Here is a 60,000-nt window from a genome sequence, read left to right as displayed (position 1 = left end):
GTACCTTTAGGGGAACAAAAGTTACGGCGTGTGCTTTATGCCTGCAATTACTTTGCCCAGTTCTCATTTTGTAGCTTCTTTGTAATAAAAATTCAAATATAAAAACTAAAGGAATTGTTATTCAATGTAATCTTATAAATTAATATAGATATTTTTTTAAGTTAAACAAAATTAGATTTGCAAGTAACGACCAATTTGGCACTAATTTCTTTTAACTCAAAGACAATGATAATTAAATTGTTTATTATTTAATCGCATGCATTTTACTGAACATTAATTTAAAAAAAAAAAACTTTTCTTCCAACAGTTCTTGTATATACCATCGAATATACAGTAGACATTAAGGTTAAATCATAGCAGACATGGGGTCTATTACTGGGTTTCTATTACTATTACTGTTAATTTCAGTTGCTCTCTATTATATTACTATTATAATTAATGGTCATCTATTACTATTACTATTACTTGGTCACCTATTACCATTACTATTACTATTAATATATTATTTATGATAACAGTATTAAATTGAAAGAGGTTTTATTATCATTATCGTTGGGAGGCGGTTCCACTGAATGCACAAGTGTGTCTAGATCACCTGATGGCCTATTGACCACTGTCCATTTTGCACGGTCTCCTGTGGTGTACCTGCAGCTTGGAGAGCAGCCAACAGGTAATCATGGTGAGAAGACTGTTTTTATTGATTATGGTAAACGGTATTAAAGAAGTGTCTAATGGGAAAGTAATATACACTTATCTATTACTTTGCCTTCTGTTACTATTACAATTACTATTACAGACAGGAACTGTTGATCTATTACTATTACTTTGGAAACCCTGTAATAGTCTATTACTATTACTATTACATATTACTATTACTCCGTGTCTGAATCATAGCACCGACGGAACACCGCCACTGTGTGTGTGTGTGTGTGTGTGTGTGTGTGTGTGTGTGTGTGAGAGAGAGAGAGAGAGAGAGAGAGAGAGAGAGAGAGAGAGACTCGCAAGTTCATACAAGTCTGACAATGCTTCTTAACAGAAGACCGTTTCCTAGGTATCTGTGTCGAGCTTCATTCTAACAAGTGATATAATAGTACGATTTAAATATTTCTTATGTGTTACTTCGGGCATTGTATCATTTAAAAGTCATTAGAGTGTGGGACACAACCTTATCTCTGAAACAATCATTTCATCGTTAGTTCACATCTGTAACTTGCAATACTTTGGTGATAGAAACTCCGTGTACAAACAGCTAGATAAGGAGTTTATTATGAGCTCACAACAAAATAGTCTGCCCGTCTTGGCTGTCTGCTATGAACTGAAGCAATAACGCCTTCGCCCAGGCGTGGGACCCTGAGAAAGCGTGCTAGGTCAGCAAGTTTAGTGGGGGCATGTATGCATGGGGGGAGGGGGACATATATACATCGGGGGTAGACATATTGTGGAGGGGGTACACTACTCCCCCGGGTAGCTGAGATGGTGTCTCCTGACACCAGGAGTGATATGGTGTTTGATTATAGTACTAAGGCAGGACCGGGGAGGTTTGTGCAAGAGATAAGTATGATACAGGGGCAGTAGGGGAGACATGGCCATGTTGAGGGGAGGGAATTAGAAGGATATATACAGATAAGATATACAAGGATTCATAGGTATGTGTCCAGTAAGGGTCGAAGGTATACATAGATATAATGGGGATTATACAATAATAGTTTGATACATGATAAACAAGGAGTAGATATGAGAGTTCTATTGTTGTTCTTCGTTCATTTTTTTTTTTTTTTCAGTAGGATACACTGTCACTCAGTAATGCATTAAAGAAATACCATCATTTTCTAGTAGGCAGAGGGCTGTTCAGTTTGGTTAATTGTCAGATGGCATTGGTAGTCACTGAATGTGAGGGCACTAAGTACGGGGAGTTTCTACGTCGTGTGTAGGGCGTACTATGCCTGTAGCGACTCTGATTTCCTGGAGTCGACGTTCCATTTTCCTGACACAACAATGCACTGCACATATGATGAGTAGAAAACCTATGAAAGGGATAACCACTGGGGGAACTGTTGGATGAACCCATGAACGGCTGAAGGCCAGAGAAAATTGATCCATAATGAAATCACTGTCATTGAGGAATGTTAGCATGCGCAAGTTAGGGGAGGTGATGGTAATGTTGGCAGATGGGAGGGTGGAAGGCATGTCGATTGGTTGAAAGATGTCATAGGAGTGTTTATGGACAGCTTGGTGACAGTGAGTGGCGTAAGTGATGACGGACTCAGATTTGACGGTACAATAGTCTGGTACTTTGTAGAGACCAATAGCGGGGACAGAGCGAACCGAAGAACCAGGACACATGATTGTGACAGAGATGGGAACAGCAAAGAAGAAGTACTGGACATGGTTGAGGTGAGCATGGTGGACCGGGAGTTCAGGAGCTGGTACAAAAGAACAGGCCGAGTAGATGGAATGGTTGCGAACTAAAGCAAACTCACAGGGTGTAGCACTGCTAGGGAAGATAGCGAAAAGGTGGGCAGCACAAAGACGAGAGGTCGGAGTAAGGGAGGAACATTTCTGGAGGTCTGTGGAAGAAAGGAAGGCAACTGAAAGATGATCATGGGAGAGGAGGAAATATTCTGAAGGAACAGATACTTGTAACAAGGAGTTGTTGAGGCGAAAAGGGAAGGGAATGATGTGGAAAAGGTTAAAGGTTATGGCAGAACGGAGAGGAATATGGACGACGACGTATGTGGTGAGAAGAGTGGCTTCGAGAACAGGATAAGAATATTCAAGGGAGGAGTAGGGGAGGACTGGGGAGGGACCGAAGGTGGAGTGAGCCCATTCCAGGACAGAACGGAGAGCTGAGACAGGTACTAAGTCGGCAGTGACACGTCCATTTATAGCATCGACCAGGATACGAACCAAGGTAGAGACTTGAGACAGGAGAGAGTCAATGGCCAGTTGGAGATTATTCATGTTGAGTTTGAGGTAGAAGAACTGAGAGATAACGTTGAGATCTGAAAGGTGGCGTTGTAAGATATCGGTGAAGTTGTTTAGAGTGGACGTGACATCATTTAGGTGGGTCGTGAGCTTCTGTAACATAGTGTGTTGGATTTTAATGACTCGGCGTTGGGATTCTAGAGCTGAAGCTAAATGAGTGAGATCAGATTTGAAGCCAGAAATGTCACGGGCTGTAGCAACGCCAAACAAGCCACTTAGAATCTCACCGCCGAAGTCGAAGAGACCTCGTTTCACACAAGAACAACCAACGGGTGTCTGAATGGAAAATGTGTCATTGAGCTCAGTGAATCTGTTACTTATGTATTGCAATTGCCAGGAGAGTGGTAGGAAAAGGTTATAGAGATACTCATTTGGGTTGTGTGTCCCCATGATGGCTGTGAGATGGGTGCTGAGTCCGTGGAACTGGTGCGTGTAGGCAGGTAGCGCAATGGCTACGTCGGCCAGGGGTGCAAGATCATAGCGCAAGGAGACCGCGCCTCCTGAGCCGACCAAGGCCCCGGGACGTACTGCACCATCGTCCTGACCTGACCCAGACCCCAGGAGGGTCAGCACTGCCAGCAGGGAAATCGCTGACATCGTACCTAGAGAATCAGGGTAGATTTAATGGGGGAGGTCTGGAAGAGGTTGATGGGCAGAGCGCAGTTTGGACCGATATTGATTGGTTGATGAATGAGCAGGTGGAGGTGGAGATGAAGGAGACTGAGGGATAGGTGGAGACAAAGTAGACTGAGGGATAGGTGGAGACAAAGTAGACTGAGGGATGTGTGGAGGGGAAGAGGGGGCAGGAGGTTGTGTAAGTGACTCTTCCAACACGAGGCCACGGGGTGCTCGCTTTAAGTCATCGACGTGGACCCATCTGGTGTCCTTAGTGGACAGGTCCTGGAGGTGAAATTTGTTGCCTTGTTGAGTGAGGACGCGGTGGGGCCCTGTAAATTTGTCATCAAACTTAGAGGAACGCGTATGGGAATGAGCAAAGACTAGATCGCCTATATTGATGGTGACAGGAGAGGCGGATTTATGTTGGCGCTGCAGCATGTCCTCCTGAGTGGAAGCCATCGTGGATTGGACATACTGGTGGATTGTCTGGAAGTTGGCCAATTTTAGCTTAACATAATCATCCATGTTGTAGATGGGTTCTGGCTTTGAGGATAAGAGAGAGTATGGGAGGTCCTTGTCAAAACCAAAGAGGATGAAGAAGGGAGATTCAGCAATGGATGCATTGATGGAGCTATTGATTGAGGATGCCACTTGGGGAATCCAGTCATCCCAGGACGAACTACGGGAGCCTAGATGTCTGAGGCACTCAAGATTTTTCGGTTGTGGCGTTCTACAAGGCCATTGGAAGCCGGATGGTTAGGCACGACATTGCACTTACTGATATGAAAGCGGTGACAGATCTCATCTAGAAGGCTATTGTTGAACTCCGTACCATTGTCAGTAAGAATGGTATGAGGGGTACTGAACGGGCAAATTACGTGATCTACAAGGGCACGTGCAACGCTCTTTGCGGTCTTGTCGGAGAGGGGTACGAGGAAACAGTAGCGGGAGAAGTGGTCGACCGCTACGAATAAGTACTCAGCGCCGGATTCCGTGAGAGGTAGTTTTAACCCGTCACGTCCCGAGGTTTTCCGCACCTCTGACATCCCCCAGTCCCGAGGTACCTGAGTGGGTTTTCTAACATGCTGGCACCAAAGAAAACGAGTTCTATGGGGGGGTAACTATTTTATCCACTCATAAACGGTATTTATTTATTTACTTGGTACGAATGTATATGTAGTATGACAGTATATTGGTTTTCAAGCAGTAATAAAGGCATTATAAGCATTGTTTCACTCACTAACTAATCACCATACCTGACCTATTTTTGCCACACTACCTGATCATTATTTCTGGCTGTTTCTTCTTCTAATGCTATGTAAACATTGTCCTCCACATTGTCATCGATTGGGGAATCACTCTGGCCCTGAATAACGTTACTAGCCAGGTCACTGGTAACAGGTCCTTTGCCAAGACAATGTTGTGAGGGGGGGAGGGGGGAGGTTATGCAGTGTAAGGCACTGTCCCTGCTTGGTATCTTGTACAGGAATAGAGGAAGGTGTCCCGTGTATACATACAAAAAATCACGTGCGAAAATTGAAAATTGTGCAAATTAGGGACCTTGCAATTGCACGACGTACTGGTACGTCGCCGGGACTGGCAAATGCAAATTGTTGCAACGTACCCATACGTCGACGGGATGGGGCGGGTTAAGAGATCGATTGAGACAGTTTCCCATGGTAGTGACAGGATTGGGTATTGTAAGAGAGGTGCAGGTAAGCCAGTTGATCCTTTGTGGCGGTGGCAGGAGAGGCAAGAGTCACAGTGGGCATTGATATCGTGGCGCATGGTTGGCCAATAGTATTTGAGACGTGCTTGGCGCAAGCATCGGTCTTTACCTGGATGGGAAGCTTGAGGGGTATTATGAACAATGTGAAGAACCTTTGGTATCAGGACAGTGGGGACAACAAGTTGGCGTACTTCGCGATTGGGCATGTCTTTGCCTGTTAGTAGTGTTTTCCTGTACAAGAGATCATCATCTAGCATGAACTCGTCTAGTGATACTGGCGGAGTAGGTAAGGTCGAGGCATCACCAGATTCTAGGAAATAAATGACTGTGGACCGTACGGGGTCTTGGCGCTGAAAGTTTCGAACAACTTCTGACATTAGTGTAGTGTTTTCAGTTACTTTGGGCTGCAGTGATGTTATAGCTGCTGCTACGTGACGTGAGAGTGCGTCTGCGACTACATTCAACTTGCCTGGTACATATTGAAAAGTGGGATTAAAGTCCTGGATGATGATGGACCATCTAGCTAGCCTACCTGTTAGGTTGCGGTTCTTGAACAAATCACATAGTGGAAGGTGGTCTGTTTGGATATGCACTGGATAACCACAGACTATATCTCTGAAATGTTTCAAGGACCAGACTACCGCTAGCGCTTCAAGATCTGTGACACTGTAGTTACTTTCAGCGGCTGTAAGGGTGCGACTAGCACATGCTATTACGCGCTTCCTTGATGCTTCATTGAGTTGCATCAAAACGGCACCAAGTCCAGTGCCTGAGGCGTCTGTGCAGAGAAGGAAGGGTGTGGTATAATCAGGGAATGCTAGAACAGGGGCATTTACAAGGGCTGTCTTTAGCTTTTGGAAAGCCTGTGACTGGTCGTTAGTCCAAACAAAGGGCACATTCTGCTTGGGTAAGTGGGTCAGAGGAGCGGCGATCTTTGCGTAGCCTTGTATGAATCTGCGATAATAGCCACTGAGGCCCAGGAAACTTCGTACAGTTTCGGTAGTGGTAGGTTCTGGGAAGTTAATAATCGCCTTAGTTTTATCTTCATTAGTATGAATGCGTTGTGCATCTATGACATGGCCTAGGAATTTGATTTTCTTTCACAGGAAGTCACATTTACTGAGATTGATTTTCAGGCCTGCGAGCTGGAGGCATTCAAAGACTTGTCTGAGTTTGGTAAAATGATCAGGGATGAATTTACTCACAACAATGATATCATCTAGGTAAGCAAAAAGAGAGTGTCCCATCATACCGCTGAAGACTGAATGGATAAGTCGCATGAACACGGAAGGAGCATTTCTCAGACCAAAAGGGAGTCTCTTAAACTGAAAATGTCCGGAAAGGGTGCTAAAGGCTGTAACTGGGCGAGAGGATTCTTCCATTTCGACCTGCCAGTACCCACTGAGGAGGTCTAAAGATGAAAAGACTACGTTATTTTCACCAGGGGATTCTAGCAAATCAGTGAGGACGGATAACGGGAAACGGTCTGGAACGGTGACAGAATTGACCTTACGATAGTCGACTACCAGTCTAAAGTTGCCGTCCTTCTTTGGTACTAAGAAAAGTGGGCTATTCCATGGACTGATGGAGGGCTCAATAATGTCCTGGTCTAACATGTTCTGTACCATTTGATCTGTCTGTTTTCTCTGGCTGTGAGGAAATCGATACGCTGGTATGTAAATCGGCTGAGTTCCTGGTATTAGTTCAATCGTATGTTTGACAAGGTCTGTTCTACCCATCGGTTCACCGGGTAAGGCAACCACGTTTCTGTACGAGGTCAGAAGGTCGAGGAGTTGAGGCGTATTTTCTGGGAAAAATGTGCAAGTGAGATGTGAGAGCATATCAGGTGAATATGTTGGCGCAGATCCCATAGAGTTAATAGTACATACACCAATTGGCGTACTATCATCAGTCTGAATAATAGGAATTGAGGAATCCTGGCACACCTTTACGGCCGCTGGCTATAGTAGGAAGTCTCCAATCTTTACATCACTTTTAAGTTTTAGTGGAGCATTTGTGACCTTGAGCAAGTACAGGTAGCATAAACTGTCCTCTAAGACTGTACACCACGCTGACTCATAAGTCAAGCCATTCACACAACACGTCTCAGGTAGGGTTAGTACATCCACGCCTTCTTTCGCACCGGCAACACAAACAGAGACTTTGGTGAACTCATGCGGTAACAAAATTGTGCACGTATTCATTACTGCACGTTTCGTCTCTGCGTGTTGGATAAGATCATGCACACTGTGTGAGGTAGGTAACTGAGACATGGCTGAGTCAGCGATAGTGTTGTCGGGAGAGGAGGTAAGAGCCATTTCCGAAGGCTGAGATGATGTATCAGTAGACATTGAGGAATTTATGTCCTTGCTCGCAGTCAGTAAAGGAATGATCTCTGTATTCTCAGATGATGATAGTGGTAGTTTGGGCTGGGCTGGACTTTTTGGTAGTGATAGGGACAGAGGTAATTGAAGGACTGATTTGATCGTAAGAACAGGACAGGGACATTCCATACTGTAAACTGGGAATCCAGAAATGTCTATACTACCACAAGCAGGTAATAATGCAATGGAGTGTTGTGCCATGGTGGAGAAACCAATAAGGGCATCTGCAGGATACTGCAAGTCATTAGTGACATGAAATTCAATTGGGATCGGGGGCAAATCTCCGTGTAGTTTGACTTCAAGGGTGACTCTTCCCTTAACCTTAAACTCTGAGCCTTTGACACCACATAGGCGAATGTCTGGTGGTTCTAGGAAACTGACGTGGTTGTGATGTAGTTGAAGAAGATGTAGGGAATTGTCGGAGATCAGATTTACTATAGATCCTGTGTCCAAGAAGAATGACGTTGGTATGTCATGACTGCATCCGAGAATGACTAAACCCAAGGATGTTATGGGACCTACATGGCGGATGGGGAGTTGGGTGTCTGGTTCTACGTGATATTGGGCCGATACAGGCGCGGCGCTTTCCCCGACTGTTGGCGGTTGAGGTAATGACATTCCTCAGTGGTGTGAGTCGTGCTGGATTTGTGGTATTTGCAGTGTGGACGACGGGAGCGGGAAGGCGTATGTTGTCTGGTTTGGGAGTGAGGATGTCTGTATGGATGGTCGCAACTGGATGCTCGATGTCCAGGATGACCACAGTGCCAGCAAAGAATCGAAGATTGTCTGTTCCGTCGGGCGCTAGATTGATCATGACCTGCGGTAGGAGAACGATGCGTGGCTGGTCTGCCGCGTGTGGTGGGACGGGAGCAATATTGGTCTGGGGTAGTGGAGGTGTGACAGACTGAGGAGGCCAAGGGTTGGGTGGTGCCCTGACGCGTGTAGTTCAAACCGGTTCTTTCATGAATGGCTTTAGTGACCTGAATAATTTTATCTCCTGGATTGAAACCGATTTCCAAGGCTAGCTCTCGCTGTTTAGGAGTAAGCCAGTGAAGGAATCTCAGGTAACCCATTAAGTCAGCAAAGTTGGTGAGTGAAAGCATTGGAACGCCATTATTGTCTTCTAACCATTTCGTGCCTACCAGTAATTGGAGCATCTCGCTACTAGTTGCTTTCATGGCGGCAGCAGCTTCGCGGAGCTTGGCATATTGCGCTGGGACTCGCAAGTCCTCATCTAGTTGGTTTAGGAGATTAATGAATCCCATGAGAGACGCAGTATTTGAATGCTGGCAACAAAGGCTGATGAGTTCTGTATGAAAATCAGCAAAGGTAGTAATGCTATCGAAATGTCCTGCACAGATCGCGGATCCGATGTCTGATTTGCCGTGGTGCAAGCGACCCATGAGGTAGGCTACTTTGAGCGATTCATCGGTGATCTGTCTAGTGTGGATGTCTGTTTCGACTTCTCTGAGGAAATCATAGACAGACCAAGTTGGGTCCTGGCCGGTAAATTTGGGACGATTGGCATCGTCGAGATAGATAGACTGTGGAGGGTTGGCCATGGCAGGAAGGGCAGAAGGGGCGGTAGGAGAGGAGTGGGAGAGAGAGAAGGTAGTGGTAGTTAAGGGCGAGCAAGATGGGGTATGAAGTGAGGCAGGAGAGTGAACGATAGGGGAAGGAGTAGAGGAAGAAGAAGGGAGTGTAGAGGCAGGGGTAGAGGAGGAGGTATCTGGATTTATGAGTGTAGGATGGGTAGTAAGTGATTCAGCGCGAAGTGAAACGGAAGTGTCAGATACAGGGCGGTGGTACTCTTTGCCACTCCGTAAATGAGTGATCGTGGTAGAGTCGGCAGACGGTGTATGATCAGGCGATGTTTCCGGGTCGAGAGGGCTGGGATTAAGCGGTTGATGTTTAAAGTATGATATTTAATCCGGCAATGGAAGATGAGATGAAGGATGAAGATGGATACGTAGGTGGAAATGTATAATATAACAATGAGAGAATGGAATACACGAGTAGGTGTGAAAATGTATGAAGGTGCGGGGATGGATGGGTTAAATAAAAGGCGAAGGATGAGATGGATAATAAATAACGTAGGTGAAGATGAAAACGGGATAATGGAAATGAGATGGAATATTTACAATCTCCAATCTGTAGAGAAAATCGAGGATAATCTCTATAGAAAGGTAAGGTATACTATAGTTACACAGTAAAGACGGGATTGACGAGATGTATGACGTGCAGGTGTGGCTGGGCATAGCGGGGCTGGAGCAGGGCGGGGCGGGGCAGGGCGGGGCAGGGCGGCGGTGGAGAGACAGCTGGGCGGAGAGGAGAGTGGCTGCGATGAGTCACCGGCAGGGAGCGGCGGTCTTAGGAGGCTCACGTAATGCAGACCAGATGTGATGGCGGCGGGGCCGGTGGTGGGTTGTGAGGGCAGATGTTGGTGCACTGCAGGTGTAGAGCTGCTGAGTTGCAAATGCAGAGAATGGCGGTGGGCAGATAGGGGGCAGACAGTAATAAGTGGCACCATGGGGGCAGGAGTTATGATGAGTTCAGAACAGGTGCTGGGAACAGGTGCAACAGGTGTGTACGTTGGCGACAGTGACACTTGTGGGCAGGAACAAGGTGTGTGAGCGGTGTTGTTTGAGAGGTGAGCATGGGTTAGATTGTACACCCGGAAAGCACAGCCAGTTATTACACCACCAGAGGCACTGAGGAGGGGTGAGGCAGTGAGATACGAGACATCGTGTATCTGTTGGTGGCACTAAAAATCGTAGGAGGCGGTCAGAATCTGATGGTTCGAAACACCGCTGCTACCAAATGTAACTTGCAATACTTTGGTGATAGAAACTCCGTGTACAAACAGCTAGATAAGGAGTTTATTACGAGCTCACAACAAAATAGTCTGCCCATCTTGGCTGTCTGCTATGAACTGATGCAATAACGCCTTCGCCCAGGCGTGGGGCCCTGGGAAAGCCTGCTAGGTCAGCAAGTTTAGTGGGGGCATGTATGCATTGGGGGGGGGTACATATATACATCGGGAGTAGACATATTGTGGAGGGGGTACACATCTACAGTGGTAGAGAAATTAGTGCTACAGTCTTGGGCAGTGGTTCCCAACCTTTTTCATTACATTACCCATTTACTGACTTCTTCAAGTTTGTGTTACCCACATCATCAAGACTACTTTGCGACACAGGGCACTTTAATGAGCACTTAATGATACAGCACAGTACAAGGACGCAATACCTCAGTCACTCTGGCAATCACCCCGCAGGCAGGCACAGAATCTCCCCTCAGTCACAGCCTCAGGCAGTTTCCTCACGACACGGCACTGTCTATACATGGCACTGTCTGTACATGGCACTGTCTATTATGGCACTGTCTATGCACAGCACTGTCTATGCACGGCACTGTCTATGTACGGCACTGTCTATATGCGGCTGCAGGGGCACAGAAAAGGCACAGCACTCATAAAGGCGACGGAGAGCTGGGCACAGCAAGGAACCACACTCCGGCCAGGCGACGCACCTCTCCCCTCTGGCTCGGTGACTCACCGCCGCGCCCACCGCCTGCCGCTTGTCCCGTATGAGACGTGTGCGTTCTCTTCTCCGTTTTCTCTCTCACACCCATACTGCACAAACAATTACAATTTCGCACACATATATACACACGTACACACACATTCGTATCAATATGAATGCCTTTATTCTCAACCTTCCATTACTCACTCAAATTATCCAAATTACCCACTTGTGGGTAATTACCCATAGGTTAGGAACCACTGGTCTAGGGTCACTTGGTAAAACAAGCATTTATGTATTTTTCATCGTTTCTCAGCGATCAGGATACGAATCCGTTCATTGGAAAATTTTTCCCTACCGATACCGATACCGATATTAAGTGAGTTTTGGCTGTCGATTTACTGCACTAACCACCGACCGATTTTATTTAACAACAGACGTTTAGCAGCGGAAAGGTTACTGAAAGCTATAGTCAACTCTTCCAGGTCGAAATATCTGTTCATAGTTTACAAAAATCGTTTCACGGAAGCAGTAAGAAATCATTGGAGTGAAATGGTTATGAGATTATTTATGACGGTCATTTATTCTCACAAGGATATTAAACTGAAGAGATGAAATTGTGCGAGGGGTTGATGATGATGATGATGGTTTTAGTATTCCTGAAAGAATGCTTGTAGTAAAACAGTCTAAGGAGAATGGTGAAGGATGCGACGTAATAATGACGTTGTGTGTGTGTGTGTGTGTGTGTGTGTGTGTGTGTGTGTGTGTGTGTGTGTTTAGCAAAGATGTAAATTGCCTAGGAAGGTTAGAAAAGGTGAGGGACAGAGTAGAGAATCTTTTAGTATTAACTCTGCACGTTTTATCCTATTTTAACTGGGGCTAAAGTAGAACATCTACTGATCAATAGTCTTCGGTGTGTTATTCTGATTAGCTTCTGGCATTTTTGTGTGAGCTGTTTTTCATGTGCCACTTTCACTAACTTTTCCTTGTGTCAAATGAGTGAATTTCCCATGAGCCATTTTCACTAACTTTTTCTTGTATTAAATGAGTGAATATATTCCTTTTTGATTAACTGTAGTCTGGCGTAGCCTTTGTCTTGTTTTCCATATGTTGCTTCTTCAGTAATTTATCCAGAAACGCATGTCTGTGTTATATGAAGGGAGGACTACTGTATATTAAATTCAGTTATTTAGGTTATATATTTTCTTTTATGATCGATGGATATATCGTGCAGTATTAGCTTTTTATGACTAGCTTACCCTGGGGGTAGGGATTTTTTTCAAGAATACTCCCCCAGTATCCCTGCTTGTCGTAAAAGGCGACTAAAAGGGTTGGCGGAGGGTCAGTGCCCCTCCCCGGAAAACAACTAACTAAAAAAACAAACAATAAGCCTCGGACAAGGACTGACCAAACGATGACGACCAAGGACCGGACAAAGGACATGGTTATCGGAACGTGGAATGTAAGGGGAGCGAATGATGAGGTGAAAGAGAGAGAGATTGTCCAGGTGCTTGAGGGTGTGAAAGTGGATGTATGTGGAATAACTGAAACAAAATGGAGAGGAGAAAGTGTGAGAGAATGGAAGTATGGATGGGGTATATGTGCAGGAGTAGGTGAGAATGAGAGGGCAAAGGAAGGAGTATGTATAGTTGTGAGTAAAAGATGGAAGAAGAGCATAAGACAGAATGGATCAGTTGGGTCAAGGATTGTGTGGGTAAAGTTGAAAGTTGGAATACAAATGTGGGCGATTGTGTGCGTGTATGCGCCAACCCAAGATCGTGCTAGAAGAGTGAGAGAAGAGTTCTGGACATATGTAGAAGTGTGCATGGAAAAGTTTGGAAGGAATGAGAGAGTGTTTTTGATTGGTGATATGAATGGTAAAGTTGGGAATGTGAAGGTGGATGGAATAGTTGGTGAGTGGGGTGTGCCTGCTGAGATAGATGAGAATGGGAGTGCGTTAGTGGACATTTGTGCTGGGAGGGGGTTGGTGATAGCCAATACCCTCTTCAGGCATAAAATGATCCACAGGTATACATGGCGAGTGATCAGAAGAGTGGGTGGTGAACTGAATGAAAGGAAGGCAATGATTGATTATGTGTGTGTGGATGAAAGGATGCGAAGATGTGTAATGGATGCAAGAGTTTACAGAGGTTGGGGGACTGAACTTTCTGACCATTACTTGGTGGTGGCCAGAATTAGAATTCAAGTAAGATGGAGGAATAGAAGAAGGGAAAGACAAGAGGAAGGAGTAGTTGCAAGGAGAGTGGAAAAGTTACAAGAGGATGAGAAAAAGGCAGAGTATAAGAGAGAAGTGAAGGAACGATTGGGCAAATATGAACTGGAGCAGATGGGAGACGTGGAAGGTGTGTGTAGGATATTTACAGAAGAAATATATGCAGCATGCGATGTGGTGTGTGGAAGGAAGAGAAGACGGAGGGGGGTGCAAGGAACAGGGTGGTGGACTGAAGAGGTGAAACAGGCTGTGGCACAAAAGAAGAAAGCATACAATGAATGGATGAGAGATAGGGGCGTGGAAGAAGTTGAGAGGCGGAAGAGAGAGTTATATGTAGAATGAGAGAGGTGAAAAGATTAGTAAGAGAGAGTAAGAAGAGAGTGGATGAGGAATTTGGAAGGAATTTGAGTGTAAAGTGGAGGGACTGTAAGAAAATATTCTGGAAAGAGGTGAAAAGAGTAAGACAGGGTGGAAGTGAAGTTAGCAGGGGAGTGAAAGATAAAAATGGTAGATTACTAGTGGAGAAGGGAGAAAAAGTGAGCAGATGGAGAGAACACTTTAAGGAATTGTTGAACGTAGAGGATGGAAGTAATGCGAGTATAAGTGGCTGGGGAATGGCTGGGAGAAGGAGGGAGGTGAGAAGACAGGAAGAAATCAGTAGGACAGAAGTTGTGGAAGCAATGAAGAAAGTTAAATCGGGGAAAGCCCCAGGAATTGATGGAGTGTGTGGCGAAATGCTGAAGCATGGGGGAGAGATAGTAGTAGAATGGATGTGGAAGATATACAGATGTCAGGACTCCATATTATAATTACAAATCATAATAGATAAATAGATAGATAGAGAGACAGATAGAAGCAGGAAGTCAGATGATGAGAAGGTATTGTGTCTGCAAGAATCGAGCATTGTTAAACATGCTTACATACTCTTAACTCAAGGAATGCTTTATAGGCACATGACAGCGCCTCGTGACTATACACACACATACACACATACTCACACACAAGTTTCTGGAACTTTCCAACTACAGTGTAACACACGTGACACGACCCCTGTTTCACCAGAATTTAGGAAAGAGAGCTCAGAAGGAGACAGGCCATAGAATCGGCAGGTAGTAGGGAGAAAGGCTTAGCAACTTGGAAGAGAGAGAGAGAGAGAGAGAGAGAGAGAGAGAGAGGGAGAGCGAGACAGAGAGGTAGCTAGCGGGACTCTACTTTATACTTCACTCGTGTGTGAGAGACTTTGTTAATATTTCCAAGACAAATAAAAATAGTCCCATACTATTCTTTACCTCTCCTGTCATTGCATGACAAAAGGGAACAAAGATTTTCTATTTACAAAACTACTCAGGTATAACAACCGCTCGTCAACAAGTTCAATATATATACAAAATTTTCTACAAGCACTTACAAAGTCCTTTTTAAGACATTTGGTAGCAGTGAACGTATACGAACCTCATCTATGAATCAACAGTGAATTCCTACAAAATATCAAGATTGAAAACAAAAAATACCTCTCACAACCGACAACTCACAACCAACTCCTGACAGTATTCTCTCCAACCCCCCCCTCCGTCTCCCTGATCATCATGCTGATGTAGAGGTGAAGAGGTCACAGGACGCCTTGCAAGTAGTTTAACAATATATTGATACAAACAATCTTGTAATTTCTACGACGAACAAACAATCTACAACCATCTACAATCAACTACAAGTAACAACTCATAATCTTCTACACGCTCCTAAAAGTAGCGGCAGTCTTCATCCCACAACGAGTAAAATCACAAAAGTAAAGGACCGAGAATACATCAAGAAAGAAAAAAACAAACAAACAAACAAACGAAGAGTGAGATACGACTCACAACTCACAACCACCAGTCCTCACCCTCCTCTCTCTGCTACATCCACCCAACCTCCACCGCTGATGCAGGAGTGAAGAGGTCAAGACGACGAAGCAAATACCAAGTCCATATTCACAACCCATCTTACTCACTCATCTTCACTCAAGTTACTCATCGCTACTCATTTACTCACCACACCTACCAGTGTGGGAAGTCGACGTCACCATACGTGTGCTGAGATGACGCCAAGGCATGTGTCTGACACCCAACAACACGTCAATCAACCCGTGAAGAACAACGCTATCACCACGTGCAACACCACTCACACCATTTCCACCTCGGTAAAAATTAGTGAGTTACATAGTTACTTCATTTATACAGTACACAGTGATAGACATAAAAATGCTGCACAAACATATAAAACTTGCTGTATAATTACAACTTACATACACATACTTACTTCAATTACCTGCATAACTCAAACACTAAATAATCACCAACAATAAATATTCTACACTGTATATATTCATTCATTTATTATAGCATTTATTTACTACCAACGAGTGTTACCATTTATACCTACATAAAATACGTGTTGCATACATACAGCTATACATTATTACATCTACAAAGTGATAAAGAAAATATACGATCACAGTTACTCAGTGAGCGATTAAAAGAACTGTATTAAACACTTATTAAAGCTACCTTGTGGAAACAGATAAATTAACTTACAAGGAAAACCAGAAAAAAAAAGAAAAAAAAAAAGGCCAACACAAATGACGTTAGCAAGAATGAACATCTTCCACACAGTCGTGAAGACAAAGATTTCCACACAATGCTGACACATATATTGCCCACGATAGGTACAAGTGAAGAACAAGTCAGTGTATATAGTTAATACTGTATATAGTGTATATGTATTTTTTATATAAAATAACAAAATATGGGACTATATAATATCATTTTCAGTAATATCTGTGCAATTTAAACTAAACCTTAAAAAAGGGTCCCAAGGGAATTAGCCAGCAATTATGCAACCTCGAACAACACAGAAAAAGCGTAGATAAACGAAGAAAAACAAACTATAGAAAATCAATACATAAAAAAAAGAAGAAGAAAAAGTAAGAAAGAAAAAAGAAAGAAATAGAGTAAGATCACATAACAATCAAATGAAAATAAGTGTAAGTGTTACTACAAATGCCAAAATACCACATAAACTCCTTCTATAAGTGAAACAAAAAGCAAACGGTTGTCTCCACAAGCTAGTGGCATGGCACATCATATCATCGACCGCAGCATGACCGGATTCAATGTCAGGACTGCAATTATTACAATTATGTAACTACAAACGATATGTAACAATTATGTAACGACAAACGATTGCATTATGTTACACTAGCTACAATTATGTAACTACAAACAATATGTAACAATTATGTAACAGTTGCATTAACAAGATGTAACTTTTATGTAACTTTAACTACAATTATGTAACTACAAACAATATGTAACAATTATGTAACAGTTGCATTAACAAGATGTAACTTTTATGTAACTTTAAACTACATTTATGTAACTACAAACAATATGTAACAATTATGTAACAGTTGCATTAACAAGATGTAACTTTATGTAACTTTAACTGCAATTATGTAACTAGAAACAGTATGTAACAATTATGTAACAGTTGCATTAACAAGATGTAACTTTTATGTAACTTTAACTACAATTATAAGGCCAACACAATTATGTAACAGTTGCATTAACAAAATGTAACTACAATTATAAGGCCAACACAATTATGCATTACCACAATATTATGTAACATTTCATAAAATGTTACAATTATGTATTACCACAAGATTACTACAATATTATGTAGTCACACAATTATACCACAATTCTGTATTACCAGAATCATCATACAAGTTAGGTGAAATAGTGGACATTACTAAGGGGATAACTCAATATGTAATGTGTAACCTAGCAGTATTGCCATTGCACAATTATATGCGTACGTCTGTTGTACATGCACGTCTTACAAAGTGTCATACAACAACCATTGCATTTGTTCAATTAGGTATACAACTTGTTTAAAATGTAATATCTTGATCATTGCAATTTACTATGAATATTATATGTATACAATATTATAATCAATATTATATACTAATAGATTTGCATATGTCAATGATAATTGCGTCGGAGGACCTTAGGCTGTGCGGCCGAGCATATGTCAGGACTCCATATTATAATTACAAAAAATAATAGATAAATAGATAAATAGATAGATAGAGAGACAGATGGAAGCAGGAAGTCAGATGATGAGAAGGTATTGTGTCTGCAACAATCGAGCAATGTTAAACATGCTTACATACTCTTAACTCAAGGAATGCTTTATAGGCACACGACAGCGCCTCGTGACCATACACACACATACACACATACGCACACACAGGTTTCTGGAACTTTCCAACCACAGTGTAACACACGTGACACGATCCCTGTTTCACCAGAATTTGGGAAAGAGAGCTCAGAAGGAGACAGGCCATAGAATCGGCAGGTAGTAGGGAGAAAGGCTTAGCAACTTGGAAGAGAGAGAGAGAGAGAGAGAGCGAGAGCGAGATAGAGAGGTAGCTAGCGGGACTCTACTTTATACTTCACTCGTGTGTGAGAGACTTTGTTAATATTTCCAAGACAAATAAAAATAGTCCCATACTATTCTTTACCTCTCCTGTCATTGCATGACAAAAGGGAACAAAGATTTTCTACTTACAAAACTACTCAAGTATAACAACCGCTCGTCCACAAGTTCAATATATATATAAAACTTCTCTACAAGTAACTACAAAGTCCTTTTTGTGACACAGATTGGCCTGGGAGGAAGGTAGAGTCCCGAAGGATTGGAAGTCAGGTATAATTATTCCCTTGTACAAAGGAAAAGGGGAAAAAGAAGTGTGTGGTAATCATAGGGGCATTTGTCTTCTTAGTATAATAGAAAAAGTGTATGGTAGGATACTTATTGACAGAGTTAGAGAAAGAACAGGGAGGCTTTAGGAAGGGAAGAGGTTGTGTAGATCAAATATTCATTCTTAGATCTTTAGTGGAAAAGTTTCTAGAGAAGGGAAAGAAGTTGTATGCGGCTTTCATGGATTTGGAGAAACCATATGACAGGGTGGATAGACAAGGATTGTGGAAAGTGTTAAGAATATATGGAGTAGATGGGAAGTTGTTGAATGCTGTGAAGAGTATGTACGATGGTGCGAAGGCTGCAGTGCGTGTGGATGGTGAACTAAGTGAATTTTTCTCTTTGAAAGTTGGGTTGAAACAGGGATGTGTCATGTCTCCATGGTTTTCAATCTGTACATGGATGGGGTAGTAAAAGAGGTACAAGGTAGGGTAGTGGATGTTGGAGTGGCCCTGGTGAGAGAGGATAGTGTTTGGAAACTCCCTGTACTGTTGTTTGCAGATGATACTGTGTTGTTGAGTGAAGACGAAGGGGAGCTGCAAGGCTTGGTGGATGAGTTTGGGAGAGTGTGTAAGAAACGGAATCTAAAGGTGAATGTAGGGAAGAGTAAAGTGATGGTCTTTGAGAGAGAAGTCAGTGAATGTACAGCGAGGTTGGATGGTGAGGAATTGGAAAATGTGAGCACGTTTAAGTACTTGGGTAGTGTGATGAGTAAGGATGGAGGTTTGGAGGGTGAAGTGCTTGAAAGGGTGCAGCAGGGAAGAAAGGTTGCTGGTTCTTTGAAAGCAGTGATAAGAAACAGGGAAGTGAGCATGGAAGTGAAAAAGTTACTACATGACAGTATTGTGATACCAACTCTAACGTAAGGAAGTGAAGCTTGGACGTTGTTGGAAGGACACAAGTCAAGAGTGAGAGCAGTGGAAATGAGTTATTTAAGAGGAGCCTGTGGAGTCACATGGAGAGACAGGCTGACGAATGAGGATATAAAGGAGGGTTGTGGTGTGGATGTGGATGTGATAGGAAGCGTTATGAGGAACATACTGAGGTGGTTTGGCCATGTGGAGAGGATGGAGGGTGAAAGAATGACAAAGAGAGTGTACGTGACTGAGTTGGAGGGGGTAAGAGGGAGGGGGAGGCCGAGGATGAGATGGAAGGATGGGGTGGAGAGGTATATGAGAGAGGGGGGTGTGAGTTGGAAGCAGGGCAGTGAAATGGCGGGGGACAGGGCGACTTGGAGGAGATTTGTTTGTGGCCACCCCAAACGGGATTGAGGCGTCTGGCAATAGATAGATAGATAGATGACTAGCTTTGGACTGGCCTAGCTTCGTGGTGTGTGTGTGTGTGTGTGTGTGTGTGTGTGTGTGTGTGTGTGTGTGTGTGTGTGTGTGTTGTTCCATGTTTAATTATTTTTATTCCTTAACTATTTTCTGTGATACGTGAATGAATAGATTACCTCATTAACTTGCTATGGACTGTTATACCTTTATTCTCCACGGTTTTTTTCGCTTGCTCTCTCGTGATACATGATGTGGCTGTATTGGCTTTTCATTGATTAGCTTATGATTGGTTAGCTCTGTATTAGCTTTGTGCGTGATGTATAATGTTTCTTTCGTTACTTTATTACTGACTCTCCCCTCTATGGTGAACAGCAACAGCGTTATACAGAGTGGCCTTGGATAAGCTCTGTTCCCGCCTTGTGTCCTGTTCCTTTTGTAGCCATTTTAGGAATATTTTTCTGCAAAATAATAAATAAATAAATGAATAGCTTTGATGTGAGAACCCTTGTCTTACTTTTGTGTTGTATGTATTGCTTGTCTTGAATTTGGCTTTCGGTTTTTTTTTTTTTTCTACAAGGCAAAGGACAAAGTAGCGTTAAATCACTAAAAAAGTTAATCGATTAAAACTTAAACTATATTCTGTACTGCATCTATCTACCCATCGAGCGAAACTGAGTTAGTAAAAAAGGTACACAGGTAACAGCACTACACAAGTAAATACACTTCAATATCATTCAAAAGCTGATCAAAAAGTTAATATATTTATTCATTAATTATACAGGAAAGCTTGTTACAAAAGAAGAAGAACAGCTAACAAAAGACAAGGCAAGACAAAGCTATATCAATCCTAAGCTACCCAGAGCTTATCCTTTCATTCATTTATCACAGAAAAGCTATTGTACAAACTATTCTACTCACCTATTTTTTATGCACGGAAGAAGGAACCGAAGGAGAGTAGCTCGCGAGATTGTATTCTCCAAGGAAAACAAAAATAACCGAAAGCCAAATTCAAGACAAGCAACACATACCACACAAAAGCAAGACAAAACTTCTCACATCAAAGCTATTTCTTTTTTTTTCTTTTTTTTTCAAAAAAATATTCCTAAAATGGCTACAAAAGGAACAGGACACAAGGCGGGAACAGAGCTTATCCAAGGCCACTCTGTATAACGCTGTTGCTGTTCACCATAGAGGGGAGAATCAGTAATAAAGTAACGAAAGAAACATTATACATCACGCACAAAGCTAATAAAGCTAATACAGAGCTAACCAATCATAAGCTAATCAATGAAAAGCCAATACAGCCACATCATGTATCACGAGAGAGCAAGCGAAAAAAGCCGTGGAGGATAAAGGTATAACAGTCCATAGCAAGTTAATGAGGTAATCTATTCATTCACGTATCACAGAAAATAGTTAAGGAATAAAAATAATTAAACATGGAACAACACACACACACACACACACACACACACACAACACAAAGCTAGGCCAGTCCAAAGCTAGTCATAAAAAGCTAATACTGCATGATATATCCATCGATCATAAAAGAAAATATACAACCTAAATAACTGAATTTCATATAGTCCTCCCTTCATATAACACAGACATGCGTTTCTGGATAAATTACTGAAGAAGCAACATATGGAAAACAAGACAAAGGCTACGCCAGACTACAGTTAATCAAAAAGGAATATATTCACTCATTTAATACAAGAAAAAGTTAGTGAAAATGGCTCATGGGAAATTCACTCATTTGACACAAGGAAAAGTTAGTGAAAGTGGCACATGAAAAACAGCTCACACAAAAATGCCAGAAGCTAATCAGAATAACACACCGAAGACTATTGATCAGTAGATGTTCTACTTTAGCCCCAGTTAAAATAGGATAAAACGTGCAGAGTTAATACTAAAAGATTCTCTACTCCGTCCCTCACCTTTTCTAACCTTCCTAGGCAATTTACATCTTTGCTAAACACACACACACACACACACACACACACACACAACGTCATTATTACGTCGCATCCTTCACCATTCTCCTTAGACTGTTTTCCTACAAGCTGCAGGTACACCACAGGAGACCGTGCAGAATGGACAGTGGTCAACAGGCCATCAGGTGATCTAGACACACTTGTGCATTCAGTGGAACAGCCTCCCAACGATAATGAAAATAAAAACCACTTTTAATTTAATTAATACCGTTATCATAAATAATATATTAACAGTAATAGTAATGCTAATAGATGACCGAGTAACAGTATTAGTAATAGTAATAGATGACCATTAAAGTAATCATAATAGTAATATAATAGAGAGCAACTGAAATTAACAGTAATAGTAATAGTAATAGAAACCCAGTAATAGACCCCATGTCTGCTATGATTTAACCTTAATGTCTACTGTATATTTGATGGTATATACAAGAACTGTTGGAAGAAAAGTTTTTTTTTTTTTTAATTAATGTTCAGTAAAATGCATGCGATTAAATAATAAACAATTTAATTATCATTGTCTTTGAGTTAAAAGAAATTAGTGCCAAATTGGTCGTTACTTGCAAATCTAATTTTGTTTAACTTAAAAAAATATCTATATTAATTTATAAGATTACATTGAATAACAATTCCTTTAGTTTTTATATTTGGATTTTTATTACAAAGAAGCTTCAAAATGAGAACTGGGCAAAGTAATAGCAGGCATAAAGCACACACCGTAACTTTTGTTCCCCTAAAGGTACAGAACACTAATTTACAAGACAAACAGTAAACATATAACAGCTTCTAAATCTAAGCCAGATCATGGTGATTTAACGATATATGAACGTATAACATACATAAGCTTCAGGTCATTACCATTTAATAAAACAACTTTTTTACTTTCAAAGTTCTGTAGCGCGTGTATAAGGTTGGCCGACCGGCCATTTGCCATAGAAATAAAAAACATTTGTATTTAATACGTACTGTGGCTCACAAAGGTAACGGTGCACAATATGCGTGAAACATTTTGGACCACAGAACGAAGGTCAGTGAAATATTAGTGTCCGACCTATCACACGCTGGTAGGCCTATCGTCGGGAGGTGTCATATATCGCCAACTAACAATATTCTCATGCAAATATTTAGCAAATGGTGTGTTTATATAAACACTGTTCATACAAATTGTGACGTTGGTAATGTAAGCAGTTGTCTGAATATTTTTGGTAAGCATTGGACACCTGAGCACCGATACTCTTGTGACCCACAGTACGTAACATTTTGATCATTAGCCAATTCAGGTCAGACCAGCAGAGAGTTTGTGCATAGTGGAACAATACACCTGCTGTCATTGCTGAGATTGGATTTAACACACTAGAAGTCCAAAACTGATCCTTATATATATCCTGGTTAAAACCGCTTTCCATGAAATAAAGAATAAATGTCTAAGTTCAATGTATGCCACCACATATGTAGCTACTGTAGTGGCTCACTTTACACACATACACACACACACACACACACACACACACACACACACACACACACACACACACACACACAAAACATTATACTTCTGTAGATTTTAAGACAGTCTTCAGTCAAGTACCGTACTGTGGTTAAAGAGAGCGACGCTTTGAATCACCCCTTCAGCCATGCCAAATATTCGTCCTGAGATGACGCTCAGAGCTTCGCTTGTGATGCTCGGCCAGCCCTTCATCAGGAGCGTCTCTCCAGCAAGCTGCAGCCTTCCAAACCTCAAACAACACTGCGACAAAGGCTGCAGCTCGACGCTCCTCTCAACAGAGCGACTGCCTCCTCCACCACCATCTCTGCCGTACCCATGTACACCACCAGCGCACAGGACAACCCAGATCCTCACCACTCACCATCAGCAGCCGTGGAGAGAGCCGCTTCTCCTGCTCTCTCCATCCAGCAAGAAGACGACTCTCCTCCGCCATCACCACGTGCCACATCTGCTGAGGCTCCAGTGTCGTCCCCACCCCAGAAGAAGAAGGGCAAACGCCAGGGCAAGCCTCCACCCATTGCCCGGTGCATCGCCAACGCTCTTCCGCCCCTCGATTCTGCAACGGCCGCCCACCTAGCCTCTTGCACAGATACTGACCTCCAGGAGATTCTCCTCAACCTCTTCACGCCAGCCGACCCCAAAGACGCTTCTGCGCCTCTCTACAGGCAATTGTACGTCGACCTGAGGGAGGCATACATAGCACAGTCCATCCCTGCCAGCCTTGAGTCTCGCCTGTTTGACAGTTTAGCCGCAGATCCTCCGAGGTTTGCAGTCCTAAACTTTATCACCACTCAGCTGCTCTCATAGAGTCCTCCAGCATCATCGATTTTTCTCTGGCGAGCCCATACTTGACCCGGTCCTCCTACGGGAGGTAAATCTTAACAACAACAACTTCTGTTCCTAAATCTTTCACGCATATCGTTCAGTGATATTTTTGTGACCCATGGTACAAACAAGAGATAAATGCCAGTTAGTTTATACAAGCCATAGCTGCACATACCCTCACATAGATACGATATGATGGATATAGTGCAGGAACTAAGGGGGAGGCGGTGGCTCAATCGGTAGAGAGGTGGCCTGCGGTCCAAACGGACCCAGGTTCGAATCCCGACTGGGGCAGGGAGCAGTTTAAGGATTTGAATTTCATTGAATCAGGCTTTGCTGATCTACCAGAAGACCCGCCGGCATGTAAAAATACCCCCGCTAATACCAATACACCAGTCCTGTATGAGACAGCCCTAGCATGTATTCAATATGGACGGTGGGTGTTAGTGCCGAAGTGGTGACATGTAGAGGTGTATGGTATGTAAGAGGACTGCCGGGCCTTGATAACAGACTGTGAAGCCTATGCCCAGAGTCGGACACATTAAAAAAAAAAAAAACTTATTTTTATCGAGCTTGAATCCACTGCTCTAGTTTCACAGCGGTGTTTTCTCTCTGGGGTCGAAGCTCGGATCTGCGCCATGATGCAGTTCGACAGACAGATTTGTGTCGGAGAAAATATATCGGCTGAAGAAAATGTTACATGTTTTAGGGCTAGGTTCAGTTTTAAATAAATCTTTTGTTTTTGTCTATCGTATTAAGCTACTTTTTTTTTTATCCATCCTTCTGTCCTTCTTCTGTTCCTGCTCTTCTTCCTTGTCTTCTCCCTCCTTATTTTATTTCTTCTGGAAGCTCATCATCATCATCATCATCCGGACCTCCTTTCCCACTCAAGGGCAGGGTGAGGAGTAGCAATGTCCAGACAGCACAAACTTGCCCAATCCAAATAGGCCACACTTCCATTCACTCATCATTCAAGCCCCCGGAATCCTGGCTCCACCGGATACAACAAAAACATTCACCACATTCTGCAGCTTCACACCACTTATCCGATTGAGTCAATCCGGAAGCTGCCGTGCTCACATGGGGTGCCAAAATCTCTGATCATGCACTTCTCACAAAATTCATCCAGCTAGCTCGATCTCTTGTCAGTTCCCTAGCCTCACTGGCTTCCAGATCTCTCTTCCTCACACATGCCTCCTCCCTGCTTCAAATTCGCTCAGGTATACCTTTTTTACCACTCTATTGTTATCCATTCTTTCCACATGACCATACCATCTCAGGACACTCTCTTCGATTCTGGTGTCCACCAACTTCCTCACTCCACACCTTTCACGAATCACATTATTTCGTATCCTACCCACCCCCCACATACATTCCTCAGCAGTCCCATCTCCACTGCTCTCACTCTTGACTTTTCATTTTCATGCCACACATAGTCTCACATCCATGTTAAAGTTGGCACTAACATTCCCTCATGTAAGCCTCGTGCAGCTGCAACACTCAAGTCTCTGTTTATTATCAAGGCCTTCATTGCACCAGCCACTTTTCTTCCTTGTGTCACTCTACTTTCAACTTCTTTTGCACATTTTCCTCTCTTTTCTATCACTGTACCCAAGTATTTGAACTCTCCCACCAAATCCAGTTTCTCTCCAGTCACTGTGACATAGCACTGGGAGTCACCTTCTCTCTCAGTAACCATCACTTTACTCTTCTCTACAAAACTCTGCACTAGCCTACCAAGTTCTTGTCCGTTGCTTGCAAGCAGTACTGCATCATCAGCATACAACAAATTTGAGATATTCCACCCATCACCATTCATTACCTCCGCCATCCCTCTCCCCATTACTCGTGTTTTTACTTCTCTCATCACCCCATCCATATATATATATATATTGAACAACCAAGGGGACATCACACAACCTTGTCGCACGCCCACACCGATCGTAAACCACTCACTTAGATGCCCATTAACCCTTATACATGCTTCGCTACCAAACGAGATTGAGGCGTCTGGCAATAGATAGATAGATAGCTATCATCATAAAAACTCTTGACAGCACCTAGCAGCTTACCATCTACACCATACATGCGCAAAACTTTCCACAATCCCTCTCTGTCTACTTTGTCGTATGCTTTTCCAGATCTATGAATGCCATAAACACCTTATGGTCCTTCTCACAAGCCTTCTCTGCTATCTGTCTCACTGCAAATTCTTGATCCACACATCCTCTGCCACTCCTAAAGCCACCCTGTTCATCACTCACTAGGACTTCTGATATCTCTCTTATTTTATAATAATTCTTCCATATACCTTCCCTACCACACTCAATAAACTTATGCCACGATAATTCTTGCACTCACTTCGCTCACCTTTATTTTTGTACAGGGGTACAATCACAGCATTTTTCCACTCTGCAGGCGGTTTCACTCATCCATGCCTTCTTACACATCTCCAACAAGCACTTCATTCCACTCTCTCCACTACCCTTAAGCATCTCTGCATACGCCTCATCAACCCCAGCTGCTTTCCCATTTTTCAGCCGTTTCACAGCGCTCTTCACCTGAGCGAGTGTCACGTCTCCTGGCACTGCATTCCTTCTCTGCACACCCCCAAAACCAATCATGTATGCAGCCGCTCTGCTCTCTATTCCCATTCATCAGGCTTTCAAAACATTCTTTCCATCTGGTCCTTACTTCATCTCCATGTGTTAGTAACCTACCTCCCGCATCCTTCACACCATCTCATTTCTTTCTGCATTCACTTCTACATTTCCGCACCTCTTTCCAGAATAACTTCTTATTTTCAGAGTAGTTCGCATTCATTTTTCTCCCCAGATCATCAGTTGCCTCCTTCTTTTTCCTGTTCACTAGTCTCTTTATGTGCTTCTTGCTCCCGATACACTCAGTTCTTATTTCAACTGAACCCCTATCCTGTAACCATTTCTGGAAGATTATTATTATTATTATTATTATTATTATTATTATTATTATTATTATTATTATTATTCCCTGTCTCTCGTCTTATGCATGATTTTCTTCTATCCTTCCTTCACTTCTTGCATATCCTTCTCTTCCTCCTTTTTCCATATTCATCTCTCTTCGAACTGAAAAACAAAGAAAAGTCGTCGCTTCCTGGTGTAACTGACCTCGATGCGGAAATACATACGAGAGAGAGAGAGAGAGAGAGAGAGAGAGAGAGAGAGAGAAAGGTGCTAACAAGAGAATGAGAGCAGCAGGACATAAGAGGAAGAAGCAGACGAAGTTCCCATGAGGGTATAAAATCATGAGCAAGAATGATTGTGAACGAGAATGGGTAACAATATTGAATGAGAGTGACTATGAGAACAAGTTAGAGAAAGCAAAAGAGTGAAAGTAAGTGAGTGTAGGAGTGAAACAGAGAGTGAGTAAAAGAGAATCAGTAACGGCGAGAAAGTGATGAGCATCAACGAGAAATGAGGTGAGTAACTGAGAGAGAGAGAGAGAGAGAGAGAGAGAGAGAGAGAGAGAGAGAGAGAGAGAGAGAGAGAGAGTTACACTGAAGACAGTGAGACCACTCCTAAGTTGCAGTAGTATTCGTACCTCTGCCCATCAATATTTTCTAACATATATCTGAAACTGTTCACAATTAAGAATCTGGAAAGGGAGTCCTGTCTTCCTTATTGATGAAACGCTATATTTTACCCATGGCCACTGGAAGGGGAAAAACTGCCTTTTATCAGTTCAGATAGCTAAAACTACATGTACAATCTGTTAAGCATGCTGAATACCTGAAATGAATAACATGTATTCCACTATCTTTTGTATCAGTCTGACACAACTGATAATTCACTGTCAACCGTCTTTACAGATTTTTTGGACCCCCATCCCGTTCCCTAAAAGTTTGCTCGTTCGTGGTCCATTTTCTGTATTATGTATGACAGCAATGGCTGTAAGAAATGAGGTGTTCGGAAATGCCTGGCTGACGGACATAACTGTTTTCGCTTTCCCACCACAGTTTGGAGTGACCGCACTCAGCAGAAGGATTAGGAACGATGATCCCTGATTCCACATCGTCCATTTCACTTACCGCTGCTGCTGTCCACCCGACACATGCCACATTCACCCCTGCCAAACCACCCGCTCGTGCAAGGAAAGGATTGAGTGAAAGTACATTCTGGTGGGAACTGGAAGTTATAATGTTCTCGTTGTCGAGTGGGGATGAGGGTCAGGCAACCAGAAGTCTCTCATGGCACAAACACCGCATTACAGCCACCCAGCCTCCTTCACGGCTCCCACACGTCATCTTACCGCCACACACACTGCCCCAGCCTAGTACTTTGTGGAGTATCACAACAGTCTAAGTGCTTTTTTTTTTTTTTTTTTTTTTTTTTTTTAATACCAAACTGAGGTGAGGTACTAGGTACTGGTGTGTGGGGAAGTGTATATAAATCTTTACATAAAAACAGAAAATTAAGTGAAACAGAAAAATATGTAAAATTTCAGTGTAGAGTATAAATTATTTTACAAAACTAAAGGCTGATATCAACTTAGTGAATTAAGATTTTAGAAAAATAAGTGCAATATAAGTAAGTTATTAGATAATAAGAAAAACTATGGTATTGATAATAAGTGCTATGATGAAAATAATCATTAGAAATGAGTGACATTCTTGTGATGAAGTAAGAATTAAGAAAAAATATGCACATTATGCATAAGTAGGACTACTGAGGAAGTATAGTGGGGCATGGGGGAGTGTGAGTGGGGCAACCCTCTCCGCCTGAGCTGCTCTGGTCTGCGCGGATAGCCCATCATAGCCAAAGACTCAAGGACTCATCGGGACGTAGCCTTGCCCTTACTCCAAAAGTGACACTATTCATCTCCACACACCACAAAACATCCACCTAAACACATGAGGACACGTGCAGTGGAAGGATGAATGATTGATAAGTATTTTGGTCTTTTATTGAATGTTGTTGGTTGTGTGGTTGCTGAAATATGATGGCCTGAAAACAGTTTTTACAAATATCCTGAGCTACAGTGAGCAGTGCATCAGAATTAACTCCAGGCACTAGTATTTCCTTTCGTTTCGTTTCGTTTTTAAAGGCTCCAACATCCTTGCATGCATCGACCTTGGTCACCTAATGGCGGCTCCCCATGCTGTTCGATCTCTGGCAGCTATCCTATTCAGTACTTTGTCCCTGAGGTCACACTCAGTGACTTCATTCCAGGTCTTTATCAGTCTACCTCTCGCAACCCTACCCCAAATGTTAACACTTTTCACTTTCTGCACCCAATTATCATCCCCCATCTTCTCCACATGCCCAAACCATCTCCAGCTACCTCTCATCACAACACCAGTACACTCCAGTTCCATCCCACCTCTCAATTCTTCCATCATAAACCAAGCCCCCCCCCCCCAGGCCTCGCACTCAGGGATGCACTGCACATCCGCATAATTATTGTTTTTTATGCTTTTAAGCCTGCGAATATCCTCTTCCTTTACTGCCCAGATCTCACTACCACACAGCATTATACTCCTAACACATGCCGCATACAAAGATCACTTAGCACGGAGGGAGAGCACTCTCAATGTCCGGAAAGGAAACAGCTCCCTGAACCTCTTCCAACGACTCCTCACTTTGGCCACACAGCTAGCTCCAGCCCCACTTCCAGCATTTAACATGTCTTTCAAATAATAAAACTCTTCCACACACTCAAGAGACTCACCAGCAATACTAAAAGGCTATTTGGCAATGTTTTGAAATATGTTTCTTCTGATATTATTTCTATTTCCATGAAGTGCACAATTACTAAATAAAATATAAATGTGGATGTAAAAACTGACTTAGGCAAGCCATTAAAACTCTAGGAAAGGTTAGGTTAGCCTTGATAAAGTTAGATAAGGTTGGGTGGACCTAAACAAGGAGGGGTTGTGCCGTGATGCCCATGCACATGTTGGTATGCAGCATGCATTGACACGTTTCACATATTTCCAAATAATGTACTTGTAAAAAACATTGCCCAGTAAAGGTGTATGGAAATAATAATTTTTACTTAACATGAAACTGAAGCCATAATACAGAATATGTAGGATTACTGAAAAACAGATTTCACAAATTATCAGTAACTCATCAGTACCTAATTTCGTCTTCTACGATTTTATAGCCTTCTTCATTCCTCAAACATCTGTAACATACTGCAGTTCTCGGGCATTAGATTACATTTTGCGCCACGAAACTCATTCAGGTTAATCATTGTTCAACCCTTGCCATTTCCATTCATCATATTCTTTATTTGATTCCTTCCATCTGCTTGTGACCCATTCAGCCCTGTTTTTTTTTTTTTTTTTTTTTTTTTTTTTTTTTTTTGTTATCCCCAGATGATTTTATCCAGCCAAGTAGAAACTTCATTGCTGAAGGGTAAGTTACTCAGTAACATTAAAAATTACTTACTGTCCTGAACAAATGTTCGCTGATATACACATACATCACAATGCAGTTAGTGTAACTAATACTGTTAGATGATAATTACAAAACCCATAACAATGAGGACTTGATACCTTCTGGGATTATGTCATCAGATCTTATTGGTTTAATATAGTGATAGGCAACAGCCGAGTGCACGTTAGTATGATAGAACGTAAAATTAATGCAAAGATATACAAAGTACACTATAATGTGTCATAAAGCATCATATTCTGCTTCAAGGTCATTTATCTAAAAAAATATATTCTATTCTATGTTTGTAAGTATACAATGAACACAGATGTTCTACTCAAAGAGTTCATATCATACTGTATTTGAGTACCTTTATGTAGAATATGAAACTGACTTCTGGGTCTTGTAAATGCAAGCTACGAATGAACTTCCTTATTTGTTAAAGATACTGCTTAAAGCTGTTAGCACTAAGCTTCTGACGAATTTGAACATCAGTTTTGCTACACAGAACTTAAAAATTTTTGGAAATGGCAAAATTCTGAGACAAATAGTGGGTCAGTAAATTCTCTGTATATAGCTGACACGATGATTATGATCACTCTTTTCTGTAACTGTACAGTACAATATAACGATAACTTCCAGATACCCAGCCATCTAAACAATAGATATGGATAAATAAAAGCATTGTATAATATTACTAGAGATGAAATATTGAGCGTTCTTTGAACTTTACATTACATTTCTATATATTTTGTTATTTCACTTTTAATAGTTGCAACATGGCCACACCAACACATTAAAAAACAATACTTACTCATAAGAATTTACTTCTCTCCTACCTTGCTAGCTTCACAATATTTACACAAACATTTAAATTAGTGGATACAGACTTTTCTTTCCTACTAAATATCATATAATGAGTTTTGAAATACCGAGACAATTTATTTGCCTGAATCCTCTCCTATAACTTATTCAGTTTTATTATTCATTAAACATATAAGTTCGTCTGTATGCTTGCCACTTAAAAAAATAAATTAGCATCATCAGCAAATAATACTGGTATAACTGATGAAGAAATATTGACTATGTCATTCATATATAATAGAAATAACCATCCAAGAACTGATCGATAATATACTCTACATTAAATATAACAAATATCTGAATGTTTCTCATTGAATTTTACACACTGTACTCTGTCCATTAGGCAGCTTTTAAACCATTCATAAGTAAGTCCTCTTATTCCATATGTTTCCAGTTCCTTTAAAAAATTTGATGGCCATCACAAGCTTTACTTGAATATAAAAATACCCCAAGTACATAATTACCTGCATCGATTTCATTGGTAATTTTATCTATTAATGTTATCAAAATTAAGTTGTCCTTGTTGGAAACAAAACTGATATTTATACACCAGACCAGACTCATTAATACATATTACTCTTCTGTATCTTACATTCTCAAAAATCTTAGAAAAGGTAGATACAACTGAGACTGGGCAGTAATTATTTATAGTCATATCATCCCCACCCTTAAGCAGTGGAATAACTTTAGCAAGCTTCCTTTCATTAGGAAAGGCACCTTGCTTAAGAGATACAATTAAAGCATCACTCTGGATATGTTTGTTTAATAATACATGAATTAGGCACGTCCCTTCCTGGGCTTCTTTTTCCTTTAAGTTTTTATTATTTCAGTAACCTCATTTGTCTGTTACCTTGAAAAATAGTGATTAACTTTCTGCTGTATACAGAGGGGTGTTTCTAGGAAGGTGGTTAAGTCTCAATAATTCTTACTCCGGCATTCACAAAGTACTCATTTACTGCATTTGCCATAAATTTTCCATCCGATTCAACACGTTCATTAACAACCAGATTTTTTATAACCCAAGATTTTTTGTTTTTACTTATAGCATCTCTAATTAACTTCATGACTTCTTTACGAGGTGCTGCCCAAAAGTACCAGTAATCTGAAAAGAGGAAGCCAACCTTTTGCAATTTTTTTTTGCCGCTAGGAGGAGTCAGCAGCACCCCTTGTGCGTCAGTGTGGCCCCGGCCGTGTCTGTAAGCAGACGTGTTGGTGAACTATGCTTACTATTGTAACGTGATGTGTAGGTGGTTTGGAGGTTTTGCAATGGCAGACCTAATGGAACAAAGAACCTGCATCAAGTTCTGCTTCAAGATCAACAAGACGGCTGCAGAAACTCACTGGATGCTTCACCAAGCCTTTGGTGACAATGCCATGTCCCAAAGCAGAACATTATTCTGGTACAAGAGGTTCAAGGAAGGACAAACGTCCGTCAAAGACCATGACCATTCTGGACGACCGTCAACAGCAGCAGCACCAGAAAACGTCAGAAACGTTCGTCAGGCTAGCCTTGCAGATCGTAGACGAACTATCCATGATGTCTGTGATATTGCTGAACTGTCGTATGGGAGCGTGCAACGAATTTTGTTAGACGTGTCGGCCATGAGATGCATCATTGCAAAATTTTTGCTAAGACTGCTGAGTGACGAGAAGACACAGCACGTTGCAGTTTGCAGGGAGCTCAAGAAACAGGTCAAAGGTGATGCCACCTTCATCTCCAAGGTCATAACTGGTGATGAATCATGGGTTTATGGTTTTGACCCAGAGACAAAGCAGCAGTCATCGCAAAGGAAGTCCCCCAATTCACCGAGGGCGAAAAAAACTTGTCAAGCTCGCAGCAATGTCAAGTCGATATTGATCGTTTTCATCGATACCCAAGGGATTGTTCACAAGGAATTCGTCCCACCTGGTGAATCTGTCAGCAGAAAGTTTTACTGTGAAGTTTTGCAGCGTCTGAGGGAGAACATCCGTGTAAACGTCCAGCACAGTTGAAGAACAAGGACTGGGTCCTGCATCATGACAATGCCCCCCACCCACACATCAATTGTTGTCCAGCAGTTCCTGGCTTCCACTAACACAGTAGTCATTCCCTACACACCCTATTCGCCCCCTGCAACTTTTTCCTGTTTCCCAAGCTGAAATTACGACTGAAAGGGCATCGATTTGACTCAGTTGAGGAGATCCAGACAGAATCACAGGAGGTGCTCAAGACCATCATGCCTGAAGCCTTCCAGGGATGCTTGGATTCATGGAAAAAATGCTGGGACCACTGTATACATGCCCGAAGGGACTACTTTGCAGGCGACAACTAGGAGGTAAGGTAACTTATTTTCCTACACTATTCAAATTACTGGAACTTTTGGGTATATTACCTACAGTATGTTTTCTTGAAATTGTTTACTGTAATGATTCCATTCAGCTTGTTGCAGTAATTTTTTAAGAGTTCTTTTATATTTAATATGCCTGTCTATATTATAAAGTAATGGTTTCTTTAATGATAATACATATAAATTGTTCTTACTCTTGATTGACTGCTTTAATCCAGAAGTTAATTGTGATCTGTTTCTATAAGCAATCCTTATTTTGATAAGGGGAAAATATTCATTGAAAAACAAGAGAACTTTTACTGGAACTCAGAAACTCACCTGACGATCAGAATGATTCGTCATGCTGCCCCATTCAGTGATAGTCAGTTTCTCCTGAAATGACAACATGCATTTTTCACTGAACAATCTTTTGGTTATACAGTAAACCTTCGATATAACATACTAATTGGGGGGAGGGGTGGGCTGCTGTATCCAAAAGTTTGCTATATACGAGGGGTCAGTATTTCTGAGGGATTACCGAACTCAGTTCACTATATAAGGGGAGTCATTTGGATCTACATGCTCAAACATAACCTAAACTAACTCTATGAAGTTTTACATGGAGAATTCGATGGTTTATCAAGTTGTACATTAAATACAATACTATATGAAGTTGTATATATAAATACAATACATATAATATGAATAGAGTATAATGTGGTAGTGTTATAGTACGCTTACTGTGCCAGGAAGGGATGCTGTTGAAGTACACTTACTGTGCCAGGAAGGGATGCTGTTGAATTACACTTATTGTGCCAGGAAGGGATGCTGTTGAAGTACACTTACTTGCCAGGAAAGGATGCTGTTGTCACCATGGGTTGATTCCCGAACTTCCCCCTCATTTTGCGAACTTTGCAACATCTGGGGGAAGTAGCGATTTGGCCGTTCGTTATATCCGCAATACCAGGGTTCATTAGATCGCGGGTTTACTGTATATATTTTTCATCATTCATTATTTTTGGGTTAGTACTTAAGCAGAAAACAGGAAAGTAATATGAAATGTCTGTATTCAGAACACCATTAAACAGACACTTTTTATGAACATTTTTATGAAACGTAATACCGGCAAGTTATTATTCCTCCATGTAAATTGATTGATGACAGACAAAATTGAATATGAGATACTGTTTACAAAATCTTATGTGGGTATACAACTTTTATCCTTTAACACATCAATATAAAGTCTCCAGTTCAGTGAAAAATTTCCTTTTCTTGATGTAGTTTAAATAATGTGTTGTTAAGATTTTCAAAAAATTCGTCCATAGGAGCACATCTCGCTTGTATATAACACCAATATTACTTCCAATAACGTTAATATTTTCCAGTTCAGTTAAAGTGGACTCAGCATAATAATTCATTAATGATTCATCATTTTTCATGGTAAGGGATAATTGCTCTTTAATGCAGAAAGATGCCTCCACCTTTCCCATTTTTCCCATAATTTTCCCTTTACACGCAACCACCAGTAAAACGCCCTTGTCGGCGAGGTATGAGCAAGGCCATTTAAATCCTAAAGCACTGAAATGTCGTCTTACACCCCGAGGAAGCCTAGAGTATAGTTTATAGATTGCTATCTGTCTATCAGGTTTATGTCTTCAAGACAAACTGGCCTGTGGCCCTCTTGTGAAGATTTTCGACATCGTGCACTTGGTGTGTGTCACATGCAACGTCTGGGTGTGATGAAACATGTCAGAAACAAATCTTAAACAGTTGGACTATCATATGGTGCAAACCACGCAGTGGTTGGCCCTGTGGTTGCTGAGATAAAAGCTTCTGAAAAGCGTTACAGTCGGTCCGGGTCGCATATTCACCGGTCCGGGTCGGGCCGCTCATATGTGAGAAAATGCCATTACCTGACTAGAGACTCGTGAAGGCTTCGCCCTCGCTCGCAACTACTGCCATACCTGTTGATACTGGAATGGTTAATCCACGTTTCTGCTAATCTAATTACTCTAAACTTAACGTCAAGGTTTTACGAGTATGAGTCAAAGCCTAGAATATATTTATATATTTTATAGACTGCATGTGTTCAAGCGAATTAGAGCAAATAAAATTCAGACTGAATTTTCTCTACATATTCCTTTAACCTGACCTTCCATTTAATAATTACTCATTAAGTTCACAGAGCCTGTGCTACTGAAGTAGCTTGTATCTGGATCTATATCTCATAAATGTGCAGTGTCGAGATAATCATTAAGTTCTAAAGGATTAAATCTAATGTCCCTCAGCTGTGCGGGCAATCATATTTACAGTATGTATGTAAGGACTTATTAAATTCTTCGTCATTTTGTAACCTGTTAAAGGGGATCATATTTACTACACGGTAAGAAATCTCAGTTATAGCAAGAAAAATGCATTGCATTGCATTCCTACAAATCGTAAAGGAAGAAACTCCTTTAGCAGTAGTAATTATTTCCTTATATTTCCCACATATTACTGTTGTTGGTCCTACTTACATGATTTTAAAAGTTGATTCTGCATGATATAGACAATAAAGTAGCAGTGTTATGATACTTTTTATAGTGATCAAAAATTGTATAGAAAAATTATTAATATGTAATACTGACTGAATGAAAATAAACTGAGAAAGAGTACACGATCTCCGCATACATAGAAAAGAAAAAAAAAAACAGAATATGGAACATACAGTAGTTTGACACACTGAAAAAGTAAATAAATAAAAATACTACATAACCAGCATTTACCATAGCAAAAATATCTAAATTAATTAATAAATTTTGGCAGGAGATATGCGGAGATAAACAATAGAGAAGTCCATTATGCCTTTAATGTCCTTCCTTTCTCTTCCTGGCTTTTGTAATATTTTGTATTTGTTGTGATAGCTTTTCAACATATGCCTAACTCGTTCATCAGACACTGTTGGAATTGAAGCTCGCTGCCACACAGACTTCACCTTTGAAATGACAGCAATACTTATCTCAGAAAATGTTGGCTCCTTTTTAGAAGTCTTCAGATTTTGCCGTACATACAAATAATATCTCATTACATCATGATATGTTGGGAGAGAGTTCATATTTAAATCATCTGGTGTCCCAAAAATGGGACACATACTTGCAAGTCTTGTTTCGTGGCAGACCATCCTTTGAATCAAATCAGACCTTTCTGTAGGGAGCAGACAAGTAAAGACAAGTAAACATACATAAAATAACAGACAAGTAAAGACTGACTGACAGTGAGAGAAGAGAAAACATGTAGTGACATGTCATGACATGAAGCCTATCTGAGGAGGCAGAAGATATTAGACTACAGCACTAAGACTTCAAATACAGACATTTATGTTGCCCAATAGTATATTTTCAACTATTAGAAGCGTTTTTGGCTCTATTGTGATTTTTAGAAATATTATGAAAAAATGGCTATTTCAGGAAAATTTGTTTATAAACTGATGCTTTGGGGAGGCAGAAGATATTATTTAGTAAAGAGCAACTTTTTTCTGTATGTTTAGGAAGTAAACTACAAAATATTTATAACTATTGCTATATGATTTATGCCCTGCTTAGTATAGTTAAAAAGTCCAAAATGTATCATATATTTTCTTGAATTTTGCAAAGTTTGTGCACCTTGGGGAGGCAGAAGATTTTGTTGTAAAAACTTGATATTTCACAGTAATTTTTTTCTCATGGGTACACAACTTTTGAACACTATTGGATTTTGAATTTCCAACAAAGTGTAAAAACGATCCACCCTATTGTCTACTTGGATCCCTCCACCTCTACGATGGGCGCATAGCACCCTACTAGCAACAAGCTCTCATTCCTTTTCTGTCCAACTCTCTAATGAAAGAGTTAATCATTGCTCCCAGTCCTTCATTTGTGCAACTGGTCAACTCTGGAACTGTCTCCCTCTGTCTGTATTTCCTGCTTCCTCTGATCTCCAGTCTTTCAAACGCAGTGTGTCCTGGCATCTTGAAATGAACAGATCTTGAATTTGGCTCACTTTTGTATTGTTTTTGTTTTTCTCCTGGAAGGAATTGTTGCGGGCTCCCGGCCTTTGGTTCTTTCTTACTCGCTCAAAAAAAAAAAAAAATTACTCGTATCCACTATTTAATTCCCCACATCTACCTTCAGCCATTCCTTAGCCTCCTCACATCTACTTCCACCTATCCCTTAACCTCCTCACATCCACATCACCCCTCCCTCACTTACCAGCATCTACCCCTACCCACCTCTTAACCTTCCCGTATCTACCTCTACCCACCCCTACCCACCTATTAACCTTCCCGTATCTACCTCTACCCACCCCTTAACCTCCCCACATCTACCCCACCCGCCCTCCTTTGCACAGACTCATCTAAAACACCAAGGAAAAAGTGAAAAAGAAAAGGCTTTGAAAAATCATACTGCTCTCGTAGATATTGTGCTTACCTTTACCCTGTACACAGTAGTTAGCTAGAAAAATGCAGATTTTTTTTTTTTTTTTTTTTTTTTTACGTGCTCGAATCAGGGCAAGGGCTTCAGAGCATACTTCTCAAGGGCAGTGACCTATCCCAAGGTCCAGTAGTCGTCATACACCTCCACATGTCACCACTTCTGCGCTAACACCCACCATCCATATTGAATACATGCTAGGGCTGTCTCATACATGTCTGTGACATGTTACTAACATGTTCGAGGCATGAATGTAACATGTCACTAGCAATGTTTCTGACAATGTTCGAGGGCAAGTGTGGCCGCATCCTTACGTTACTTTTTTATCTTTTTTTTTTTTACGTGTGTACAGCCTATCACAAACGTATCTGTGCACAATACGAGCTAAACAATCTGCCACCACAGACAGTGATTACTGCATAATCGCAGATGATTCTATCTATCTCTCTATCTATTTATTGCCAGATGCCTCAATCCCGTACGGGGTTGCAACAAACAAATCGCCTCCACGTCGCCCTGTCCCCCGCCATTTCACTGCCCGCTCCCAACTCACAACCCTCTCTTTCATATACCTCTCCACCCCATCCCTCCATCTCATCCTCGGCCTCCCCCTCCTTCTCCTCCCCTCCACCTCACTCACATACACTCTCCTCGTCAGTCTCTCACCCTCCATCCTCTCCACATGGCCAAACCACCTCACTGTTTTCCTCCTAATGCATCCTACCACATCCATATCCACACCACAACGCTCCTTTATATCATCATTTGTCAGCCTGTCTCTCAATGTGACTCCACAGGCTTCTCTTAAATTACTCATTTCCACTACTCTCACTCTTGACTTGTGTCCTTCCAACAGCGTCCAAGCTTCACTTCTATACGTTAGAGTTGGTATCACAATACTCTCATGTAGTGGTAACTTTTTCACTTCCATGCTCACTTCCCTGTTTCTTATCACTGCCTTCAAGAAACCAGCAACCTTTCTTCCTTGTTGTACCTTTTCAGGCACTACACCCTCCAAACTTCAACCTTACTCATCACACTACCCAAGTACTTAAACGTACTCACATTTTCCATTTCCTCACCATCCGACCTCACTGTACATTCACTGACTTCACGTCTCTCAAAGACCATCACTTTACTCTTCCCTGCATTCACCTTTAAATTCCGTTTCTTACACACTCTCCCAAACTCATCCACCAAGTGCAGCTCCCCTTCGTCTTCACTCAACAACACAGTATCATCTGCAAACAACAGTACAGGGAGTTTCCAAACACTATCCTCTCTCACCAGGGCCACTCCAACATCCACTGCCCTACCTTGTACCTCTTTTATTACCCAATCCATGTACAGATTGAACAACCATGGAGACATGACACATCCCTGTTTCAAACCAACTTTCAAAGAGAAAAATTCACTCAGTTCACCATCCACACGCACTGCAGCCTAGCACCCTCATACATACTCTACACAGCATTCAACAACTGCCCCATCTACTCCATATATTCTTAACACTTTCCACAATCCTTGTCTATCCACCCTGTCATATGCTTTCTCCAAATCCATGAAAACCGCATACAACTTCTTTCCCTTCTCTAGAAACTTTTCCACTAAAGATCTACGAATGAATATCTGATCTACACAACCTCTCCCCTTCCTAAAGCCTCCCTGTTCTTCTCCAGCTAATTCCTCTGTTATTTCCCTAACTCTGTCAATAAGTATCCTACCATACACTTTTCCTATTACACTAAGAAGACAAATGCCCCTATGATTACCACACACTTCTTTTTTCCCCATTTCCTTTGTACAAGGGAATAATTATACCTGACTTCCAATCCTCCAGGACTCTGCCTTCCTCCCAGGCCAATCTGCACATCTTCCACATCCATTCTACTACTATCTCTCCCCCATGCTTCAGCATTTCACCACACACTCCATCAATTCCTAGGGCTTTCCCCAATTTGACTTTCTTCATTGCTTCCACAACTTCTATCCTACTGACTTCTTCTTGTATTCCCACCTCCCTCCTTCTCCCAGCCATTCCCTAGCCACTTATACTCGCATTCCTTCCATCCTCTATGTTCAACAATTTCTTAAAGTGTTCTCTCCATATGCTCACTTTTTCTCCCTTCTCCACTAGTAATCTACCATTTTTATCTTTCACTATCCTGCTAACTTCACTGCCACCCTGTCTTACTCTCTTCACCTCTTTCCAGAACATTTTCTTACAGTCCCTCCACTTTGCACTCAAATTCCTTCCAAATTCCTCATCCACTCCCTTATGCGTTCTTACTAATCTTTTCACCTCTCTCTTCCTTTATACAAATAACTCTCTTCCGCCTCTCAACTTCTTTAACGCCTCTGTTTCTCATCCATTCATTGTATGCTTTCTTCTTTTGTGCCACAGCCTGTCTCACCTCTTCATTCCACCACGCTGTTCCTTGCGCCCCCCTTCGTCTTCTCTTCACCCCACACACCACATCATATGCTGCACATATTTCTTCTGTAAATATCCTGTACACACTTTCCACATCCCCCATCTGCTCCAATTCATATTTACCCAATCATTCTGCTACTTCCCTCTTATATTCTGCCATTTTCTCATCCTCTTGTAACCTTTCCACTCTCCTTGCAACTACCCCTTCTTCCCGTCCTTCCCTTCTTCTATTTCTCCTTGTTGCTTGGATCTTGATACTGGCCACCACTAAGTAATTGTCAGAAAGTCCACTCCCCCAACCTGTACAAGCTCTTGCATCCATTACACATTTTCGCATCCTTTCATCCACACACACGTAATCAGTCATTGGCTTCCTTTCATTCAGTTCACCACCCACTCTTCTCATCACTCGCCATGTATACCTGTGGATCATTTTGTACCTGAAGAGGGTATTGGCTATCACCAACCCCCTCCCGGCACAAGTGTCCACTAACGCACTGCCATTCTCATCTATCTCAGCAGGCACACCCCACTCACCAACTATTCCATCCAGCTTCACGTTCCCTACTTTACCATTCATATCACCAATCAAGAACACTCTCATTCCTTCCAAACTTTTCCATGCACACCTCCACAGTTGTCCAGAACTTCTCTCACTCTGGTTGCACGATCTACCCCACATTAATAGTACACTTATTTTCTCCGTACCACACTTTACCTTGTATTCTGGTGACAGCAAATTACTCAGTGCATTCTAGGAAAGACCTCGAATTCTTAAAAGGTTAATGAAGGATAAATGTTTAGTCGCTGGCCCCAACACCTCATAGGGATTGGCCTTTAACGTTTATTTGTGAGTACTTATGTTTACTTAGAATGTTGTTATGGATGGTACATCTGGCAAATTGGTTAATTAAAGCACCATCCAACATAAGAAAATAATGGTTCTTCACTCTATATGCTGTAACTAGGGGAGGCGGTGGCTGAATCGGTAGAGGCTGAGGCTGCCTGTAGTCCTAATGGACCTAGGATCGAATCCTGGCTGGGGCAGGGACAGTTTAAGGATTTAAATTTCCTTAAAGCAGACTTTCCTGATCTACCTGATGACCCGCCGACATGTCGTAAAATACCCCCGCTAATACCAATACACCAGTCCTGTTATGGACATTGTCACGAGCATGGTTTTCGAGAAAGTCACTGACATTTCGAAACAAGGGTGAAGTACTCGTGTGGTCCAGACTTGTGAGAGACAGTACCCAGCAACATGGCGATGAGGGAGGACGCCTTACCTGCTGCAGCCGCAACAGTTGTATTAGGTGCACAGCAGGGACAAAAAATACGTGCTCGTCGGCGATTTTGGGTGCGTCCATTACGTAAGGCAAACCACTATGGTGATGGACATCATTTTGTAAATGACCTTGTTAGAGATAGCATTGGATTGCTACCGGTGCAAGTGGGAGATAGTTCATAATTTCATAATTTCTCCAGGATGTCAAAAGACAGATTTTGAAATGGTATAGGTCACAGGTAATGGCCTACTGCTGTGTTAGATTCATGTCCGCAGCTCAAAGCCTCATCCATACCAGTGCTACCAACATGATTCCAGCAGAGTTGCCAACATGTTCGCAGCACTAGTGTTTCAGACATGTCTGTAACATTGTTTCGGGCAAAAGTTTGAATCATGTTGCAAACACATGTTTCGAGCAAGTGTGCCTGCACCCTTAGGCGTGGAGTTGTTAGATCCGAGGCTTTTCGGGCATTGTTACTCGACCTGAGCCTGTATGGTTGTTACTTCTACAGTCGCGGCCTGTAGGCATGAATGAGTTCATCTGTTCTCGAGGAATGTGAAGTCAACGAGGCTTCATATAATACATTAGGCTAATCGGAGGTCATGTCCTGACTGTAAAGGAAGGGATGGGCTGCATCCACGGCACGATGACTGACTCCTGTGACTGGGACAGGAGAGTACTAGAAGGGGTTGGAAGTAAAACCCACAGGTGCTTACCTCACATAATTTTCCTATTTCTTACTCACTACAATGCGGTTGGAACTCTATTGGTTAGAGAAATGGGTTACTTAATGTTTTTAGATTTGTATTTGTTTAAATCTAATGATGATAATGATGATAATTATTATTAATATTATTATTAGTAGGCTATTATTATTGTCATTATTATTATCATTATTTCCATTATTATTATTATTATCATTATCATTATTATTATTAGTGTAGTAGTATTTTTATTATTATTATTATTATTATTATTATTATTTTATTATTATTTTTTTATGTTATTATTATTATTATTATTATTATCATTTGAGTGGTGTTGAGAAAGTATGAGGCAGATGTTTATTCCTGACTAGTTTCGCACAGTGGCTTCTTCAGGGGAATGAACTTTTCCCGTTGTTGTTGTTGTTGAAATATTTGCCCACACTTAGTGGGGCACGGGCAAACAAGACAGCCCTTCAGAGTAGGTGGCGAAAAAATGCTCTCCGATCAAAGCACAGCACGGCAGGCAAAACTGGAGACAGGAGAAAGGCAGCAAGGCCAGGAGAAGGCTGGATGGTGAAGGCCGGCAGGCAGATGGTCGAACGGTCGAAACGAGGGCAGAGCGGGACAGGTGGAGCAGCGTGGAATGCGCGGCCCCGATAGAGGGGATGCCGACGACGAGCTGCTGGTCGAAATCGCCCCGATGCTGCCCTCAACCCCCTTGCCCTTGGTGCAATAGAGCTAGAGATACTCTCCCAGCTCCCCAGCAGCAGATGGACGCCAAAGAGGGTGAGCCCGGTCGCGGTCATAGGGAGAGAAGGCCCGCCCTGATTCAGGTGGCGGTGGAGGGAGGATCGTTGGCCGTGGTCTATAGGCGGAGGAGCCTCAACCACCTAGTGGGCGGATCTAGGCCCTCAAACTCTGGGTAGAAGGGACAGGCCAGACCCCTTCGGCTGCTGAAAAGCTGCAGAGAACTGGTCCCGCCACGGACTTGGGTGGAGGTGTTCACACGGCGAGAGGTGGGCTGTGAGAGGGAAAGGTAACAGACCAATTGGCTACCTGCAGACTAAGGATTAGCCAAGAATGTGATCCAGCAGCCAGCCATATAAGCCAGACTGACCCGGGAAAAGTGCTGTACCGAATCCATGGCATTTCCAGTGTTCACTCGGCGAGGGGGAAACGGTGGAGTTTCATGAGATACGAACCAAGTCAGACATTAGGTGTGCCATAGCCTCATCCCTTGTTTGTTGAAGTAACTGCTGATGTGGATGTTGAGGGAACCGAATGGAAAGGTGAAGGGTGGAATCATCAGCGTCCGAGTGGATAGGGTCAGATGTACTGCTTAGAAGGCCATTGATGAATAAAAGGAAGAGAGTTGGTGATAGGACAGAGCCCTGAGGAACACCACTGTTGATAGATTTAGGGGAAGAACGATGGCCGTCTACAACAACAGCTATAGAACGATCAGAAAGGAAGCTATAGATGAAGACAGATAGAAGGATGGAAACCGTAAGAGGGCAGTATGGAAATTAAAGATTAATGCCAGACTCGATCAAAAGCCTTTGAGATGTCAAGTGCAATGGCAAAGATTTCGCCAAAGTCCCGAAAGGAGGATGACCAGGAGTCTGAAAGGTAGGTGAGAAGTTCGCCAGTGGAGCGTCCCTGACGGAACCCAACTGACGATCAGAAAGAAGGTTGTGATTGGAAAGATGCTTTAAAATTTTTCTATTAAGGACTGACTCTAAAACTTTTGAAACACAGGATTTTGAAGCAATTGGACGATAGTTAGAGGGCTGGAACGGTCACCCTTCTTTGGGACTGGCTGAATGAGAGCAAACTTCCAGCAAGAAGGAAAGGGACAGGTTGACAGACAAAGGCGAAAGAGTTACCTAGGCAGAGTGCAAACACCGAAGAACAGTTCTTGAGGACAACAGGAGGGACTCCATCAGGCCCATATGCCTTGTTAGTATTGAGGCCAGTGATGGCAGAAAATACATCAGCTGAAGAAATTTCAATGTCAGCCATGAGGAAGTGTGAGGGGGAAAGTGATGGAGGAACAGCACCGGAAGCGTCTAAGGTGGAATTCGAGGAGAAAGTCTGGGCGAGGAGATCTGCTTTATCAGTAGAAGAAATAGCTACAGAGCCATAAAAATAGAAAAGAGGAGGGGAGGATGATGAGGTAAAGTTGTTAGAAAGGTTTTTGGCAAGGTGCCAGAAGGAACGGGAAGAATTCGAGTTGGAGAGTTGAGAGCACTTAGTACGGATGAAATTATTTTCAGCAGTGCGAAGAACAGACTTAGCACGATTCCGGGCAGAAACATAAACAAGATGTGATTCATGGGTGTGTTGACTCTGGTACCTCTTATAGGTTTGCCTGTGCGTTCAGCTGTTCTCCCTGTACCAGATGCTTTTTTCCCTAGGGTCCGAATCTTCCATTGGCACGAAATTTTCTCTGAGTACACAACTTTTTCTCTGACACTCATGACTCCCTTACCTACGCACGATATTTTTTTTTTCTTTTTTTCCGGAGTTGCTACAGTTTTTCCCACTCAAACTGTTTTGACCCCCAAGGCTGATTATTTTACGCTGATGGCAAATATTTTCCTTGCGCATGCGACCTCATTCTCACCGCGCACCAGTTTGTTTACCCCGCACGCATGACTGTTTTCCCTCCCTCGCGACTGTTTACCCTCACTCCAAACATTTCCTCATATACATGCGACTTGTGTGTGTGTGTGTGTGTGTGTGTGTGTGTGTGTGTGTGTGTGTGTGTGTGTTTCCCTGTACGCGACGTCTCTTCCCCACTCACCCGACCTTTCTTCCCCGAAAAAAGTGCGTTTTTTTCCCTCTCTCATGCGAATATTTCCCAATCTATACGACATTTTTCAATCACACATGCAACTCTTTATCTCCGCGTGCGAATTCTTTCCACATGTGTGCTAGATTTTTTAGAGAGAGCATGATTCTTTTTCCTGTGCGGGTTACTTTGTTCCCCGTGTGAGGGACCTTTTTTTTTTTTTTTTTTTTTTTTATTAAATCTTGCTTACGAAATTTTTCTTCTGCGTAACTTTTCCAAGTGTGCTAGGATCTTTTCATTTTTTGGTGTGTGTGTGTGTGTGTGTGTGTGTGTGTGTGTGTGTGTTTGAGAGAGAGAGAGAGAGAGAGAGAGAGAGAGAGAGAGAGAGAGAGAGAGAGAGAGACGTCTGAGGGTGCCATGAAGAGGAAGGAACGTGGGAGTAGAAAATCTGATCAAAGACTTGGAAAGGAAATTCTGGAACAAAAAACTGGTGGAGATCATGAAGGAAGCCAGAAAGGGAAGTGGGTCAGGAAAAATATTTGCCGGGGAAACCGAAATGGAGCGACGATGAGTAAGAGGTAAGAGTAGAGAGGAGAAGGAGAGGTAGTAAAAGTGAGGTGAAAAGGACGAAGAGATGAAGCGAAAAGAGGTCGAAGTAGTGACAGTGAGAGAATAGGAGTAGAGAGAAGAGAGATAATGTTGCAGAAACTAAATAATAGATAAGAAGAGAACTAAAACAAAGGACCAAGAAAGAAATGAATGGTAGGGAGTGATAAGCAGAGCAAAAAAAAAGAAAAAGAGGGAGAGTTGATGGAACAAAAATATGGGGAGTAAAGAAATGTAATGCGAAAATTTAACAATAGGTAAGCATTTAGGGGGAAAAAAGAGGCAGAAAAAATATAGATTGGAAGGAGCGACAGGAGGAGTGAAAAAAGTACTGAAGGGTTGAGATGAGAATTTGACAGAAGCATGGAAAATGTAAAATCGGATTAGTAGGTAAAAGAGAGAGAGAGGATAAAGTGATGGAGGGAGAGTGAGAGGTGGAGGAAAAAGAAGAGAGAGTATGTTGATGGGCAGGGAGAGACGTCAACTATATTAAGACTTAGCATTAAATGGTAACACTGAAAAGGCAAAAGCAAAGGAAGTAAAGGTGAGAAAACAAGGAGTCAAATGTGAGGAAAACGTTAACAGATCTGATGAATAAAGAATGAAATAATAATGGAATATCTTGATAACATAGTAAACAGAGATGGAAGAAAAATTATGCAAAGATAAGAGAAAACAAAAAGTAGTGAGGAGAGAATGGGGTATACAACAAGAAAAGTGAGTAATGGGACTGCGTAAGAGGATGCTAAACTGAATGGTTATTTTTCATGGTTATTTTTCATATTCTTAAAGCAGATTTATATCTAACGACGACACAAGGTTCATTAGTAACAGTAGTGGCAACTACAGACTCATCTGGACTCAAACTCAGCGGACTGCAGGCTGAAGCTGTCTTTTTCTTGCAGTCCAACATCCTCATTTTGGGTGGCCAGGTGGGAGGATGAGACATTTAAAGAGCCGGGCAGCGGCTATATGTGCCACCGTTTGAAGGCGTCCCTCACCAGCACTAAACAAGGATGAATAAGGCAGATAATACTGTAGATTTAACCAGTTAACAAAGATTATTTCATTTTAAGTGTAATTAGACTAACATCAAACGATTTTTTCCCTTGCGATGAACCTCTAGTTATGAAGGAGTTAGAGTTGACAGCTAACTCATCAAATTAGACGTCTTCTCTAGGTTGAATGACATCATTTGGAGGCGGCAAGAATAAAATGACTCAACATGTCGTTGAGAAAGACAACTCTTTCGGACCCAGTACATCAGTCTTATTATACAGACTGGTCCCTATCTAACACTCCTCTCCCACTCTGCCGTGCGATTTTTCATGTTGCGGGGACGGCTCAGTCAGCGTTACCAATACCCATACAGGATCCTATGTTCATTTCCTACTCCCACTGCCACCACCACAATCACACCTGCAGACACAGGCGTCTCCGCAACATAAAGAACGGTAAGGTGAGTTGCTAGTGTGGCGCTATTTGCTGACCATCATGTACATTGTTTTTGTTTTTATTAGATCATTTAATTCGGGTTAAGAAACATCCCTAGTATATATGGAGTTTTGGAAGGCTGTATCTAACGCCTCGGTAGGAAAAGTCTCTGCTAAGCGTAATAAAACTGTCTGGTAGCAGCAATAATAGAATTTACATGATGAGCTAAAGCTGAAGAGGTAAAATAAATCAAAGTAGAGAGGACAGAGGAAACGGAAGAAAAGCTGAGAGAAGAGGACTGATGGGCAGAAATCCAACCAGATTAAAGAGAACCATGTAGATAAGATCAGTGGATGAAAGAAATGAGAAGGGAGGGGAATGGAAAACAGCAAAAGGATCTTTTGGGATGGGAATGGTAGTAAGAAACGAAACGAAAAATGTATGACAAATGTGTTCTCTCCAGCCCACACATTGGTCCCAGTCCTCCTTTCAGTCTCACACACACACCCACACACACACCCACACCCACACACACACACACACACACACACACACACACACACACACACAACTGTCTCGGAGCTTTTTGGGGAGTCAGTCTGTTGGAGTCTGTCTGGTAGGGTCTGTCTTTTGGAGTATGTCTATTAAGGTTTGTCTGTTAGGGCCTGTCTGTTGGGGCATATTTTTTAATCTGTCGTAGTCTGTCTTTTGGGACCTGTCTATCGGGGTCTGCTGTATATGTCAGTGGAGTACGTAGGTATAAAGTCTGGGCTGAGGGCAATGAAGAAAAGAAGAAAGTGACGAAAATGTAAGCAAACTGAAATGAAAGGAATACAAAGATACAAAAGTGCAAGAAGACCAAAGAAGGAAGATGAAAAATAGGGGGCGAATGATAGAACAGAAAAATAAAGAAAAGAGGCTGTAACAGAAACAGAGGAGCAAACTGCACATAGAAGGGGAAAGAAAGGAGGAACAGAGTAGAAAGTGAACGAAAAGAGAAAAATTATGATATCAGAATACCTGAGTAAAGGGAAGAAAACAGAGGTTGCATAAAGGTAAACCAACGAAGAAAAGATAAACGGGAGGGGAGGGAGAAAAAGAAAAAAAAAGTGTTAAGAAAAGAGGGAGAAAAGGAAACACAGAAGGAAAGGAAAGGGAAGGGATGCTGGGGAAAAAAAAAAAAACGAAATAAAACAATAGAAATCGAAGGGGAACGGAGGGAACAAAAGAAGACGAATATGAAGAAAACGGAGGAAAGGAAGACAAGGAGAGAGAAAAAGAATGAAAAAGAGACAATGGGCAAGGAAGGAAGGAACAGGGCCTGGAGAAAGCAAATGAGAAGGAGGAGAAAAAGATGAGGGAGCAAATGAGAGAGAACTAATAGAGAAGGAGAGGCAAGGCAAGGAGAAGGGAAGAGAGGAAAAGAGGAAGAACACAAGAAGAACAAATGGAAAAGAGCAAGAGGGAGAGTAAAAGAGAAAGAAAATATAAGATAAATGGGAGAAGAGAAACGGGACCGAAGGGCAGAAAAGGCGAAGGAACGAAGAAAAGTTTAGTGCAAGGGGAAGTCGAAGAGTAACAATAAAGGAAAACGGAGAGAAAAAGAGTTATGGAAAGGGGAAGAGGTGGGGAGCCAGTGAAGAAAATAAAGAGAAGAAAGAGGAGAAGGGGAAGGAAGGTCGAATGGGGAGATGAGAGAAAGATGTGATGACAGGGTAGGGAAGGTGGGAGGAGGCTTTAGGTGGTGGGTGATGAGGTGTGGAGGAGAGTGAGAGGGAGAGGGAGAGACAGAGATGGAGACAACGGTATAGAATCATATAGATGGACAAACAGGTAACATGAAGGTGGAAATAGATATACAGAGAGACATATAGATACAAACAGAGAGGGACAAAAGTAGACAGACAGATAGATCGTTTGGAGGAATCTCAAAGGTGGTGAGAGAGAAAGAGAGAGAGAGTTGTAGACCTTATATACAGAAATGGAAATGGGTAAAGATATAATGATAAAGAGATATAGACAGATAGACAGGAGGAAACATACGGTGGTGAGTGATGAGGAGAGAGAGAGAGAGAGAGTGTTAGTATCTCAAATACCTTGCTGTCCATAATGAGAAGCTACTTCGCTTTTGCCCAGAGGTGCATTTCTAGTTCACACTCATTTCAGTGTAAGATCTTATTTTTTTTTTATCGCTCTATTTTAGTGCTGTTAACAACATCCATGGCACCTGGTGGTTTAGTGGGTAATTATTGCGCTCCAGTCGGATTGAGCCAGTGAAGGTTTATGTCCCAAGGGTGGTTGAAGTTGATTGCTCATGTAATGCCACTCAGGGATGAGTGAAGCTGGTCACTCTCATCTTAAATGTTGAGACCAAATGCCTAGCCCCGGGCTCCTACGCTCCTCATGGGGCAATGTAGGATTGGATGATGGATGGATGAATGAACAACATCCATGGGGAGTCTCTTTCAGGTGGGGCATATTTTGTACTTGAGAAGTGTTCACATATACCGGTGCTAAATCTTTTCAGTTCCAGTATCCGACCATGGTGGCTTGTTGAGTTCTTGTTGTGACTAAGCAACTCTCTATGATCAAGATTGTCAGACCCATTCAGTCTTTCAAACACTTCAGTGAGCTGACCTCGTAGTCTACGAGAGTCTAATGAAAAGAGTCCCAGAGCCTTCAGTCAGTCCTGATAACTCAGTCTCCTGATGGATGGAACGAGTTTTGTTGCTCTAACTTGAACTTTTTTTTTTCAGTCTGTCCTTCCTAAGTGTAGGTGACTAGGACCGCACAGCATACTCCAGAAGCAACCATATTGATCCCTACAGCTTGGATGACAGTCATGTCCGTCATAAAACAGGTGTTCAGGGTGGCTTGGATGACAAAAGACACTTTGCATTTCCCATCAGTCTTTGAATTCCTACCTATTTTCTATGATGCCCAATGTGTGACGTAGGCATATAGGAGGCGAATGAGCTACACTGCCAGTCTTCCGTTTGAAATGGGAGGGGTAGGAAAAATAATTTCTAACTCCACATAGTCCAATTCACTTGCTGCCGTTTCTGCTGCCTGGCCCCTGCCACCTCCACCCCTGCCTAGTCTCCTACTCATGCAGGAAGGAGGTTGAGTGATAGTTCGAATGGGAAAGTTTCAGAGATGACAGTATCGTTTAAGTGATGTGTCCTGGCCATCATTTACAGCTCCTCAGCCTCCTTGCCATTGCCTTCTTGGCACCTGTGCATCACCACCCTCTCACCACCATCCACATCGCCCCAGTTCAACACTTCGCAGGTGTGTGTGGAAGTATAGTACATATAACTTAAATCTGTACTTAAAATGAAAAAGAAAAAACTGGTATAGAGAACTAAGGAAAATTTCAGTGTAGAGATAAGGAAAATTTCATTTAGTGAAGTAAGATTGTAGTCATTATATACAAAAGCCATAGATGATTAAGAACTCTATGGTACTGAAAATAAGTGTTATATCCAAAACCTAACAGTGGTTTTGCATCATCCGGTATGGAAAAGAAAGTGCTGGAGTGAAAATTGTAAGTGATCTTTTGAGGCAAAGTACTGTACGGTGGGTTTCTCTTTTATGTTATGATAATACAGTGCAATATATGTATGTGTAAACTGGTTGTGTGATAGTAAACTAGTAAAAGTTTTGTGCAGGTTCTATACAGTAGTTCAGAAGGAACTTAGCCAAGTGAGTTTTCTACATTGCAATGTAGAATATAAGGAAAAGAACAATACAAGCGCAAATAAGTGTTACGGTAATAGAATGCACTATACTTGCAAACTGGTTTTGTTATGATAGTAAACTAGTAATAATATTGTGCAATTCCTGATGTGCAGTAAGAACTTACCCATGTAAGTGACTTTTCTACAAAAGACTTTAGAATATAAGGAAAAGTATGGGTATAATAACATTAGCTCCAGTAACCACCACACAAGGGACCTTGCAGAACAAGTACAAATAAGTGTTACAATGACAGAACAATTTACGTACTTGTGATAAACTTGTTGTGGAGTAAGAAACTAGCTGCGCAAGTGCTTTAGATGTAAAGAAAAGTATGTGTGCAAGAAAAAAAAATCGACCTCAGAGATAACTAGTGATCTTACATGACACTGAAAATGTTCTCGCCAAAAGTCTAGGTGATCTTTGCTGCAAGTAATGCGTAGTAAACCTTGGAATTTCTTTTCACCCTTTGTCACCCATACAGTGGGTGAGATTCACTCATGCAGCAGTGGCAGGGGCTGATGGAGAAAAGTGTCAGGGTCAAATGAGGCAAGAGGGAGTGTGAGCAAATGTGAGCGAGGAATCCCTGTCTTGGCAAGGCAGGTGTGTGGCCTGCAAACCGTACCGACGTGCCAGCTCATAAGGACAGACTCTCAGAATCCCCAAAACTGTTTCCATTCATCACCCCGTATCTCCACAATGCTTCCACCTATATGCCTGGTGATACTTGCACTGGTGATATGAGGGATTGATGAATATTCTGATCTTTAATTGAAAGTTCTCGGTGCTGTAGTTAAGGATCTATGATAAGTAGAAAACTGATTATTCTTTGAAATAGCCTGCATACAAGAAAGGCTCAGCGCGTTAGACCCCTGAGCCTTAAGGGTAAAGGAGTTATAAAGCCTAAGAACAATCTCGTTCTTCCTATGTTAAAACTGCCTCTGGATGTAGCCTAGCAATTTCTGGGTCCTTTACTCTGATTCGATGCACTGTTCAGAAAACTTTAGGTCACTAATCAGCGTACCTAAGTCCTTTACCAAATCAGTTATCCTCAGAGGTCTTCCCAAAAGCGAATAGTCTGATGCAGGGTTTGCATAACCAGTATGAACAATCATGCATTTCTCCAAGTTCAATGGCATTTCCCATATATCAGACCAATCCTCAAGCTTAACAAGTCTGCCTGGAGTTTTTCAAACCCTTCAAGCCTGGTCACACTTGCTCCAAGTCTGATGTCATCTGCAAATTTTCAGGTCACACCTAACAGATCAACATCTACATCATTGATATAAATGATGGACAGGAATGGACCATGGACTGACCCTTGTGGAACTCCAGAAGTAACAGAAGCCCAGTCACAAGAAATTTTGCGGATCCCTACTTGTTGTTTCCCATCAGTTAGCAAATTGTCTGACCAGGGTGTAGCCTCCCTATTAATACCGAGTTAGCGCACTTTTGACACTAGTCTGAGATGAGGCACTTTCTCGAATGCCTTTGGAAAGTCTCAGTAAAGGATGTCTACTGCTTTACTACCGTTATATACATTCAACATTTTGTGGAATAAAACGAGCAAGTTGGTTGGGAATGATATATGCCCATGCTGGGAGTCCATAATCAGGTCGTGATTTTTCAGGTGTTCGACATTCCTCTCAACAGTTACTCCTTCAAACAGTTTAACTATGATAGAGCTCAGGCTAAATGTATGATAATTAATTCTGATTCTTGATCCTCTCCTTAGAGACTGGGGTCACATCTGCTAGTGTCCAATCTTCTGGACTTCCCCTGTTTCCAGAGACTTGTTGAAGATATCTGCAAGTAAAGGAGTTACCTGGCCAAGTACCGTTTTAAGAACTCTTGGAAGGATTTTATTTGGATCAGGTAAGTACATAGTCTGTCGATTCGTCTTGCCACCTCCTCAGGGGTTCGTCTTTGGATGATAGAATCTTCACTCTCATGGGCCAATACTGGTCTTGCCTTGTCATCATTATCCTGTAACCTAAAGACCAAAGCAAAATAGTTATTTAGAGAGTTGGCCATATTCAAGTCTGAGATCTGCATAACACTTGATTGATCCTTAAGTGATCTAATACTACATCTGAAAGGTTTCCTACTGTTAGATGGCTGGAGAACACTTTCTGGGGTTAACTTTCCAACGTGATTTCTTCATTTCTTTTAGTCAACTTTATCGGATATTTCACATTCCAACATTCACTCTTAAAGGAGTCCAAGTCATTTTGGTCCTGGCTGCTTTTGGCCCTCTTGTATGCAGCCTTTCTCTTTTTTATTGCAGTGGTTATATCCTTACTAAACCATTTTGGTTTAAGAGTTTTACTTTATGGACTTAGGGAATAGGAATACAGTCTGCCATTTTGTACATGACTGCCCTCTAGTCCAGCACTCATTAAACTCTCTAAAACCTGCATAGTCAGCACGATGGAAGTTTATTTTTCTCAGTGTAGATGCAGACGATCCTTCCAAACAAATACGCAGACAAAACCTTATCAGGTTGTGGTCACTGCCACCCAGTGATTCACCAACAGACAAGCTGGTATCTTTGGTAACACTTGAATATTCCGCAGAAAGTGAGTGAGAGAGAGAGAGAGAGAGAGAGAGAGAGAGAAGAAAACAGAAGGGAAGAGAAGAGGAAGAAAATACACAGAAACGTAAATGATAAAAAGTAACGGGAAAGAAATTCAGGAAAACAGGGAAGTCAGTCAAAATATTACTGAAATCGTGAGTAAGAGAGAAAAGATGTGTAAGAGAGGGAAGAACAGAGCTGGTACACAAAAAGAAGAGTAAAGGGGAAAATAGAACCAGGTAAAAGAGGGGCATTGTATGAAATCACAGGTAGAGATAGAGAAAAAAAGAGAATGACGCAAAAAAAATGAGATAGAAAAGGAACAAGAAAATAACCATGGTGGAAAAATACCGGTACTGAAGAAGAAAGGGCAAAAAGGCAAGGAAATCGGAAACGAATACCAAAAAGTCCAAAAGTAAGGCTCCCTGCATCAACTTAGGAACAGGAAAGAAAGAGAAGAATACACAACGAAGGAAAAAACACAAACAAACGCAAAATGAAACCTGTAAGAGAATGAGAGGCAGCTGCAGTGAATATACACCCACTCACGGTGCAACAGTTAACGAAGAGAAGAGAAAGAAAAGAAGGAATTAAAATTATGAATAGCAGTTGGGTGTAAAAAATAATGATTATAAGAGGGTAATCAAGAGACGACCGGAGGAAAGTCCAGGAACAAAAAGGGGCACTTAGAGAGTGCAACATCTGCGCCCACCAATTGGTCAAAGAGCCGAACATACGAATTTACTCTGTGACCAAGACTATAACAGATCAGTAGCAAAATTAACTTACTTCAGTTTTGTTTGGCCCTTAACGCTTCCACCAAGTTTGGTTAAAATTAGAACAAAACTATTTGAACTGACTTTTACCTCGTGACCTTGACATATAATCTTTCCCTGTGATCTTGACCTTTGACTTCTCTCAAAATCGTATCTTTTTTATCCTTGATTTAATTTGATCCCCTCCTCAAAGTTTAGTCTGCGTCAGATAAAGCCATTTATAGGTGGCCTTGCCATATGACCTTGACCTTGACTTATTGTTCTGAAATAAAGTCATTCTCGTTGGTGATCCTAAACTCATCCACTAGTTTGACGAAAAACAGGCCATAACTGTTTTGGTTATTTTATTTACACTCAATGACATGGGTCGAAATTTCGCCTTGCTCTGTGACAGTGACTTTTACTGTTCTTAAAATTGAATCTTTTCTTTCGTGCATGACCTTTAACCCGCCACCAATTTTATTCAAACCAGATCAAAATCAGGTTGGCCTTGCCCTGTGACCTCGATGTTTGATTGTTCTTTAGAACCGACTCCTTTTTGTCATTATTTTATCTTCAGTCTTTCCACAGATTCTGAACTAAATAAAATACAAACCGCTTAAGTTGACTTTGCCTTGGGACCTTCACCTTCGCCTTACTGTTCTAAAAAAAAAAAAAAAAAAAAAAATCGGGTTTGCTCCTACACTGACCCTCAAACCTTCCGTCATGTTTGGTTAAAATCAAACCGAATTTGTTTCAGTTATTTTGCTAAAAAACACACACATAGGTCGACTTTGATCACACTTTTGACCTTGACCTTTGACTGTTTCTTTTCAAAATTGAAACGTCATTTTCACCTAATCCTTAACTCTTCCTCCAAGTTTGGATAAAACTGATAAAAACTGATTGAGTTGTTTTTGCTGAGTCAAATTTTGACCTAACCCTATGACCTTGGTGTCTGTTGTTTACAAAAAAGTAACGGATTTGCTCACTAACTGTCCAACAAACCTTCCTTTAAGTTTCCTTAAACTCGGATAAGAATTGTTTGAATTACTTTGACAAAGCACACCCATATAAAAAAAAAAATACGCTCATCAGATGAACGCTTGCTTTCGCTTTGCGAGAGCGGGGGTAAAAATAAAACCCAAGAGAACTAAGAAAAAGGAGGAGGAGAACCAAAGGCAGAGAACAGAGAAATCAAGAGAAGATAACAAGAACTAGGAGAGGAGAAGAGAAAAACCAAAAAGGGATGAATCATGAGAAGAGGCACACGAAGAAGAGAAAACCCGAAGACAGGAGACGAGGAAAACCAAGAAAAGAGATGAGGAGAGCCAAGAATAGAGCAGAAACAAGAGAAGAGAAAAAAAGATGATCAAGAAGAAGAGCAGGTCCAAGAGGAAATATAGTGAGAACCAAGACAAGAAGGACACCAAAAGCGGAGGAGAGCCAAGAAAAGAGAACCAAGAGAGGAGAAGAATCAACAGAAGAGAAGAACCAAGAGAGATGAACCAAGATATTAGAAGGATCAACAGAAAAGAAGGACCACGAGAGGAGATGAACCAAGAGAGGAGATGAAGGAGGAGAGGAAAGAACTATGAGAAGAGAACGAAGAGAAAAAGAAAAAACAAAAATGAAAAGAACTAAAGGAAATGAGCAGACGAGAACCATTAGAAGATGAGAACCATGAGAGGAAAAGAGAGCAGGAACTGAGCACTAAGATAAAAGAGAACCATGAGAAGCTGAGAACCAAGAGAGGAAAAGAGAACAGTGGAGGCAAGAGACGAGTAGAACTAAGAGCAGTATAGAAGTAAGAGAAGCGAAAAATCAACAGAAGAAAAGAGAGATGAGGGGAACGAAAAGAAAATAGACCCAAAAGAAAGGACAAACAGAGAGGAGAAGAGTGAAACATGATGTTGAAAATAAAGAGATGAGTAAAGCCAAGGGAAAACAGAACCAAGAGAAGTGGGAAGTGGAAACAAAAGCTAAAACAAAGCATGGCTAAAATAAAAATTTCTTCCAATGATGTATTTTCTGCCATCACTGGCCTCAGTACTAACAAGGCATATGGGCCTGATGGGGTCCCTCCTCTTGTTCTAAAGAACTGTGCTTCTGTGCCCACACCCTGCCTAGGTAAACTTTCGCCTTTGTCTGTCAACTTGCACTTTTACTTCTTGCTGGAAGTTTGCTATCATTCAGCCTGTCCCAAAGAAGGGTGACCATTCCCAACTCTCTAACTATCCCCTAATTGCTTTAACATCCTGTGTCTCAAAAGCTTTCGAGTCTATTCTTAACAAAAATTTTTTAAAGCATCTTTCCTATCACAACCTTCTTTCTGATCGTCAGTATGGGTTCCGTCAGGGACGCTCCACTGGCAATCTTCTCACTGACCTTTCAGACTCCTGGTCATCCTCATTTCGTGACTTTGGCGAAAGCTTTGCCATTCCTCTAGACATTTCAAAGGCGTTCGATCGAGTCTGGCAAAAATTTTTAATCTCCAAACTGCCCTCTTACGGTTTCTATCTTTCTATCTGATCCTTCATCTCTACCGTTCTTCTGGTCGTTCTATAGCTGCTGTTGTAGACGGCCACCGTTCTACTGCTAGAACTATCAATAGTGGTGTTCCTCAGGGCTCTGTCCTATCACCAACTCTATTCCTGTTATTCATCAATGACTTTCTAAGCTGTACTCCTAACCCTAACCACTCATGCTGTACGCTGATGATTCCTCTCTTCACCTTTCCATTCGCTTCCCGCAGCGTCCATCTCAGCAGTTACTTCAGCAAACAAGGGATGAGGCAATGGCACACCTAATGTCTGACTTGGTTCATATCTCTGACTGGGGTAAAAATAATCTTGTTGGTTTTAATGCATCAGAAACTCAGCTTGTACACCTATCAACACGTCAAAAGCTTCCACAGGAGTACCCACTAATGTTTAATAATTTCCAGCTCAATTCTGCATCGTCTTTAAACATACCTGGGGTTTCATTCTCTTATGATTTATCTTGGAAAGATCATATCACATCTCTTGTAAAATCTCTTCGTAATAGATTTGGTGTACTAACCCAGCCCCGCACCTTCTTTACCCCTGCACAGTTGTTGACCTAATACATTGGTTTTATTCGCCCCTGTGTGGAGTACAACTCTCATGTGTGGGGAGGCTCCCCACCTGCAGCTCTTCTCAATAGGGTGGAGTCAAAGGATTTTCGTCTCATTAACTCTCCTCTTCTTACTGCCTCCCTTCGACCTCTGTCTCTTCGCCGACTGTTGCATCTTTATCTCTTTCCTATCGCTACTTCAATGGTCACTGCTCCTCTGAACTATCTGCTCGCAACTCTCCACCACTACGACGGGTGCGTAGCACCAGGCTAGCAACAAACTCTCATCCCTTTTCTGTCCAACTCTCTAATGCAAGAGTTAATCGTTACTTCCAGTTCTTCATTTACGAAACATGTCAACTCTGGAACTGTCTCCCTCTGTCTGTGTTTCCTACATCCCATGACCTCCAGTCTTTCAAATGCAGTGTGTCCAGGCATCTCGAAATGAACGGATCTTGAATTTGGCTCTCTCTTGTATTGTTGTTGTTGTTGTTGTTTTAGGGAAAGGAACGGATCTTGCTGGCTCCTGGCCTTTGGTTCCTTCTTCCTTGCATAAAAAAAGCAAGAAACAAGAGAGTAAAAAGTGTCACCACAAAAAGACTAGAATTGTGAGAAGAGTACAACCAAGAGAAGAGTAGAGCAGAACCAAGTGAATAGAACAACCATGCGAAACAAGGAATTAGAACCAAGAACACGACAGCTAGAAAGAGAGAAGTACCAAAAAGAGAAGGCAATGAGAACCAAGAAAAGACCTGAAAGAAGAGAAGCAAGAGAACATAACTAAAGGGAAATAAGGTGAAAGAGAACAAGAGAGAAAAGTAAAACCAAAATGATTCAGAAGGGCCAATAGAGGTAAGACAAGAACGGAAAAGCCAGGAGGAAGAAGCAGAAAAGCAAGAAGAAAACGAAGAACCAGGAAGAGAGAACCAAGAGAACCAAGAGAAAGGAGGGAAGGAAGGGCCCGAAGCGGAAGAAGAGGAAATGAGGGAAGTCTTTGTGTACTATGCAGAGGTGGAAAAGGAAGGGGAAGAGGAGGGGGAAGAGGAAAAGCCAAGAGGAGAGGAAGAGAGGTGGAGGGGGAGGAGAAAAGGGTGAGAGAGAGAGAGAGAGAGAGAAAGTGAAAGAGGAGGAGAAAGAGAGAGGTTGAGGGAGGTGGAAGATGGAGAACAGATAGTGTGAAAAGTGTGGATGAGGGAAGGGTAGAGTGAGATAAAGAGATGTGAGGAGAGGCCCGCGCGCGTGTGCGTGTGCGTGTGTGTGTGTGTGTGTGTGTGTGTGTGTGTGTGTGTGTGTGTGTGTGTGTGTGTGTGTGTGTGTGTGTGTGTGTGTGTGTGTGTGTGTGTGTGTGTGTGTGTGTGTGTGTGTGTGAGAGAGAGAGAGAGAGAGAGAGAGAGAGAGATTACCCAAATATATATATATATATATATATTGCTATGTTTTTGGAAGTTTATCCCAATATACGTTAGACTTATGCCTGTTTATGTAAGTTTACCTCAGTGTAGGTAGTGTTTTCTTAATATAAGTAAAGTTACCCCCAGAGTAAATAAAGCTTAGCGCAAAATGTAAGTCTTGCTCCAGTATGTGTCAGTTTCAACCTAGTGTGTACAAAGTCTACCCCAGTATATACAATACTTACCCCGTTATGTATAAAGCTTTCCCAGTTAAAAGTAAGACATGCCAGAAAATCTGGCAGAAAAAGTCTTCAGCATATAGAAAAGGAAGACATAACAATACTGGATTTTGATGGATAAAAAGATAAAACATTGACACTGGAGGAGAGAAAAGATGAAAATGGTTGCCTGTCCATTCACCAAGTAAGCAAATCTGAGGAACACATTTCATTAGTTAAAGAGCCAGGCTCTGAATACCTTGTCCGCGTAACTCCTGGTGGGGGAACAGCAGCTGCTATTTCTGAGTGCTTGATGAACTGTGGGCTGAAGACTGAGTTGCTTGTTGCAATAGGGTGTGATGGTACACCATTTAACACAGGGACAAAGGGCGGAGCAATAAAATTGATTGAAGACTTTCTTAACCGTCCTTTGCAGTGGCTTATATGTTTGTTACACTTCAGTGAGCTTCCATCTCGTCATATATTTAAACATTTGGATGGTGAAACCTCAGGGCCCACAGCATTCAAAGGAAAGATTGGGAATAAGAGAGGAGAAACAGTTAGTAACCTCCCTGTGGTAAATATTGAACCAATCCCAGTACGTGATGTGAAGAAGTTTCATGAAACCTATTCAGAGCTGAATTTAAGTAAGGATCAAAAATATATTCTGACTATATGGCATGCAGTGTCATCTGGAAAATTTTCTGCATCAGTCTCTTCAGTCGAACCAGGCCCATTAGCACATTCAAGATGGCTGACAGCATGTGCAAGAATTTTGAGACTGTTTTGCCCAACACCTCTTCCTTCCAAACCATTGAAAACATTAGCCAAATATTTGATGACTGTATACATTCTGACCTGGTTTGAGGTTAAGGAAAATCCTTCCTATGTCATTGGCCCAAAACATCTATTTAGTGCTGTTACCAAGATCAAATTTATGAAAGATGAACGCTTGGGAGCATATAAGGCTGCTACCCAGGATATTCAAACAAATGCTTTCTATGCCCATCCAGAAAGCATGTTTTTGGATGAAGATATTGACGTCAG

General features: G+C 41.8%; 1 protein-coding gene across 1 annotated transcript; it reads left to right on the top strand.

The window, feature by feature from the left end:
- Window positions 1-32,509: 32,509 nt before the first annotated feature.
- Window positions 32,510-52,734, top strand: LOC145408503 (protein GVQW3-like). The gene is made up of 2 exons (XM_080279233.1): window positions 32,510-32,887; window positions 52,654-52,734. The coding sequence occupies exons 1-2, from the start codon at window positions 32,510-32,512 to the stop codon at window positions 52,732-52,734; spliced, it is 459 nt and encodes a 152-aa protein (XP_080135359.1).
- The last annotated feature ends 7,266 nt before the right edge of the window (window positions 52,735-60,000 follow it).

This window comes from Coenobita brevimanus, chromosome 77 (assembly GCF_032717465.1).
Source record: "Coenobita brevimanus isolate Jiangsu-jjx chromosome 77, ASM3271746v2, whole genome shotgun sequence".
NCBI classification, from domain to species: Eukaryota; Metazoa; Arthropoda; class Malacostraca; order Decapoda; family Coenobitidae; genus Coenobita; species Coenobita brevimanus.
This window is presented reverse-complemented; position numbering and strand designations above follow the sequence as displayed.

Coding starts and splice junctions, on each gene's coding strand:
- LOC145408503 (XM_080279233.1), top strand. CDS start 32,510: ATGCTTCACCAAGCCTTTGGTGACAATGCCATGTCCCAAAGCAGAACA. Junction 32,888..52,653: donor ATGCCACCTTCATCTCCAAG/GTCATAACTGGT, acceptor TCCTCTCCTTAG/AGACTGGGGTCACATCTGCT.